Source organism: Ylistrum balloti, unplaced genomic scaffold (genome assembly GCF_031769215.1).
Source record: "Ylistrum balloti isolate Yb309-2 unplaced genomic scaffold, AGI_CSIRO_Ybal_v1 Utg371064, whole genome shotgun sequence".
NCBI lineage: Eukaryota > Metazoa > Mollusca > Bivalvia > Pectinida > Pectinidae > Ylistrum > Ylistrum balloti.
Window position 1 is genome coordinate 188,874 of NW_026782588.1, and position 62,391 is coordinate 251,264.

At 33.6% G+C, this 62,391-nt stretch overlaps 2 protein-coding genes across 2 annotated transcripts; one reads left to right on the plus strand and one right to left on the minus strand.

Moving 5' to 3' along the window:
• Positions 1-236: 236 nt before the first annotated feature.
• Positions 237-6,381, minus strand: LOC132560465 (casein kinase I). Its single transcript, XM_060225129.1, has one exon. The coding sequence runs from the start codon at positions 6,273-6,275 to the stop codon at positions 5,292-5,294; it is 984 nt and encodes a 327-aa protein (XP_060081112.1). The 5' UTR covers positions 6,276-6,381; the 3' UTR covers positions 237-5,291.
• Positions 6,382-6,527: 146 nt separating this feature from the next.
• On the plus strand, positions 6,528-28,858 carry LOC132560464 (lysophosphatidylcholine acyltransferase 2-like). The gene is made up of 13 exons (XM_060225128.1): positions 6,528-6,632; positions 8,012-8,154; positions 10,587-10,804; positions 18,904-19,077; positions 21,476-21,534; positions 22,945-22,979; positions 23,627-23,681; positions 24,479-24,561; positions 25,783-25,908; positions 26,260-26,410; positions 26,842-26,940; positions 27,687-27,822; positions 28,549-28,858. The coding sequence occupies exons 1-13, from the start codon at positions 6,528-6,530 to the stop codon at positions 28,662-28,664; spliced, it is 1,500 nt and encodes a 499-aa protein (XP_060081111.1). The 3' UTR covers positions 28,665-28,858.
• The last annotated feature ends 33,533 nt before the right edge of the window (positions 28,859-62,391 follow it).

Sequence of the window (62,391 nt, forward strand, 5' to 3'; positions counted from 1 at the left end):
ATCATTTCTCATTATTTTTTTTCCTTTATTTTTCCCACTTCTCTAGTTCAATGCAAAATAGCCCCATCCCCGTCCTGTCCCGGATAAATATCACAGGTTAAATAACTTAAGTGTGATTTTCACCTGGGGCTGAGGATGAATTTCCCAGGCTAGACTAACAACCAGTTATGTTCATTACAACAAGATGTAAGATCTCAATTTGATTTGTAATAATAACTCAACAAATGAGGCAACCATTCATTTCAGAACTTCAACATTTATTAAAATTCCATTACTATACAGAAGAAATGCCAGAAATAAGCTTTACAGGAAACAATGGTCAGTGAAAGAAATGAAATTAACTTTTTAACCTTACAAACACATTACAACCACGATTTAGGACAGTCATTAACAATAGGCTCCAAATGTCAAATACTATGAAACTAGTGTTTGAATGAAAATTTTCCAAAATTCGTTTTGAAGAATTTTTTTTAAATAATCAACTTCAATTTACTTATCCACCATTTGATTTTTCTTTCCTTTTGAAATTCAAACCAATTATGTTCCAAACACGCTTTTATTTTTCTAATTTACATCTGCCCTAATCATTAAGAAATTTCAGATGTTAAAGTAGTAACTGCTACAGACTAATTAAAACAAATCATACATTAAGTGTAGCTCTACAATACTAGGACTTTTTAAGCATATCTGAGCTAATAGAAACAGAACATAATGTAAAACATTGAAGCTGACCTACGATCAACACTCTCGCCTCATTCTACAATACATAATAGTACTGATAAGACTGAACTGACACACTCAATATTATTTTATATATAGAGCTACTTCATGGAAATTAATAAAAGTAATTAACACACTATTAGCCACTCCACTTCTATATTCCTATACATCATAATGATGTAATACACAAGATCTACCTCATGTTAATATATTATCAGCACAGGTGCTTGATTTGATTTTTAAATACATACAAAATGTATGAGCCCTTTTCATCCTCATGTCTACATTTATCAAAATGGACATTACTGTAGCCTATGCCAAATCCGGTTCTCAATGGGAGTATTGGCAATTCAGTTCAATTCAAGCACCAGTGTTCACCAGTTTCCTAACACACACACACACACACACACACACACACATCTCTTTGTACTGATTACACAGGTAAACAATGACAAACTCAGGTAGACAGTCAACAAAATCACAGAATGGAGAAAAATCAACAACAGGCAGTACACATTTACACCGACATCTACTGCACAAAGTAATAAAAAATAAAACTGTACAGTTTTATCCATACCCTGGAAAACCCCCTCCCTCCCCCCATCCTCTTGTCCCAAAAATATTCACATCCTTTCTTGTCTTAGCAGTAAAACTGAAATACTTCTCAGCTCATTGACTGCTTTCTATTCATCAATTAAACTCCTCTAATTTTTAGATGATAATATAGAGATAATCACACTTGGATTGTTACTCTGTTTCTGATGTCCAAGTTTATAACACATTGCTTGAACCTTGGGACAATCATGTACTTTTATTTCCTCCTTGTTTAACAATATTTAATATTTCAACTTGTTCTGATCTATGGGTGGTGCGATTACCACTCTAATCCTTTCTATACATTCCCTTTACGATAATGGGGACTCGACAAGCATCCATTTTGAATAGAAAGAATAACGGAGCGATTGTTACTCCCATTTTATGACACGGTTACACATAAGTATTTCCAAATTAGATCTGGGGTGATATAAGGGGGATCATGAAATAAAAAGATTTAGTGAAATTTACTCACTGTAATTAAAAAATTATTTATAATAAACTTCACCAAAAAACTACATATACAGTTTGGTACAGTAAATACCATCCTTTCAGTATTGGGATAAATTCATTTAATTCTTATATTTAAAGTTAACTCCCATACATAATTCATTTTTAAGCTTGATCTGCATTGACAAGCGTTTCCTTTTTTTGTTTCAACTTGTGACTGCTTTTTTCATTTTTTTCTGCATTGACAATAAGATGAGCAAGTACGATTGGAAAATCAAAATATCCATTAATTTTCAATACTTGTTGCGGCATCGTATTTACATTAAGCTCAAGGAAAAATACCAGAATTTAAATCTTTCACCTCAAAATCACATGAAATAATGGAGATAATGATATTGGCGTCACATAGTAACAACTGGGTTGAAACATTTCATGAACTTTATGAAAATTGAGGTTAAATGTGATGCTGATGCAATGAAATTATGATGGGCAGTTTCAGCTAGATAAAACTATTTACAAAAGTAGACGTGACAAAAAGAAAATGAAGCATGAAAGTACAGAATTCAAAGTTGATCAAACTAATCAAAACATTTTGGAAGATGATTTTTTTGGGGGGATTTTTTTCTCGAAAACATGGGAAAATGCATAAATGTGCAAATGACTCACATGTCAACCACACTGAACATGAACTAAGAGATAAATTCATGACATCATGAACCACATTTATTATATAGATTTTAATTTAACAGTATGGTCATTTCACTACTTTTTTTCACAATATATTTAGCTGAAACCTTGAATCTTTAGCAATCTTTTACCAATGTACAAGACATAAAATGTAGCCACAGGTACTTCCATAACATCAAGAAGATTGTAGATTTGATCTAAAACAAAGTTTTAAAATACAAAATCATCAAGAAAGAGATGACAGTTAACATGTGTTCCCCTCTTTAAGCCTAAAAAAGCTCTTTAGTTAATAATGTCTAAAGAGGAAGTGCAACATCCTTAGTTCTCCAGCACAACTTGGAATAATAAATAAGGAAACATTTTACAAATTATGATGAAATGATTGTTAATCCTGATTTGACAAAATTGCTTTTCCTTATGATCTTAAAATAGGTCCTTATTTTTTTTTATTTTTTATGAATTACATTGGAGATAATGTTTTGATTTGGAACATTTCACTTGAAATGACAAGGACAAGAATCAAATGTACAAGTTTTCAAAAATTCAAATGACTTAAGTTAAACATGTGCCACATCAAAAACATTATCAGATGAACAGGGACAGACCACTTGTGGCAAAAGAAAAAAAAATAATGTCGAGGAACACTTAAAGAGACCTTTCTTTTCCTTACACAAAACCTAAAGTGTAATTACATATTAATACACAGTGTAGCACAATGTACAGCATATGTTTTTTTTACATATTGTACATTACTTTGACAGCACTACTAAAATGTTTGTACAGTATATATATAATATTGGTTATATAATTACATGATCTGAATATTTTTCAATCACTCAGGTATTTTTTAATTGTTTGTGAAAACTGAATCTGAAATTGTCTACTACCAGGTACTGAAGACATAAAGTTCGTGAGTGAATGCATGCACACCTCAAGTAATTTATGGCAATATTATAGCAATAGACAACTCTGAAAAGTATTCCAACATTTGAATAACCACAATGCAATATGTGTATCATACTTTTCAATATTAAAATTTTCTTCTGTCTATTATATGTTATCAATCATTACACAATTTTATGATAAATTTTGCGCAGAATGCTTCATTGCAAATTGTTAGAAGAAATAAAGTGCCGAATTTTGCAATCTAATGTAATTTTGATACAGAATAAACTACTGCAACTTGCTGAGACAAATCATACTGTTTTAACTCCTTTCTTGTTACCTACACTTTAGTAGAATATAGGTTTCTTTGTCACACATTCATTAAGTACACAAACACACAAAATGATACACCAAAAGTCTAAATATTACAATGTAGTGTACAATTGTATTCATTTTTTAAATAAATATTTACACAATCAATATATATATATATATGAGTTTTTCTATCGTATGAGATATTTACAAGACTTACTAATGACATATAAACAGGGTGGGGGTGGTACTCATCAAGGATGTACCCCTAAAATCAAAGAGTGTGTGGCCATAGTTCACATTTTGGAATTCTATGTATGCTGACAAATACATTTAATAAACTTCTCTTAAGAGTTTGGCAAAACATGTACAGTATATAATATTTTTCAATACTGCAACATTCTTTTGTCAGCATAAAAAAAAACATCATACTTTTAAAAGTTTTGCTGTGAGTGCTACAAATTTAATACAAAATTTTGGAGGAAACATGAAAAATCATCTGTGCTATGGAATTAAACACGTCAAATACATATTTCATTTAAAACAAAAATTGTATGTTAAGTTCAGCATACCCAAGTGCTTTTACAACACATGACGTTACTGTTTAACATGCTGTTTGTTTTCATCTACAGCTTGAAATAATGTGCAAAATTTTGTAATTTTTACCACAGTTCAAATGATTTGAAATTACTTCAACTCACTGAGAAACTATAACATTCTATTGAAATCATATACTTTATTTATTCAATTCTCATTATCAGAATAGGTTTGCAATTGTCACACATTCATTAAGTACACAAACACACACAATGATACACCAAAAGTCTAAATATTACAAAGCAGTGTACAATTGTATTCATTTTTAAATAAATATTTACACAATTAATATATATGAGTTTTTTTCTATCATATGAGCTATTTACAAGTCTACTAATGACTTAAGGATACTTACCAAGGATACATGTATTCCAAAATCAAAGACTATGCAGGCCATATTTTGGGTTCTATATATACCAACAAATAAAGTGGATAAACCAGTCTCTTATGAGCTTTGGCAAAAATTGTGTGTATTCTGTGTACATAGTTTTGGATTAATGGTGATAACCAAAAATTCCAAATACACAGCCAAAGGAATAGCCAATAGTGGGTCAAAGCTTAGGGTGACAGATACTAAGAAACACACCTTTCTTGACCTCGCTTTCTTTTCATATTTCAATTGTCCATAAATACTTTCTACACATTTAAATACTTAACATTGTTATATTGAGCAATGTCATAAGTATACCAATATAGAATGTACCCATTTTATAATTCTCTCAATAAATCCTTCTTACTAGGCTGGTGTTAAATTATTCATGACACAAGTTTTCTTTGACCTTAAATTGGATCCCAACGAATTGTAACCAGATCAAAAATTGCCAAACTGTAAGATGTTTGGCCTTAACTACATTTTACATACATTTTCTCACAAGTACATTATGTACTGTTTTTCATCATGTACACATTATGACTCTTGTGTACCTAGATCCAACAATTATCCATTCATATTACGCTCTCATCTTCAAAACAAACCACTTTTTTAAGCTACGAACTGTCTTGGGTCAAACAAGCTTGATAACAAGGTTTCTTTTCATCTCTACATATTACTTGTGCCCTGCAGTGGCCCCAGTAGGGATACTTGCCCCAGTACTGGTCACAGTTGCTGCTTTTTGCTTCAGCATTGTCCAATCAAATGTGTAGTCATACTGATAGTTCAATGTACGGAACAGGATGCGGAATAGCTGTCGTAGATACATGTAGTCTGGGGCCTCCTCAAAACGCAGTCCTCTGCAGTAATTCAAATACATTGCAAACTCTGCAGGAAATCCTTTACAAAGGACTTCCACCGGGGTAGACATCTTTTTCTCGCTGATTTTTTCATATTTCTGCTTTTTCGTTGCAGCCTTTAAGCCTTGCCAAGGCAGTGAGCCTCGATTGAAGTACATTAGTACATAGCCAAGTGACTCCATGTCATCCCTCCGACTTTGTTCAATACCAAGATGTGCATTGATACTTGCGTATCGGGCAGTTCCAGTTAGGTTCTTGTCTTCTCTGTACGTGATGTGTTGTCTTGTTCGACTATCTCTGTATTTCTTGGCCAGACCATAGTCAATGAGAAACACCTTATTACAATGACGACCTATTCCCATTAAGAAATTGTCAGGTTTTATGTCTCTGTGGATAAAATTTTTGTTGTGAACATATTCGATACGCCCGATCATTTGGTCAGCAAGCATGAGCACAGTTTTCATTGTAAATCTCCTTGAACAGAAGTTGAACAAATCCTCCAGACTGGGCCCAAGCAAGTCCATAACAAGGACATTATATTCTTTTTCTTGGTTATAATAACGAATGTGCGGAATACCAACTCCTCCGGCTAATATTTTGTATAACTTGCTTTCGTACAAAAGCTGGGGATGTCTGGCCTTGAGTGATTCAAGTTTCACTGCTACTTCTTCTCCATTCGTTACGTTGATACCCAAATAAATGTCACCAAACGAGCCACTGCCTATTTTTCTAACAAGACGGTACTTTCCACCAACAATAAATTCCGTCTGTCCACCACTACCTTTACATCCGGTTTCCATCTTGCCTTTGTTACCCACTTATCATCTATATTTTGTAGCTTTTATGGCTAAAATTATCCCAATATATCACAAATTTATCTGTCCTGACTGGTTGCCATCTTGGGTGGTTGCATCGCAATAAGGATTACCCACAATTCATTTGTCTCTGTCTACGTTGGACTGAAGCGCATGCGTACAGGAAATCTATTAATACCGTTTCCGCCAGTGACAAACGGACAATGTAAAAACGTAAAATATCAACACGGAAAAAACATGAAAAGAAACATCGGAATTCCTCGTCAGACATCTCTGGCAACGCCAGTGGTTCCTAATCCATTTGTGCACCAGATCGACCTTACAAATGTGGACAAGATTAGGGTATGATCATCGATGCATCCAAATAGTACACCGACTTACTCATTAAACACTGATGAATCACAAGTGCTGAAATATCCATGGGCATGGCTAGCATCACTTAGGTTACTTAAAGTTTAAAGTTCCTGCTGCAAATTTATCAGTTACATGTTTTCAATCAAAAATGTCTTATGTCCAAGAAAAATTATGAATATTTGTAAACGTGTGGCTATTGATCAACCCCAATAGTAAGACACTATAAAATGATGTCATACATCGCGATCAACATCATCTTCCTGTATGCTTGATACAGCCACCGCATATTTCGCGATGAGCTTATGGGCGAATGCTCTTGTTAACATTTGATATATTTAGATACAAATGTACATGTTAGATATATAATATATTAAACTGGTATTTTTACCAAAAATATTGATAGAGTTGTAGAAGGACTAAATTTGTAATAGGAAGGGGTATCAATAACATTAACAAACACCATGTCATTGGTAGGATTTGAACTAGCATTAATTCAGACGCGACTAAAGGGGAATTCCTACTAGCCAAACCAAGAAAGGTGATCTGTACACTCTCGCTTATACATAATTACATACAGTAATGTTCTTGTGTAATTGTGGTTTACATCTGCTTCTTTGGTTGTAGTTAAAATTTTTGTTTGATAATAGTTAAATTTTCAGATGTTCGTCTTGAGCATTGACCATAATGTAAAACAATATATCTATATATTGTGTAGATCTACATTGATTTCATATAAAGGATGATCTGCAGACTTAAAATATGCATAGTTGTGTGAAATTGATAATTTAGAAATACGGAAATGCAAAAATACTTAAATATTATATATATATATCTTGGCACCCTCCGTACACCAGGGACTACGATTATCTTCAATCTCTGTACCCCCAGAAACATGTCATGGCAAAATTGAAGGTTCCAAGTGCGACATCTTGTGGACAAGATGAAAAGACTTCTTTGATTTTTTGATGTACATTAAAGGAATCTTTAGGTCAAATAACAGGATATTGTAATGGTTTTAAAGTTGGATGTCACTTATTTGTAATCTGCAAAATGAGTATATCAGCCTGTGAAAAGTAAGTTTCTTTTTTCAGGAACTAAACAAGACACTTAGCTTACACCTTCAATTTTGCCATGACATGTTAAGGTGATTGTAACCCTTGGAGTATCAAAGATGATATATTGTATAAGATTTTAGTTACTGTACCACAAACCTGAAAATTGTATATCTAAGTAATTTGATTGAGAGTGTTGTATATTGACCTGGTTTGAGTGAATTTGCAAGTGCATTGCAATAAAAAAAAATTGTAATTGAATGAAAAAAAGTAAGATCAGGAAGCAACAACAACTAAATATTTTATTCATTACAGATTGTGTTGATGTCCGTGTTTGTAGTCCCTGTCCGCCTGATTTTCTGTGCAATCTTCCTTCTGTCTGGCTTTTTCTTAGCCACTATAGCTCTGGCATTCAGATCACAGGAGGAGAAGCAGAAACCTCTTTGTGGATGGAGAAAGTAAGTTAAAAAGATCCAGCTTTATTATTATTATTATTTTTTTTTTTTGTAGTATTTTTGTTAATCTATACACCTTAAGATTTCTTACTATCAATTTATTATGAAGTGTTTAGAATAGAGTAAATTGATTATTTAAAAGTTCATAAGAACATGTCAAGACATTAAATAACAAATGTTTCCTGGTATTGAAGAAATAATGCTACACTTTGTCATCTTGCTTTAATGTTTTCCTTCCACACCTCAATTACTAGCATATTGCCAAACATTAATGATAAATTTTGACTGCACAAATAGTAGTATTAAAGCAATGCCACTGGTTTGATAAGAAACTCAAGTAGGTTTGACATTTATTTTAATGTAGCATGTATCATTGTAGAATTCAGGCTTTCAAGCTATCAAAATAATTAATTTTAAATGATGTTTTAGTGATGAAATGTTAAATCATTATTTTCAATGTAAATTGAATATACATTAAAAGCAGAAACTTGAATTGCATACTTATGTAATGGCCTGAAGGCCAAACTATTAAAGAATACCTGTTTCCAGTGATGACTTTTAGTTGAATTCACAAGCAGCTGCTAACAAAAAGATAAATTATGTTCCTTTGAAAAAGAATAACAGTATATAATATTTATAACAGTATTTTTACTTTTATAATGCTTGTTTAAAATGCTTACATTTGTACTAAACATTTGAAGTTCCTTAATATTTTTAGAAGGGAACAGGAAACATGTATTATTTTCTTTGGCCTCAATAAGATGCAATTACTTTATTCATATTGTAGTCAGGTTATGCTGTAAGATGCTTGGAAGACAACAGTTTGACCTTAACTAAAACATTGCAAACATGTGAACCAGACATCTAGTGTCTATATTTTCTGTTGAACAGTGCAATGTACAATCAACTGTGACAAGTTCTAGCAAAGAAATCTATTTTGTAATGATTCTTTTATTTTGAAGTTTTCGCAATAATTATTTTGTGTCTTCTGTATAGCAGTATAATATCCAGTGTGCTGTGATGCATTCTAACAATTTCTTTATGTTTAAGTTGAAATAATCCCATGGTTTTGAAATGTTTGAAACAATTTTCCACTTTTTCTGTTTAGCAATGAAGTTATTACATATATAAGTTTGCTGTGACCAGTTCTAACAATGTTTATTGATGTTCTTTTGAACATTTAAGCATCTGTACATTCTGTATGACTCTGTTTACTTAAATATACATGTGCCATGTGTGTGCAACAATAAATCTGGTAATTTATTTTAAGGGATATTCCACCCAAGTTGCCAAATTTCTGGCTGTTCTGTACCATTTAAGAACTCGTTCTAATGACTTTTGAAAAGCATTGTTAGCAGAAAGGTATCTCTCCTGTGGTCAGTTGGTCAGGTGAAATTGGTGGGAATAGTCCAAGCCAGTATAAATTCAAATATGGTGCATCAGGAAATCTGGAGATGAAAGATTACTGAATCATAAATTTTATGCATAGTATTGGGTAAATACACAAGTGTGTATGCTGTTCACTAAAATTTCAGCTGGGATTGCATTTTTTTTACTTCATTAGGCATATCTTTTGATGAATTTATAATTAACACAAATGTTTGATTATGTTCGGCTAAAGCAAACATGTTATGACACCGTCAGGGCCACTAGAACGTTTGTAAATATATTTACCTAGGTCTGAAGAGAATTTCCATGATTTGAATATCTTCTGTTTTATTAAAATGGTAAATTGAGATGTAAGATTTCCATGATAAGTAGATAATTTCGTACAATTTACTTCAAAGGCATCTTATGAAATCCTAATTTGTGTGAAATATCCCTTTAAGAGTTCACCCAGTGCTTAAGAGTCAAAGATAAAAAAATTTTAAAAGGTGTTAATTTTATTAACTGAAAGTAGCTTAAACTCTAATTCAAGACAAGAAACTGGTGTGAAAAAATGTCATGAAATAGGTAATAATGTATAAGAAAGGTGCTACTGTTATGATGTAAAGTACTGTTATGATGTTTTATGCATCAATTTGGTTCATTGCTACAAAATGCTTTTGAGTTAAACCATAGTGGATACTATTTTAAGCTCGCTTGTTATTTACAGGCTACCAAAATTAATTTGATTTTAAGATTTGACTACTAAATATAAACTTGTTAAGCTATTCATTTGCATGTAAAAGTGTCATATTGTTCTTTGTACATTTCATAGACTATAGACTATTTGAATTATAATGTATATATATTTTTTTTTTGGTGAACAAGTGTATTTAATGATGAGAATTTTAATTAGGATACTCAAATGAAAGAATCTATTAACAGCATTGAATATTTTGAAACCAAACTTTGACAACAAAGTATTTAAAACCAAAGAACTATGCTTCTATAATATGTCCCAAAGTTAACAAAGTTTTATGTGTATGTGGGATTATAACTTTTGATTGTAGCATGTTACGACCAGTGGTTGTTCTGCTGTGCAGAGGATTGTTCCTGGCTGGGGGATTCCATTGGGTTACAGTAAAAGGGAAGCGAGTGAGTGCCGCTGAAGCACCCATCCTTACCCTAGTACCACACTCAGCCTACTTTGACGCACTGCCAGTTGTAGCCTTGGATCTCACTACCATTGTTGCAAAGTCCCAAGCTGAAAAAGTGCCATTATTTGGAAGTATGTCCCGATACACATGGTGAATTTAAATGTTGTCAAAACCAAATGATAATGAAGATACATTGTAATTTAAACCAAACAAAATCCACAATGATGTGGTTGTATTACAGTTCTACCTCAAGTGCCCATATATTATTAATACTATCACATTGTACCATTAATGTACAACAAGCATTCAGATTAGGAATGCCAAATACTCAAATTGGACAATGTCGTTTTATTGTTTTTCCCCATCCAACCTCACATAAGGTGATTTAAAGGCCATCTTTAGAAATAAAACATGTACATGGTCTTCAAGCAAAGGCTTGCACCAATTTAATGTAAAGACACAAAATGGATAAAACAAACGTTGCTGGATACCTATATATCTAGATTTTTAATAAGTATATCTACTGTAAATATTAGGCTAAAATTGGATTAAATTTGTTTTTATATCAGTTAGGATTATAATATTCAGTTTGGCTGTGAAATCGGCTTTGTTGAATGAGTTTAACCCACTGGTATTGTGACAGACAGGACCATTGATAAAATGCTGTAATTTTCCTGCATCAAGGAAATATTGGGGTCTTCCCTTTTTTTGAAAAAAACATTTTAGGTTAAGGTCTTTATTATGATCACGAGAAAGAGATACAATTTTCCCGAAACTACAAGTCTGTGTGACTTAATATGTTGCTGCCATTTTAATGTTGAGTCAGTTTTGTGAATTAATAATTGGCATGATTTTTTTCTTATTCAAATCGGAAAAATGCTCACAAACTGATATATGTGTTTCTTATTAAATGAACCACCAATGCAAACCATAGTAAGATCATAAAAAATTAACTAGACCATATAATTCTTGGTATGAGTTGTGTAAAAATGATCATTAAGATTTAAAGGTGAAGGTTGTAATCTACTTTAATTATTTTGGACATGATTGATATGTGAAAGACCATTAACAGTTTGTAATTTATACAACTTTTTGTAATTTGTGCAGTATTAAGGTAGCAAATAACCTTCATTATTTGAAGAGAAATCATGTGTCCATTTTTCCGATGTTGAGACTAACTGGCTTTGTTGGGGACAATTGCGGGAATGACCTGATGTTTGCTGTCTTGTTTTGGCTTGTGCCTGGTTTTTGCTTACAGTGTTTGCTTGAAATATGTTTTAGACTAAATTTTAAATAGCAGAAGACTGAGAACTTTGTTTTTATTGGAAAAAGCCATTGATTGGCCTTGTTAAAAAAATGGTGTGCTGACATTTAGATAACAAGAAAATACCATGACCATGTTAAGAAATTGCTAAAAAGTAGTTTATTCTTTGTGAAGAGATGTCAACTGATTCACCCCCCACATAGCTATATAAAACAGAAACAAGTTATCCTGAGCTTGTTGCGATTGATTATTACAGCTCTGTTTAGTTTGTCCCACTCTGTTTAGTTTGTCCCACTCTGTTTAGTTTGTCCCTACTCTTCATTTGCTCCCCCGTACCATGTGGTATCCAGACAAGGGATACCATGAAACCTGTCAAATATTTATCAAAGGAACAACATTGATTCTATCTTTGATCTTTAACTTAACAAAATGTTGATTTCAACTCTACATAAAGCTTGTAATGAAAAAAAATTGTCATCAAAATACGACAAATTTTATTTTGATAATAGTGAAAAAAAATGCAATTTTTCCGCTGAATGCACCTGTAAACATTAGTTTCCCCAGTTCTGAGGTTTATTTATTTTGAATGATTTCCAAGCTCTGACTTTCTTAACTTCTACTATGCTTGCTGAGATTTTTAATGATGTTGCATTCAAACTCAACCTGAGGTACTGAGTATCTTTTTATAACTGATCAGCTATCCTCTGACACAGCAAGTGTTGTGATTTCAAAGTTTTCTTCAGTAAAACAGTTTGTTAGAAGGTTTAGTGAGATAAGAGAAATGTAAAGATTTGCAACAGATATGTTATAACCTTTTTAAAACAACAAAATTTAAAGTGGATAGAATATATTAAGGATTTCTCGGTTACATAAATGTTATACTGGTCACTATTTTGGTCAGCATCAAAGTATTTCCAATTGTTAAAATTAAACACCTTGATTGAAATGTTACAATTACTCAAAATCCTTTTGTAATCACTAAATAATAATTTCTGATTTAGTATGTCGTAAAAGTCAACTATTTAGTCTGACAGGTGATGTCCTGTACATTCTCAGGTATTCAGAACACCGTTCTAAAGACTATCAATACATATGAACTAATACCCATCGTATCTATTGACTAGTTTGTATTAACCCAGTTTGTTTCTTTATGTTTGAACCCATTTAGGCACCATGGCCAATCAATGACGGTTTCTCCTTGCTCCATAGACATTGCTTCCCTGCATGGTGGGTTTTGAAGCATGATGCCTGGTTTAACATTATGTATGTTATGTGAATGAAATTAGGTAATATCATAACGTCACAGCTGTGTTGAAACATAATGTTTGGTAATTATCATTTGTGAACACATTCATATACCAAGCATTCTTTGTATAACATTGTAAACACTTGTACAGTACATCGTTTTGTTTTCATTTTCAAGTGATTTTTCATTTATTTCTAGACAGAAGATCAAGGATTCCATGTTTACTGTTACCATGTTTTATTATGCTGGCCTGTAAATGTCATTTCATTTCCTTTTTTTTAAGGTTTATGCACAAAATATTAGAACTTTTTGTCTTTTTAGCAACCCAGGATAGTGACCATGTTTTATCTGTTGTCATGTAAACTTTCCAAGCTGGGTTCAGCTCAGACTTGACTGAAATTGTTCTAAGATGGACTTGACTAAGTTATTTTTAGGGGATGGTTCTTGTCTAATATTTTTACTTCTTGGAAAACACTTATTACACTTCTCTAGGTCTACTGAGTCCATTGGTAAAAAAAGTCTTTTATTTTTCATCTTGTTAAAACTTAGGCCAATTGGTAACAGGATAGCCCAATGATTGTTTTCCTGATCAACTCGCATTGCATTTCAAACTTCTTCTCCAGTTTTGCTACATGGTAGTTACAGGTAATTTTGAAAATGTCTGTTATGATCCTTAGATAACCTTGGGGAAGGATTGTTACTTGATCCAAGGACCAGTAAGGTTGTCATGATGACAATATTGCTAAATGAATTGATGGAAACTTACTAAAATCAAACTTAACATGCACTGCTGAAAAATCAGCTTTGTTGTTATTGTTACCACTACTTTATTAAAATGATGGTATTTTGGTCCAGTGAAGTCAGATGACCGTTACGGCTCGTAGACCTCTTGTTGTTTAATTTCATTTCTTTTAGAGGTACTAGAATTATCATTTTTATGCTACTACTATTTCATAAAATGTTTTGAGAGTTAAAGTCATTTAACTGTAAAAGATTGAACTAATTTTTACAAAAACTATTTGACCAGTGGCATTGGAAAGCCTTGACTAATTCAAGTGGGAATTTAAAAAAGAAATCTATAACAAAATTCTAATCGTATTCAAGGTTCTCAAGGCAGGACTTTAGAGTCTATTTCATGAGTCATGAGTGCACCTTTTGACAAATCCATTACCCCTAAAATGTTCCAAACTTCTTGTTTTCCGGCGGTGGCATTTGTGTTGTTCTGAAACATCTGGTTTTAATAAACAATTGCCTCATAAGAAGTTTTGTGAGAATTGTGCAAAAATTCACTGCTTGCATTTAATACATCATTAAGAAAGCTTTATTAATGTTAACGAAGCACATTATTACTTCGATAAAATTATTTAGAGATAGTCCCCCATGATACAAATTAAATCATTACCAAATAAGGTTAAAGAAATAAATAGAAATAGGTCAGTTCATTTTTAATGAGGGTTTGTTGGTGTTTACTATACAAAAACTATTTTGTTGATAACTTCTAGATTGTGTGATCTTCATGCTCATTGATTTTAAAAGAATTCACTGAATTGATTGTAGAATTTCATTATTATTATTATAGAAGAAACAAAAACAGTGGGTGCTTTTATTGATTTTTGATCAGAAAATTCTTAAAATATCAATGTAAAAGGAGAATGAAATCCCAGAAATCAGCATTATGGCAAGAACATGGTCACAATATCTAGTTGTAGTTCTGTGCTTTTATCTTTCACAAGGACAAGCTTTTTTTTTTTGTGACATGTGGTGACACTTAGCCATGGCAAATAAGTTAAAAATGCTGACTATTTTCCTTATTTATTACAGACGGGACAAGAGTGACACAGCATTTCATAATCAGATCTTTGCCACACAAAAAAAAGAGAAAACCTCCAGCTGTGGCAAAATAACAGCTGTGCATGACTGAGATATAACAGAGATCTTTGTTTGCTTACATTTAGATGGTTTGATGGGCCGTTAGCATTTCTAGGAAGAGCCGTTTGTATCAGCGTTGGATTTCATAGAATCAAGGTTAAAGGTCAATGTGCTGTGGCTAGTGAAGCTCCGATAGCCGTGTGTGCGCCTCATTCAACCTTTTTTGATGCAATGGTCTTGTTTTTCTTACCGTTCTTACCGACTTCCCTCGCTAGAGCGGAACGATTCCCTCCCTTATTGAAAAGTACGTATCTCAGCAAGTCTTTTGCTAGCTCTAACTACAGTAAAAATCTCAACTTGGAATACATTCTCAATAAGTATCTGCTTGTAATGAGATATCATACATTGATTTTGGGCCTGTTTTACCGCTAAAGAAAGACCACTTCCCTTAGCCAAAATGTGGGTTAATTTTCCAAAAATGAAATAAAGTCCAAGAATGTTTTCCCATTTTATGGAAAATTCTACTATAATTTCCTAATTTGTGCAGGCACAGACTGCTATAAGATCAAGGGAGGTAAAACACTGCCTTAAGGAAAAATTATCAGGTTATGTCCACATCTACATAAATGATGATGAGCAATGAAGTGCAGGTCAAAGGTCATGGGTCAGACAAGGTCAGATAATTATGGATATATGACATCAAAAAGTCTAGAAATATTGGGACTTGTTACTGGTGGCACAAGTCATTCTGAATAAACATTGGTAGAAAAGACCGTTCAGATTGGCTGTGTTAAAATTTAAATCACATACATGATGTGATTTTTATTACAAGTTTCACAGGGTTCACTTTTGTTAACTTTTGCTTAAAAAAATAAATGTAGGTTTACTTGATTTAACAACATTTTGTGATTTTGCTCCAATCAGTTATGGTACATGAAAACCATATTTTTAGATGAATACTTATTTATTTGCATTGATAGAAATGATATTTCCTATTTATAAAAATGGGAAAATATTCCTGTACTGTACTTGAAATTTGCTGAAAAATGAAGTAAGACGAACAATTCTAAAATCCTAATTTCTAAGGTAGATCCGATTTGAGATTTTTTATGGAGAAGAGTTAGATATTCTGTTCTCACTGTTAGATTTATCTTGTGTTTTAGTTGTTGATTGAAACACAGACTATTTTTATGCAGACTAAATCTTGTAGAATTACATGTCATTGATGATCTAGTTTGGAATACAACCAAAATTATAGAAAAAAAAAAAAAATTGTTTGCATTATCAAACAGACAAATTTAAACTTTGCCCCTATTTTACTGCACTTTCTACTAAAATTGTCATTCAGTTTGCTGTTTCATCTTCTGATCAAGCTGTTTTAATTAACACTGACTGGCTTTATGTTTACACACTTTGGATCATAACTCTATGAACAGCATTCTAATGAGAAAGTGATGCTGCTTAACAATTTAAATGTTTCACGTTTTCAAATTGAAGGCAACCGAAGAAATGTTGTCTTTGAATATTTGTACACACAAACACAATCTAGGCATTGTGTTTTCAGCTTTTCTTCACCAAGGTTTGCTCTTCCTAGCTGATCTTGACCTGTTTTGGTCGGAACATTTTAAGTCACTAAATCTTTATTTACACAATAGATTCCTCTATAGTCCTATTTTATGTCCTGCTAACAATTTGCTGTGATACTTACAATAAACATACATCGAGATTTTGAACACAGGTACGTTATCACCAACTGAAATAAGGAGGATATTCATTCGTTCTGATCCACATAGATACATGTATAAGAATATTTCAGGAAAAATTGAAGTTCATTTTTGGTTGTTTTTTGTGAATATTATTTGAAGTTCCATTTATTTTATTAATATATTAACATATCCTTATGTGTTGTACTCTCTTAGTAGTCATTAAATTTGCATCTTTTATGCATGTGCATGATACTGTGTTGTACATTTATGTATGGTATTGGGCTAGTGGTGCTGTGCTTGTTCCAGTATATATGGGGGTAATGTTGGTCTCTTCTCACATTATTGTACTCTATCCTTAATCAAGTGAAACTGGAGAATGTCAGCATAGACAAATCAAACTGCTGATCAGTCTTTCATCATGTGGTCGGGAGGATGTTTGATGCAAAAATTTGACTCTTACAGTACATTTCAAGGAATGTAGGCTTCTCAACCATTTTCTATTAATATCAAAGTTTAATGACATTGAATTTTTTTCTATAGTATAAAACATCATTTGATATTCAAATTTTGTTAATTATTGTGTGGTAAAATTGTCAATATAAGGAGGTATGGGAGTATTATAGGAGTATGTGAGTCAGCATTAAGTTTAACCCACACAGACCTTGCTACATATAGTATACATGTTGATCTGATCATCATAAGATGTAGTCCTAAGTGAAGCTTTGTCTTTTTGATGGCATTTGAACCTTGTGAACTGGGAAATGTATACTTATCACCTGATATCAGGGACCTTACCTCAGTATTCCAGACCTCCAACCAGGGCTTTAGAATAGGATCTTACAGTGATAGATACAAGTTAACAGGTGCTTGTCTTTGAAAATAGTTTATCACCCTGAATGTACCAGCGTACCAAGCTGTGTATATCAGTACATGTCCCTCCAATATGTTGTTAATTTAATGTCTGATATAGTTTCTTTAAATAAACAAATTAATACACTGGTTTATAAGGGGTTGGTCATGATTTTTCCTTGTCATAATTTGTAACTGTAGAGATAAGTAAAGAAATAGCAGGTGAAAAGGTTGGAGATTTTCAATTCAATTATGTTTGATATGAAGTTGTGAATTTAATGTTTGAATCTTTCTTTATAACTTTGATAGTAGGTGTTTATAGAAAATCAAAAGCTAATTACCAGATAGATAAACTTTATATGATTTGTTCACTTCCTTGTCAAGTGGTGGATCAGATGGAGGTTATGTGTCTCCTAGTGGTTAACACACTGTAACCAAATTAAACTGTGTACACAGTATAGTATATATTTTGAATTGTGCATAATAGTACTAATTTTTGTACATACCTGACTTTGAAATAACCATTGTAATTAATATATATATAGATATATATATATATACTATGCCTAATTAAAGAAGTTGCATGGCAAAATCCTAACTGTCTAGAGTACTTACAATAAGCAATATTTATCAAAAGAGCCAATGAAACTTCAGATGATAAATCTCCCCAACCCCCCCTCCGACCCCCCATTTAAAAATGATAACATGTCTTTCAAAGCAGTCGTCATTTAATATGTAGCTTTCATCTATAGAAAAAAATTGTCATCCATGGTTTTGAAATATTTTAAAATTAAAAACATACGGTTTATTGATTACTGTAGAAATAATCCCAGCAGGTATCAGATTCAGAAAATGTTCAAAAAGAAAATGGATTGCTTTGACAAAAGAAATTTAAAAAAACCTTAATTAAGACATCTGGTTTTAGTTTGACGCTTTGTCACAAATATTTGACTAAATTAATTTTGGTACTAATTGAATTGCAGTGTTTCTGATAAATTTCTCACACATCTCCCCCACTTACTGTCTGTAAACTTAAAAGTTAACTTCATACCTATATATATATCAGTTTTGTTCAGCTCCCTGAAGGTAAATTTGTAAAATACAGTTTAAATTGAATATTTCAAACTTTAGATTATCAATATTTTGTGTTTTATGTTAACAAATCTTTAGAAGCATTTGAACCTATAAACCAGAAAGTAATGCTAGATATTGAGTATTGAAATGTAAACCAGTGTATTTGAGATTAGTTAATCATCATTCTCTTTACATTTTAATTTAGACATGTGTTTGTTATAGCTCTCATGGAGTTTACACAGCCAGTTTATGTGAATCGTGAGGACCCTAACTCACGACAAAACACCATTAAAGAAATCAACCGGCGTGCCCAGTCAGGAGGCAAATGGCCGCAGATCATCATTTTCCCAGAAGGCACCTGTACAAACAGGAAGGCTGTCATCAATTTTAAATCTGGTATTTTAGTTTTAAAATTACTTTTGAATAATTTACTTATATTAAGATCATTGAATGTTTATAATTTTGCGGGGCTAATACTTGATAATAGTTTCAGTCTGAGCTAGATGATGATTAAATTTTGTGCATGTCTGTACTGTAGTATCCACCTGTAAGGCATGAAACATATTACATTCAATAATTTTGTGAGAATTTGATAAACTGAAAAATGTTTGTTGAATATTTGACTTATGTTCTTTTTAATTACTGCAAACATGGCCTACTATAAGGTATCTGTGTTCATTTGTTCAGGCATAATAAAATTATGAGATATAACAGGGGATGGTTGAGAAGTAGAGTAGCGAGGGCTGATGGGTAAGTTGTGAGCCTCATATTTAAGGGTTTGACTTTTGGCCTACACATTGCCTTATTTTTCAATAGAATCCCCTTCAGTATCTATACACTTTTGCCAGTGATGTTTAAGGGCCTCAATGCCACTTTTAAAGAAGTCCTTTTCTTGACTGTTCAGAAAGTCCTCCACTGCATATGTGATGTCATCATCTGACCAAAAGTGGGTACCTAAATGGCCTTTTTCAATTTTTGAATTCTGTAAGAATGGAATGTACTCTTTCCTGTGAAATCCCAACTGCCCTGGCATATATCTCTCTGTGATTCACCTGTCAGCCATAACAATGTCATGGACTTAAATGACCATTTCTAAGGGTTGCAACAGTGACAGGCCTTCCAGGACAGGCATCATCCCCAAGGCTCTGCCTGCCACACTTAAATTTTGCCACACACCTTTTCACTGTAGCATATGAAGGGACATCATTCCCTCGTGTTGCTACCATATCAGTATGGATATCCTTAGGTGCTAGACTATTCTTATGCAAATATTGAATCATTACTGTTTCAGCGATTTTGTCCATTCTGCAAAAGTCACTTGCCATATTTACTTTAGAGTGCTACTCCTATAACATAAACTGACCAATTGACACCAGTCATTTGGCACACAGCCTTGAATAGTCAGGGAATAGTAGAACTGATAAAGGACATCCTCGCTTAAGTTCTTCAATGCAAGGCTCACAACTTATCAATTAGTCCTCATAACAAAGTATATACAAGGAAGGCTGAGGTTACATTAACAAGGTACATGTAGGGTAGGCTGAGGTAGAGTTAACAATGTAAATGAAGGGAAGCTAAGGTAGAGAGAGTAGCCTCGGTAGAATTAACATAGTACATAGTACGGGAGAGGCTGGGGTAGAGAGAGTAGCCTAGGTAGAATTAACATAGTACATAGCATGGGAGAGGCTGGGGTAGAGAGAGTAGCCTCGGTAGAATTAACATAGTACATAGCACTGTAGAGGCTGGGGTAGAGAGAGTAGCCTCGGTAGAATTAACATAGTACATAGCATGGGAGAGGCTGAGGTAGAGAGAGTAGCCTCGGTAGAATTAACATAGTACATAGCATGGGAGAGGCTGAGGTAGAGAGAGTAGCCTCGGTAGAATTAACATAGTACATAGTACGGGAGAGGCTGGGGTAGAGAGATTAGCCTAGGTAGAATTAACAAAGTACATAGTACGGGAGAGGCTGAGGTAGAGAGAGTAGCCTCGGTAGAATTAACAAAGTACATAGTACGGGAGAGGCTGAGGTAGAGAGAGTAGCCTAGATAGAATTAACATAGTACATAGTACGGGAGAGGCTGAGGTAGAGAGAGTAGCCTAGGTAGAATTAACATAGTACGGGAGAGGCTGAGGTAGAGAGAGTAGCCTAGGTAGAATTAACATAGTACATAGCACAGGAGAGGCTGAGGTAGAGAGAGTAGCCTAGGTAGAATTAACATAGTACATAGTACAGGAGAGGCTGAGGTAGAGAAAGTAGCCTCGGTAGAATTAACATAGTACTTAGCATGGGAGAGGCTGAGGTAGAGAAAGTAGCCTAGGTAGAATTAACATAGTACGGGAGAGGCTGAGGTAGAGAGAGTAGCCTCGGTAGAATTAACATAGTACAAAAAATGTACATAGTACGGGAGAGGCTGAGGTAGAGAGAGTAGCCTCGGTAGAATTAACATAGTACTTAGCATGGGAGAGGCTGAGGTAGAGAGAGTAGCCTAGGTAGAATTAACATAGTACATAGTATGGGAGAGGCTGGGGTAGAGAGAGTGGCCTAGGTAGAATTAACTAATACATAGTACATGTGAGAAAGGATAAGGTGCAGTTAACAAGGTGGATTTGGGTAAAACTGAGGTATAGAATTATAGAAGTACTTGTGGGGAAGGTTGAGGTAGACAGATTACTGAAACACTTCTTTTATCTGGTATGTATGATATGGTATTAATTGAGTTGTGGAACAGAGTTCTTTTGGCTCTGGAGCATGGTATTGAACTCTTATTATGATTGAGTTTATGTTTTGTTACAGGTGCTTTCTACCCTTGTATGCCTGTCCAACCCGTCTGTATACGTTACCCAAACAAAATGGTGAGTACGACTGTAGACTGGAGCATACATTGTTAATCTATTTCTATGCTCCCATATATGTTCTATGGGTGCATATGATAAACAGTATATATACCAAGGTATATATAGTTGGCAGTTTAGCTATTCCCTGACCTAAAATGGGGTAGTGGGAGGGCTATTGCAGTGCCCATGGTGTCCGTTCTGTCCCAATTCAATTTAAGTACCTAGCAACTTCATTCTTTGGCGTGTTTTGGTCAAACTTTATACAAAGGTCAGTTATGTGTATACTTTGGACATCATTGTGTTTCAGTGGCCCAAGGTCAAGGTCATCCTTGGAGTATATAAGAAATCATCAGCTGATTCAATATATACACTTAGCAGTTTACACAACAATCAAGTCTGTGTATACTTTGGACATTGTTGTGTTTCAGAGGTCCAAGGTCAAGGCCTTTGCAGTGGATGCATTTGTGTCTTTTTAGTTCTTTAGCCCACCATCGGATAGTTGGCTATGGAAATCGCCCTTTGTCCATGGTCTGTCCATCTGTACACAAATTTTGTTATCACTTTTTTTTTTTTTGAGAAGTACTGGATGGATCTTTTGCCAATTTAATATGTAGGTTCCCTATGGTCCCTAATTTTCCCTTTTTGATTTTGGTACCGAGAAGAATAACAAAATGGCTGAAATGTAACCATCGTTAGAATTGGCAGTTAAAGATAGTTATCACTATTTCTCCAAAAGAATGATCAAATTTTGTATCATCAAGAGCAAAAACAGACGAGAGAAAACAAAAGATAGGAAAAGATTAAATTTTTAAAGAACAAATAAAGATCAGACATTTTTAGAGGAACAAAGAAGGTTTTCTATAGCTGTAGATCAACATCACATTAAAGACAAAAGTGAAATTCATAATCATGGCTATAACTTCATTGAAGGTACACATATGTAGGATGGCAAGGTGATGTACTATTGTCAGACTTATTTTCGTTTTAGCTGAATGTGTGTTGCATAAAAAGGCAGCTTTAAGGTTGCTGAGTTTTAGGTTTCTTCATGTCTTCCTGGAGGTCTTTTACGGGTTTGATATTGATGGTATAAGATGTGATTTGAACCTCGGTATCCTTTGTTGATAGTATAGCCTATCCCACAGTCATATCAGAGTTTGAAACAAACAAGTGAAAGTTACAGATCCATAGTAAAAACACTGTCAGTACAGAAATAAAGGTTTACATCTTTAACAAACCCAAAACATTGTTATAACATCAGTCCAATACACCCAATACTACATGGCAATATTAGTGTTATCTCTTCTTGTCTGAACCCACAGGACAAGACATCACAATTAACAACATTTCTGTAACCTTTGTTTGTTCGAGGAAAGATAATGCAATAGTTTGTTCTTTTCAAAAAGTATATTTCCTGTTTTTTAATTCCAGGACACTTACACATGGACATGGGAAGGCCCAGGGGCGTAAGTAGCTGACATCATGTTACATTGGAACCAAATATCAAAAACTGATTCAAAAATCTAGATTATTCATTTAGCTTAGTTGTAAACTGTTCACAATGTTAGAGAATCAATTTATATATGTTTGCAATGGAGACTTGATATGGTATTATATATGTAAAGGTTTGTATTGGACAAGCTCATTTAGGAGGATCACAAACCAGATAAATATTACATTCAATCAATGAACTATTTAGAAATACTTGTCATGTACTGAATTATTGTGGTATGTAGTTCAAGTAGCTATAATGACATTTTTTATTGACAGTTCAGTTTACCTCGGTTATACCAAAAGCGAATATATATGAGATAAATTTTTCTTTATCTATTTTATTTTCATCATATCTGTTTTCATGGTTATATTCTGTTTTTGGAAATGGAGAAAATTACAACACTCGGAAAATAAAGTTTTACAGTAACAAGTGCAACTAAAAGTATGCAAGTGAGGTATTAAACCAGATACAAATGTAGATGATAACAATTCTGAGATGTCACTGTGTAATAACTCATGAACGATTTTATGGCACTCAGAATGACCTTCTTTCTTTAAACATCATGGTAAATAGAATTCTGTATCATACATCTAATATCAATGTATTTGATTGTTACAGGTTTGCCTGTTTTTGGTTGACATTATGCAACTTCCACAATTCCATGGAAATAGAGGTATTGATTCCCTTATTGCTGGTTTATTGAGATGTTTAAAATATCATTAACGTCATGTCATATGAAATTTTGTTTCATAGAATGTTTTGTAAATAGTTAATTTTCAGTCAAATCACCCATTGTCTGTGATACGTTGTCCATCCTTTCTTGAAATTTCTTGTCTTAAAGAAGTACTTGATAGATCCTCGTCAAATACCTTGATTTAATGCATTAAAAATTAACCACAAGCAGCAATTGATTATTTTGACATATTAACTAAGGAATTATTTCTTTATATATAAAGCACTCAATTGGTCTCTCTCAAATTTCATTTGAAGATTCTACTTGGTCCTATATTGTGCCTCATCAGCATTGAAACTGATCAAAAGTGGCTGACCCATGACAATCTTTAGATTTGAAATTTTAGATTGTTTTTTTTCATTTCTCAGTACATGATGAATCATTCTCAGATTTTGTATGTAGGTTTCTGTGATTGAACACTTACATAGAAAGAATAATGATGTTATGTTGTTAAGCATCAAGATATCACTTGTATCTCTGTGTATCAATATCACAAACCTAACACTATGATATCTATGTAGTAATCATCCAATATGATACTTTGAATTGGTAATTTCTGCTGATAATTTGAAATTTATCTCAAATACTTGTATCGTAGATATGGTTCCTTACAAATTTTACCTGTAAGAGACATGATAAATGAGACTTTCAACTAGACTTCAGTCTAGTTAGTTTAAACATGTATTGTGGTGTAATACTGTAAATATAGATCTAATTAAATTGTTTAAATATTTCAGTTTTTACCTGTTGTTGTTCCTAACGAAGAAGAAAAGAATGATGTGAAGCTTTTTGCCAACAAAGTACGAAAGGTCATGGCAGAGTAAGTATGATTTATTACATCATTTGTGGAGTATGTATGATTTCACTTAGTATCGTTCTTGAAATGGTTTAATTATAACCCAACTGAAAAATCATTACTATGTTATCCTAATGATGTCCTGTTAATGGTTTTTAGTGTATTTGCTGCGTTGTGCAGCTGTTATTTGCTCACCTGCCCCAAGGACGAGTGGACTTATAGCATGGTTTAACATCCAGCATCTGTTTCTGTTTAATTACCAAAAGAAGCAGAACATTGATATTGGCCTTGTAGCATGCTGAGAAGAATGGCTACAAAGTTTGTTCAAACGAATGACCTTTGATCACTTCCAGTGTCAAATGTGTTTAAATCTAAAAACTGTCTCAATAATCATGGCAATGATTTTGATATTGAAGCTAGGAGGATGGGACTACAAGGATAGTCAAAATCTACTACCCTGACCTACTTAAATGTCACACAGGTCATATGTGTTGGGATTTTTAGACACAAGTTATGCCCAAATTACCATACATGTGATAAGGTTAGCACAATTGATGAATTATGGTTGGAGAGTAATGGCAGGAAAATGTAACTTTCATATCACAAACATCACTGTATTCAGCAAATCGGATTCAAAAAAGAAAAAAAATTCTTCCACTAATAGTTATTAGTGAATTATACTAAACACACAAGATACTCTTTATTGTTGGCTCTTGAAAATTTGTCACCTTTCAAAATTCAAAAATGATGCAGAACTCAAATGTGTTGCAGCTGAGATTCTGGTTAAGGAATTTAAATGGTTTTTCAAAGTTTATGTTAAAAGTTGAGGATTAATATCCAGCCAAATGTACAGTATATTAGAAGCCCTCACCATCAGAAACAGTGATGTTCTTAATCACATGACTGAGGTTTTATTTAGTGTGTTACTTTGAGTATTGTAGCCTTTTGTAACAGGATTAGATAATGATATGCCATCACAATAGAGACTACAGATATAGAGCAAAGAGGACTTCTTTTGTGACTTGGAAAAAGTTTTCTGTAATATTTGCCAAAATAATGGATCATGGGATAAAAAAGGGATTTGAAACTTGTGTCCATTTCCCATGCGATTTACAAAATTTTGTCACTAACTTGCCTAAAGTAGGCTTAAGTGAAAATTTGTTAAGACTTATTTCAATCACCTATAGAATAAAAAAAATAATAAAATAATAAACATGTAAGATTCTATATGTTTGTGTTACACAGGTCACTAGGTGTGCCAACCACGGATCACTCTTTTGATGACTGCCGACTAATGAAGCAAGCTGGAAAACTTAAGCTTCCATTGTCAACAGGACTTGTAGAGTTCTCAAAGCTACATAGTAAACTAGGGTTAGTTTAACTCCAATACTCACATCAAACAGAATCTCTTATCAAAAAAGAAAAGCCAATTTCCAACCAATTTATCATTCTTTTATTTGATATGCTTGTGTACAAGATATATACTCATGTGCTTTCCAGTATTAATCATGAGTTTTAAAAAAACTAATTTTTTCTCTTCGAGTATTTTCTCTGCTGCTTTAGGTTTTCTTCATGTCAAAATTTTTGTACGTGTAGAATGAAGTGTATGAAGCTTACTTCTGCCATGAAATTGTGTTCACTCTTACAGAGTGCCCTTATAAGGAAAAGTGTTTGTTCATTTTAGTTTGTTATTGATAATGTAAAAAAAAACTGCAATTTCAGGTTAAAACTTGAGGATTTACAGTCAATGCTAGAAAAATATTCATCAATAGCACAAAGTAAAACAGGGGTGATAACTCTAGATGAATTTGCTAGCTATCTACATCTGCCCAAGTCAGAAGCTTTGGAACAGGTGTTTGCCCTTTATGACAGGGTAAGTTACAAATTCTAGCCATAGCCTATTAGTGTGAAATTCAGTTGTAAAGATGTGCCTAATGATTCATGGGAATATAAATTACAGAGACAAAGCATGAAATGAATTGATTTGAATGGTTGGGATGATTGATGGGAAATGATTCTTTAAAAGGTTTAAATTGAAAATCTTGTGGGATGAAAATCATACATTCATTTATAATCAAAATCAATTCTCAATTATAAATTAAATAAAAGGTTTAGCTTAAAGCTCGGATGTGAATAGTCACTTAGGAATTTTAATCTTCCATGTTTATGTAAAATTAACTTTTGGGTTGCACACAGGGCATCACCACACATAAAAAGTTTTTAAAAAAAAAAAGCAAAGGAAGAAAAAAACAACAACAATAAAGAGAGTCATTTGTTATATTTCTGTGTTTTCTTTGATTACAGAACGGTTCAGGAATGATTGATTTCCGAGAGTATGTCATAGGACTGTCACTAGTGTCCTCTCCAGTAAACACTGAAGAAACTATCAAGTTGGCTTTTCAGGTACCATATTTGCATGACAGCAAGATGCTACTTTATTTCTCATTGGTTGATCATGTGGCTTAAAGATCTGTGCTGCTTGTGTGTGGAAGAATTAAAAAAAAATGAGAGCATGAACAAAAATTGATGCTTCATGCAACAGGCACACTATAAGCTCAAAGTAATGTTTTTACGTACATAGATATTGCAGATATCAAATGTTATAGTTCTGTTCATAATCTGCAGTAAATTAAAAAAGCACCATACAGATTTGCTCTGAAGCTGTCAATTTCCTACAGCTCCAGTTCATCTACATGTAAAAGAAATCAATGAATGTTGTCATATGATGCTGAGGAATATCTTAACCATCGTCATAAGATTTAGTTAAGATGTTCAATATGCCATTCAGACCTCTTTGATATTTGCCCACTGAGTAGATCTGTGGTTAAGCAATTGCCCACACTTCACAATTTACCAAGGATAAACATAAAATATGGATACTGTAAAGTCATAAATTTTTGCAGGGCTTGATTTTCAAAAAAATTACTATTTGTTGGAGACTTGATTTCGTGGATAAATTAGTCCAAGGAATCAATTAATTTGAACAGTTCCTAGACATGAGTTATTTGATTAATAGTTTCGATAAAATCTGCAAAAATAAATCTCCCACGAAAAGTAATAAATTTACAGTGATATGAAATGCCATAGATATGTACATAATGCCGCCAATAACAAAATTCTAAAAAAGTTAATTTTTTAATGTGTTTCAGCTGTTTGATGAAGAAAATAAAGGTTATATGAGCCGAGATGATCTCACCAGGATCCTTCAAAATGCGTTCGAGATGGGAAATGTGGATGAGTTGTTTGAGCAGGTGGACACCAAAAATGATGAGAAAATCACTTATGGTATGTTGTAACAAGCTTGTACATTCTGATTATCTGTCACAGACATGGTACATAAAGTATATCATTATTTTAGAACAATTGCAAAACACATCTTGTGTTGGCCTTGATGCGCTTCATGAGGGGCCTTCCTATGGGAGGGAATCAGAGTACCTAGTGAAAACCCATGGCTTTGGGCACGCCTTTTCTTGTCCAGTTAGCCTGGTTGTCTAGGTGAAAGGCAAGTGCAAAGGCAAGGCAACTTTATGGCAACCAGATTTATTCTTACATCAGGGTCAAAGTCCCATGACTTGCTTGATCTAGAATTAAAACGATTTTATTTGTTATATAAGTTAGATTTCAACAATCATCATGTTTTCAATGAGTCTTACAACATCATCACATTTGTTAAAGTCATGTCTAGTCTAACCATTACACACAGCCAGCTATGTTTGCCATGGTTCAATATTTGTAATGTAAACTTTGTATGAAGTCATGTTATAGTCCAGCAACATCTTTTCCTAAACTTCAACTATAACTTCTTAGTGGTTTTGATATAACATACAAAAAGTTGGCTTAACCCTGTTTTACAGTGTCTGTCATGGCAATTTGAAGACAATTTGGCAATGTTGGCAGTATGTATCTAGGAGATATTATTGTGTAAGGATAGACGTTCTGGAGCAATTCCATCCTTGAACCCTAAAACACACATTAATTCTTATTAACAGGAAAATGTTCTTGTCTCCACAGATGAGTTCAAGGATTATGCAGTATCACATCCTGAATATGCGAAATTATTTACAACATACAGAGAAGCTAAAGCCGTTCCTGAAAATGGAAATGCAACTCATTCAAAATCGGAGTAATCTATTTGCAATACTTCAAACCAATTCTTTTTCTCTGTAGATGGTCTTTTTGTAAAAAATATACACTTAATGCTGTCAGTCCTTTACAAATTTGTGACGTCCATTCCAGTTCAAGAAGTGACTTATTCTCACTGGCCTGTGTAAAACTCTTCAATGACAGTTTACTGTGCTGTTATCAGGAATCTACAAGGTCAGCAGTGATGGGTTGCTTGGTTTTTATAAAAGAAAATTTTGTAAACGTCAAATCTCCCTGAAACTGTTAAGGAAAGGTACCATATCAAATTTAGTATTTTTGTTTCATACAAGACAGTTTTTTTTATTCAAATTGTTATTAATATTAAGGCTGTATGCTACCTTAGACCTCATACAATTTGTGATAGAGTGATCTCCTTAACAGAAGTGTGTTCCTTTTTATATTCTTATTTAACTTTCAAACTTATCATTGATTTATTTAAGCAGGTACAAATTGCCATCTGTTGAAAAATTGTTATAGATCTTTTACACATGTTTCTTAAAGGGAACTTTTTTAACCAGAGATACAATAGCAACAAAAGCATGTTAAGCCTTAAAGACGTCAATGTTTTTGTGACATTGTATATTTTAACCGTTATCTGTTTGTTTGTTTTTTTTTCCAAGTTCACAACCAAAAAAGTGTATATGTATGCTATCATGGTTTTTGTTTTTGCTAAATGAAGTTTTTTCAAAGAGATGTTTCACTGAAATGTAGGGGAATTGTCTGTTGGATGTTAAGTAAACATTGTGATATTTTTCTAAAGTAGTGACCATAAAATGCTAGTCTGTCTCATTACAACTTAGATATCGGTATTAAAACAGTTTATTTCTTTACATTCTTATACAGCATAAAAATATTTCACCGATGTGTATTTTGTAATGTGATAGAAAGACTGTACTTTCTATCCAATTTTCCTGCAGCGAACATCGGAGATTATTGATAAAAAGTTGTATGCGTATGTGACACTTTTTTTTTTTAAGTTGTGTAGTAATGTTTATCAGTAATAGTTTGAATGAAAACGTGGGAGTTTGTATCTTAACCAGGTTTCTGGAAGACAAAATTCATCTTATACTTGTAATGAATAAGATTTTGCATTAAATTTTGCTATGATTTTACTACTCTGATGGCATCAAGAATTTTTCTGCATTTTTATCGACATTTTTCAGAACTTCGGAACAATCTCATCTTTGAAAAAAATCTAACATTTTTTTGTCTCAAGAAATGCATTTGAAAAGAAAACATACAATATAAATTCAATAGCAAATGAAAACTGAAAGGAAAAAAGAAGTTAATGATGTATATATCAAAAATATCAGAAAAGCCTCCAGTAGAAGGAAGAGTGTGTCTGTTGTAGTGTAGGTGTCAAGAGGATACTTCAGGTGTCTAGACAGATGTGGTTGAGTGATTCAGTTCCTGGAAATGAAGGCTATGAGTTATGAATTTTTAGTCTATGGTTGTTTTTGCATGGTTAAGCAATCTGTGTGTGTGATCTGGATATATTGAGGTGTGTGTATGTGTTGGAGGTGTGATTGAAGGAATTAGACACTGGATTGTGTATTGCTTGGTTTTAGATATGAGTATTTATGTTGCCTTAATATTGCACGTATGGGTATAAAGAGTTTATCGTTGTTTGATATCATAAAAGCTTGACTGTTACCTGGCATATACTGAAGATGTTGAAAAACTTGTATACATTATACAAAGTTTGTACATTTTCATAAAGATTTCCCCATGAATTACTGTGTGTGATGTTCACAAGACTTTTATGTTGACTTTTAAGGCACTGTGTCATAAAATACGGAGAGTTTTAGTTGCTCACTAAAACCAGATAGTGTCCAATTCACTGAATTCAAAATGGAGGCTCAAATGAGCAATTTGAGCTCATGAAGTTTTGAAGTTCAACATTGTTGCCCATTGTGCTTCATTGGGAGTTTACATTGTCAGCCTTGTACTCAATATTTCAAAAGCTGGTCTGGGTCTTTCTTTTATTTTTTTTAAGAAAATATCAGTGGCATGATTTCCAACTGGAGGCTCAAACATCAACTTTGAGCTCATGAATTTTGAAAGTCAGCCACTGTAAAGTTTCGGAGAAATGACCTGAAGTCAGCTAGTTTTTCGTAAAATATTTACAAACTGTCTCACAAATTGCTTACTGTATCCTCGGATTTGTAGGGTCCAAATATTGTTATACTTAAATGTTATTGCTCCATAGACAATTCAAACATTACAAACTCTGTTACAACAGAAATTGTTTAAATGATAAATAAAATCATGAATTTCATGTGATCTGAAGTTGGATAACCTCTTATTCCATACTTACAAGCAACATTTGAAATTGAGGAAGAATGTAGTTGGAAAGACTAAGTTTAAAGAATAAAACTGTTACATTGTATTAATTATGTTATACCTTAATATTGGGTCGTTTTAGTTCCATTTACGTAAAGTATGTTAAGAGGTGAGGTTGACAACTTTTCTACAGAGTAATGGAACTTCTGACAGAAAAAAAGTGTGTTTGGCTCCTTCAAGATACTAAAAATTAGAAGTCATGTAACATAAACACAAAAATAGAGGTGGTGTAAACACAAATAGAGGTGGTGTAAACACAAAAATAGAGGTGTAAACACAAAAATAGAGGCCGTGTAAACACAAAAATAGAGGTCGTGTAAACACAAAAATAGAAGTTATGTAATAGAGGGCATGTAACATAAGCACAAAAATAAAGGTGGTGACAACATAAAAATAGAGGTGATGTGAACACAGAATTCAGGTCGTGTTACCACAGAACTAAAGGTGATGTAAACTCAAAATTGATGTGATGTACACACAAAATAGCGTCATGTAACCACAGAACTAAAGGTGATCTAAACACAAAGATAGAGGATGTGTAATCACAGAAATAAAGGTGATGTAAACACAAAATTGAGGTTGTGTAAGCACAAAATAGCGTCATGTAATCACAGAAATAAAGGTGATGTAAACACAAAATTGAGGTCGTGTAAACACAAAATAGAGGTCATGTAAACACAGAACTAATGGTGATGTAAACACAAAATAGAGGTCATGTAATCACAGAACTAATGGTGATGTAAACACAAAGATAGAGGTCGTGTAATCACAGAACTAATGGTGATGTAAACACAAAGATAGAGGTCGTGTAATCACAGAACTAATGGTGATGTAAACACAAAGTAGAGGTCATGTAAACACAGAACTAATGGTGATGTAAACACAAAGATAGAGGTCGTGTAATCACAGAACTAATGGTGATGTAAACACAAAGATAGAGGTCGTGTAAACACAGAACTAATGGTGATGTAAACACAAAATTGAAGTAGTGTAATCACAAAAATAGAGGTTGTGTAGTAAAGGGCATGTAACATAGGTCCATTTCATGACTGTTTTGAAAAAGACATCCTTTTTGTATCAAGCTTTTGGTGAAACTGAACATTTGGACAACAAAAGGTGGCTAACTTTTAAATGGTAGGTGTTTAAACTTTAATCATTTTTACTAGTTTCATCCCCTATATGGAATCAGTAAAATGAAAATCATTCATAGATGTAGTGTATTTATATATATTTAGTGTGGTGACTTTTATAAAATGTGATTGTATTTCATTGTTGTGTTAAACAATGGGCTTTTGGTGCTTGGTTAGAAATACATAGAGTGATAAGATAGAATTAGAAGATATTATTAAACACTTATTAAGTCATCACATTAGGAAAATATTCTTTTTAAATTCCCCAGTGATAATTCTGATTCATCAATATATATACATGTTTTGATTAAGGGATATCTTTTGATGATGTAAAGTTCTTTTTTTTAATGCACATCTAAACATTATTGGTATTTTATGTAGCAGATAATTTTAAACCTGTAATTTCTTGTGTCAGAGATAAACACGAGCTTTCCTTAAGTTTATAAAAAGTAGGAGGAGTTTTAAGATGTTTTAGAATGAACTAGTGTTATTTAACCATAAGTACATGTACTTGATGTAAACACATATAAAAACCCATCAGTCAAACATGATAATGTTTCCTTGTGACAAAGTGACAGTTATTTAATGGCAATGCACTTTTTTCTGTAAATGGTTCAAAATTCTGAATGATGCTCAATAGCTTTACCTTTCTTCTTATTTTTTTTTTGATTTGTAAGGTCACATATTGTAAACCTGAAAAAAAAATAAAACTTTTGTCGTTCTGTTGTTTGTAAGATAAATAATTTTTCTTATTTTTTTTCTAAGATATATTAATTACAACTCAGTATTATTTGCCATAATATTAACTATTCCTCAATGTATTACCAGACAATTATCTATTGTGATATATATATTTTATATCTGTGATCTTTGTCTACATGCATCACTGGCGGTTTTATATAATCAACATTTATAATGTATAATGTAATTCTGTACTCACATCTAATAACTCTAACTATTTTATATATTGAATAATATACAAATGTGTAGATTCCTTTAAATGGACATTAACATCAAAAGAAAATTTGTTATAGACACTAATTTTCAATATCAACATAAATATTGTTATTAGACCTTTTTTCTAATATGCGGCTTGCAATTATATTTATTTTCTTTATTCATTGCTGCCTATTCATATGAATTTTTTTTTTATTTTGTTTGGAATAACTTGTAAACAAAAAGTGCCAACATGTGTACTATTTTGATTTTCCTGTTACATAACTATTTGATATTTATTTGCAAGATGTTAAACAAATAAGAAAAGACATAAGCCTGCAATATATTTACAATGTACTCATATGAAACATATGATGAACATTTTATATTTAGGTTCCTTTCAGAAAGATTTTATGATGCGTATGATCGTCACTTGTCAACAGTACCTTGTTTATATCCATTTCCACTGTATTTTACAACTTCAGACAGAGTCATCCTTCCTCTGTGCTTTGTAAGAACTACAAATCTTGGTCAATGTTTGTTATTAAAAATTTTTTTTATTTTTTTTTTTTTTTTTTACACCAAAGTTAGACTAAACCAATATTTATAAAACAGACCCTCTAACTCATCACGGATTTATTTGTTTTGTAACTTGACTGTCCATTTTAAGTTATACATGTTAGATGTTTGAAAGTTTTTAACAGTCAAAGATGATATTAAGAGCTCTCTGCGGCAGATCACATGATGTAAAACACAAAAAGTTTCAGAAGCAGTATGGTGTTGTAGGAATAAAGGATATTAGGCGGAATGTGATTTCATACAGTGTGACACTAAGTGGCATCGACTCTTTGCAATACAACAGGGAATGATTATTTTTCTTTGATAGAACCAGAATACATTACAGTTACTTTGTGACATTTTGTTACCTGCCAGTTTTACTTAACAAGCATGTGCCATTATATTTAAGGTATTTGATTAAAATAACCTTCTAAAGTGTGTTATTTTATTAGAAATACTGTGGACAGAAAGTAACATTTAGTTTCAAATTCTGTTCTCTGATGAAAGACTGTATATTTTATACTTATTGCACTGTTATTAGTTCCGGCCAAGGTCGATATTTCTTTTTGTACTCCATGAATTCTTATATCGAACCAATAATAGTGCAGTAATTGTTTTATTACATTTCATTTGATTATTTTTAAACATCAATCCATATTTAACAATCACAACAGAAATCCAGCAGATCCCGTTGAACGCTTTACAATTACAAATGATGGACGCTGAAGGAATACTTCTTTTTTGATTAGTTAAAAAAGATGCAAGACATAAATAGAAATTCCCTTTTATTAAAATTAGAACAAAGCAATGCAATATGATAAATTATCCGGTTTACAATGCATTATCAATAAAAATCATAGAACACATGTCCGTGTCTCGACAAATGAAAATGCAGAATAAAAACAAAAAGATAATGAAATCGGATATAAATTATATTTTAGTAGATTGTAAGATAGAAATGTATCATCTTATTGAATAGTGATATACACAAGGACAGAAATCATATTTGGTAACAAAACCATGACATTTAAGAAATTTTTTAAATAGAAGAAAAAATGTTACAACTGAAAGATGTTTTCTGAGTTTTTTAAATTGGAAGTAAAGTTTTAAACATTAATTCTATTGTGTTTAGTTTTCTGATACATGTAGAAAAGGGAGTTTTAGACACAGATTAGTGGTAGTATTTTGGGGGTGGTCTTATTAGGGTATGGTTTTGAAATGATTATTCTTATGGTTGGTGTTGTTTATTGAGGTATGTGAAGGTTGAGGTAGAATTTCTTTCCCCCTCTCATTTTGATAAAACTATAGAAGTAACAAATTAGAATTTTAATACATTATGATGTAACACTGAACTTACAAAACCAAGTTCTACAAAATATTGGAAACATTTCCTGTTTTTCATTTAGTGTTCTCATGTGTATGCTTAGCACTATATGACAATGTTTTTTAAGAGAAAATGTTGTTACATGTTTATTGAAACTAACTACCACTTTTAACCATCTTAGACTATCACAGTCCAGAAAACTGCTCGGCAGGTGATATATGTATGTTTACTGAACTGTATGGAAAACTGATTGTGTTTCACATGCAAGTAAACAAAACAAAACACTATTGTACTGCCATATTTGTTGCAATTCATCATTTAGTATTTATCATTATAAAGGTTTGAAATCAAGACTTTTTGTACTTGTCAAAAAACTTTCTCCTTCAATTTTGGTATATTTGTTAGTTTTTTCAAGATGAAGCTAACAGTTTTATACTGTATATTGTACTACTGTTCTTCTAGCGTATCGCTGGTATTAGCCTAGTGTTAAATTTTATCACTGTAGAATTTCTGATAATAACAGTACACAGAATATAATTATAGTCAAACTGCAGGGAAGATTTGTGGTGTTCAAGGTTTAGATTTCTGTGTAAGACACTTTAAATGACTTGATGCAATTGATTATTTTCTATAACTATTTCCTCAAGTCAGGATATGTAAACATGTATACATTATTACAGAATAACATTTGTTATGTGATGAAGATATGTCTATGTTGTTTATTTTGTCCACTGCAATTAAGAAAATTGTCCATAATGCTGGCAGACTGATGAAAAGTCGACACCTCATAATCAACTTTGTATGACGTCGGCCAGCCCAGATCTGATGGGACATTGCACAGAAAATTTTTCCTTCTGCGCTTACAACACAGTTTTTTGTAATTATTTTGCTACTACATTAAGATATTTTGGAATGCTACCACATCAGGACATGTTTTACTGTGAAGTTGTTAATTTTCGTGGGGTTTTTATTTTTTTGTTTTCTTTGTACTTTTTATCTGGGAATTTAAAAATACCTATGTATTGATAAATTTGACCTATAGATTCTTAGTTGTCTCATCCTTGGGGTAGGGGTTGAGACGGGGATTCCTCTGTCAGGACAATGACTTAACGACATAGGAAGAATTCACAGTGTTTACTAACTTAATTATCTCTATCCTTGGATGGAGACGCACTTATCTCCCTTCCAAGGGGGCCAAAGATTCTGTTAATCCACGAAATCAAGTGCCCACAATACAAGTGTTTTTTTTTTTTTAATCCACGAAATTTAAACCTCACGAAAATGTATGATTTCACAGTATATAACAAACTCTTTCATGTAAACTAACTAATCTCTGACACCATCGTTACCAACATTTCAGAACACAATTAATGAAGAAAATTGATCTTATTTAAACAAATCGGTAAGCAGGACCAGACAACGCCAATGAAGATCTTCTGTAACTTTATTAGTTGACTAGTTTCGGCACACTAGGTATGCCGTCCTCAGAACCGTTGCAGAAGATCTTCATTGGCGTTGTCTGGTCCTGCTTACCGATTTTTTAACCTATCCTTTGGTACCGGACTCGGTATTCCCTCAGGGAATCTGTTGTGGAGTGATACCGGACTTACCAGCCTTACCTCTTGGATGTTGGATCTCTTTTTCTTCGTATTGCCTTATTTAAACAAATTTCAGTTATAGAAATTTTTGACTGTGAAATGTATTTCAGAATGGAGATTTTTTTAATGATATTTTCTGTGTGAAAAACGAGCTAGAATTATTACCATCAATTTTATACCCTTTGAAAGAAGGAGGTTGGTCAAGTCAGAGATTAGATACTGGTAGGGCAAGGGTAGTTAATGAGTGCCTTAAAACTTGTGTCAATTTTCTATCTACTTGTATGATTTCCACCAAGATCTCACCATTTTCTTGTTATTTTATGATAAATTTTAACAGATTTTTACAACCCAAATTACTTCAGTTGAAATCACAAAAGAATATAGTTACTGATAAATGGTTTTTACCAGAGAAATTATTTTGTCGATGAAGACTTCGCTATTTGTGGATTTGTATATTTGTCTGTGCTGATATCCTGTATATTTAAAATGTAACCAATTCAAACCTGTTGTGTTTCTGTTATAATGTGTTGTTAAGAATCCTGAGATGTACAATTGTGGTTTGTTTATTACTTACAGGCAAACTATGAAAGGAGTTCAAATTTGGCAAAGACAAAAACATGTCGTGCAAAAAAAAAAATTAAACTACATATTCTGGGAAATATATTAAATTAACTGATAAATATAGCCAGTTTTTCACAATATCATTTACCAGTTACCTTTGGAAAAAAAGTTATGAAATGTGTCAAAATCTTGAAAAATAAAAAAATATTATGGGATGAATACAAAACGTAAGAAAACAAATCATTATATATTTATCCTCTTGATTTGTTAGTCTTCACAATTGTATCTTAAATCTTTTATTTCTCTTGGAATGACTCTAAGTTATCAAAAATAGGAAAGAGCAAAGAACCTGTTATGGAGTTGAAAATGTTTTATTTATTAAGTAGGTGTTTTATCATACTAATGCTTTCATAAGAGGGGAGTTCTCTTCAGAAAAATTATTCAAGTTGTTTCATAATATCATCAGTGCAATATCATTTTTGTGTAGATTGTTTGTTAATATTTTTATTGCATGTCAGCTTATTTAAACCTAACTTTTGTTATATCATACATTGACATAGTCTGATAGTATTGTTCCCTTCATCCCTTTGTTTACTAGTGAACTCATCCTTCTCTAATATGGATTAGTTTATTGTAATGTCTGTAGGGGTAAGTTATCAGAATGTTAATCAGTGTGATGTGTATTTTAAGGTTAATTTCTGTTTTAACAATGATAACGATTAGTATTTTATCATCTTAAACAAATTTATGCAGTTTTACAGATTTTACAAACTGGGTTTACTCTCACAGAAATAAGAATAAGGTTTCGTGTAAAATTATCAAAAGCGACTCCTTCCTGCCTTGCAAAGTATATTATTCCCATTGATTTAATGTATCTGATCTGTGTAGTGATAATTCATTGTTTTTAATTAACAAATGTGCAATTAAAACACATCATTCAATAACCTGTATTAACCCTTCAGCAAAAAAAAAATCATAGGTCCATACATATAACAAGGTTGTAATGGCCCAAATTATTATTTAAAATCTTATATAAAGTTCTGGAAAAAAATGACAAGAGAAGCAGCAGAAGCAAAGAATGTTTTACCGAGATTGGAGATCACTATACATAAGATAGGGATAGGACAAGCTGCAGGGAGCCTAAGCTTAGCTTAAGGCAGGCTCTTAGTGTTGACAATGGAGTAGATGCAAAACATGGCAGGTCTGTCCAGATTCAAATTTGATTCTGTTTTCTCATGTCCATAGGAGTATATTTTTTATCAGAAATGCAAAAATTCCATGCTATATATTTCACATACTTTTGAACTAGAACCATACATAAATACAATGAGTATATTTATAGTCTATATTTACCGGTCTTATTTTTAGTCTTTATAAAAGAAACCATTGACTGTATTCTCCTCTATAATTTGTCTGTGGTGCTTCCCCTGTGAAAAGACACACTTATATCAAGGATGAAAGATAAGTTCTTTCTAAACTGTCATGTATGTATGAGAGGTAGATTGTATTTTACAGTATGTTATCAAAGTTAAAACAAAGCATAATTTGTACATCTGTGTATCAGCCTTGGTATAGGAGTCATTAAAAGGCTAAACTTATCGTTGGTGTGTTTGTTTTCTGTCCCTCTATGGATCATGATAATATTCTATTTAAGACCTAAAATATATTCTTCTCAGTTCTGCTACATACTTTGGGATAATGTTAGTAGTTTCAGCTTTCAGTTGAAATAAACATAATTTCACACAGAAAACTGCAGTGTTGATGATATGTCTGCCAGTTTGGCAATTTGAACCAATATATAAAAAAGTACGTTATACATAAACGAAATATAGAGTTTCTTCTTCAATATATATCCTATCTTCTCTTTGTGGCAAATCCATGTAAATTCAAGCAAAGTTTTGTTCTGTTTTGGTGTACGCCTGATTGGTTTGCAAAACAAAGTGTACAACCAGACCTGGAATGCACTGTTTCAGATAATATAGGTCTCCGATATCATGTTTTACTTTTCAAAAAACAACCAAATAGACAAAATCTAAATACATCGCAGCAATATGGTTCCAAAACGGTCAAAATTAAGCTGGGAATATTTAAGTAACTTTAGTAATTAATTAAATCAATACACAAGATTTCTACCAGAAAGAATAATTCTAGCTCCTAGGTCGAGTCTTACCAGTTACAATGCGGTCAAAGTAAGGCTGCCAACGTCAACTGACCAAAGCACTGGACTTCCCGTGAGAGTAAGGAGATATTTCAAAACTATAAATATGTAGTTCTACCTTATATAACCAAAATGTCTTCGAATCTGGATATTTTCCTTAATCTTGGTCAAGTCGATGTGTTGTTCTAATACGGAAAAAGTTGTTGATAATAATAACAATAGAGGGGTATCTTTATTAGGGTAAAGTATCTACTGCAGTTTTATATCACAAGCTGCTTAAATGGGATAGTATACATGATATCATGTCTGATGCGCAATTTGAATTCAAGTCTAGGTTTTCAATAGTAGACGTCATTTTTTCTTTCTTTTTTTCATTACATACCTTAATTAACAAAAAACTAAAATAATAATAATAAAAAGCTGTATAGGCTTCACAAAAACATTCGATTTGATTGAAAGAACTTGTTTGTGTGGTCTAAACTGATAGAAACATGGAATAAAAAAGGAAAATGTTTAAAAATTTTCAGTCGTTATATAAAGATGTAAATACATGTGCAAAATATAATGGTTACTACCCAAACTGTGCACCATCGATTTGTTCCAGAGAGACACCAGAAGAATGCAAGTTGAAATTTAATGTCTACAAAACTAAGATTATTATAATTTTTCGAAAGGAAAGGAACATAAGCGATGTCGGAAAATGGACATACAACAGCCGAGAAATCGAGGTTGGAGTCTAATTGTTACGTTAAAACGAGAAAGAAAAGAATATATTCAGAATATTGTAATAATTAATGTAATAGGGAGGTCAAGATCGACATCATTGCATTTTATAGGTTTTATCTGTTCAACTTTATGTTATTGATATTTATGTATCCTTATCCATTATCACGGAGATTAAATCATATAATATAGAAATGCTGCAATTCCATTTTTAAGAAGAGTTACCTCCCTTCAACAATTTATTAATTTTGATATTTCTAATGAAAAAATGTACTTATTTAACCAATATTTACAATATCTATATTATCCTAAATTTTAAAATTCAAATAATTTATAAGTATTTTGAATATGAATGTTGTTTTGCAAACTCTTATAAAATAAAAAAGTTTTTATTCAGTCAAAGTTTTTTATAAACGTTAATTTTTAATATAAGACTGTGTTGCGAAACTGAGGCGTTAACCAAATTTGGAACTTTTGAAAATGCCAACAGGACGTTACACGTCAACGTTGGTTTAAATCAATACTTAATAATGTGAGATGTGCATCACTTTCTCAAATCATTTAATTCCGTATGCAAACCGCAAACAGAATTACATTTTAAACACCTATATATTACAACAACGATTTGTACAAGATAGCGGAGAACATTTCCCATCGTATACATAAAAATATTTATACATTAATACACATACAAAAACCATGAATAAGAGATAATAATTTTTACCTTACGACTAAGTAGAAAATAGGCCTTTTTGTCTTGTGCAGTATAATATTATTATGTGCAACAACAAATTTACCATTATAATTAAATACCAAACCTAAATAGCAAAACTGATCTACCACATCTATGTCTTTTCCATCAAATTTCCACTGTAACAATCTCTTGTTTGTACCCTTCTAAATACCAATAGTTCTGCTTTATCAGCATTCACAGTCAAATACCAACGATCCGAATGCTTCTTTAAAAAGTGAAGAATATTTTGAAGCTCAACGCTTTCTTCAGAGAATAACACTGTGTCATTTGCATACATAATTAAAAATTGATTACGTAGTTTTAATTTTACAATTATATTAAATTAATTCTGATTCCGGGTCATTAATAAGCATAGAAAACATAATCAGTTATGAAGATTACCCCTGTAACAAGTCGTCCTGCAAGTCGATCATTGGAGTCAATTTAACATGCAGCTTTACGCAGGACACTTTCATACATAGATTTAACAACATTCAATAAACGCCTCTGACATCAGATTTCCACAATTTAAACCATGATCTATTATGTTAACTGTTATCGAAAGTTTTTCTGTAGTCAACAAATACACAGTAAAGCCTTTTGTTGCTTTGCAAAGATTTTGCAATTAATTACAAAACCCGATCTCTAGTACCGCTACCGGGTTTAAAACCGAACGTAGCATCTGATATTACATTATCGCTCTCACTCAACTTAAGCGAACGTTTATTTAAAAGTGACGTAAATAATTTGACAATATGACTGATCAGTGTAGTTCCCCTATAAATATCGACATTATTTTTATCATCTTTCTTAAACAAAGATATAATAACCTTTTCCGACCACGTTTTAGGGGAACAGCCTACATATATGGTATTAAATATTTAAAGTAAAATTGGTATAAAAAAACCCCTTATAATTCAATAAAATATTCATTTAATAATTCGTCATGTTCTGATGCATTACCTCTAGATATCACCTTAACTGAAACTAACAGTTCGTCAAGACTAAAATCAGTATTCAATTCAGCATAAATGCATTCATTATCCATAACATTAGAAATTAATTTGAAGTATTTATAAAATTGATTCAAACTTCCAGCGTCTAAACTCTTGCGCCTTGAAAAAGACGTTGATTAAAAGATTTTGAATCGTTATATTTTTTAAAAGATAATTTCGCTTCGCCCTTGCTTCATACATTTTGTATTTTTTCTTAAAGCGAACCAAAACTTCTCTATTTTTAAATCTGTTACATCTGTTAAACGAAAACAAAGCTTCCCAAAATGCCTTATGTAGCTAGCAATTAATACTTTTTTTTTCATTTATAAACTCAGTAGAATTCATTCTGGCAGCATCTGTCCAAGTGACAGATTTAATGGTACACAAATTATCTTTTGCATTACAACTTTTACAACTACTGGTAACTGCCTTCAAACTTAAAAACAATGAACCGTGACCAGAAAATTCATTGAAATTTCCAACTCTACAATTCTCATATGATTTCTATGCGTAAGAACGTAGTCTATTGTACTTGTATCTAACGCATTAAAACTGTGAATTTGCCGTCTATATCTCCTGGAGTCCGACTGTTCAAAATTCGAAAACCTGTAACTTTACACATCTGTTACAGACGACGCCCAAATTGATAAACAACAGAATCTTTAGAATTGCGATTAATATCACAACTTCCGTCCTCATATTGAATAAAATCATCTGTAATCAAGTGTAAAGGATCATGGAGACCATCAAACACCATAAAGTCAGTATCTCTACCTGTTCTGCTATTAAAATCACCAGCTATAAGAAAAATCTTGACCCATAGTGTTAAATTTAGCGATGTCGGATTCTAATATATAAAAAAAAAATCAATGATTATTGTAAAACGTCGCCTCTTCTGACGGTATGTACACAAAACAAAGGAAACGATCAGTTTCATTTTCAAATAGGCTCATCGTTGTATTTTGCCTATTACAGACTGTACGCTGTCGGCACATGCATGCGTGACTGGTTGGTTTAGCGGGTCCATGTTAGCGAATATGATACTGCAGGTCCAACAGTGAGCATAAGGTAAGATATATGGAATGTTATGAACTGGTATAGTAGTGTTGATTGTAAAGTGGACATATTTCTTTTTTCTGGACCCATCCAGGCCTGTGTCCTTGTGTGATGGTCTAGGGTTCACTAAGAATTGTATTACCTGTACATAAACACATAATAAGAAGTTCCTTTACTACAAATACAAGCATATAGAGTATACTCTATTGAAGTTTTTTTTCTGGCATACCCTCCCCTAACCCACCCTCTTGCATAACCAATGTACAAGTTTGTATATAGAAAGACGTAATGCTTTTTATGTATTATAGAGTATTCAGTAAGGACTTTGATCTACATCTAAGTCTGTGGTTCGAGGAAACATTGAAATACGGACATTCATACTTATTTATAAATCCTCCTTGTTACTTATTTTAATGTTTGAATGTAATATCGTTTAAACCACTATTGTGATACCGCATATGTCTCTCAATATTCTCGTAATTATTCTATAAAAACAAACATGAAATATATGTAGTTCACGAACCGTAACTCCATTTTTGAATCGTTTACTTAAGGATTTATTGTCCATAATTATTACCATGGGTAAAAAACAACCTATGACAAACAATGATTACTCTTTTTCTTGTTTAAAAACATTTTTCTCAAAGATGTTGACTATTTTCGGTGCTTCGACGTCTAGTCGTGGAAAAATATACAAGAGTTATTTCCCTTGCTTAAGTATTATTGAAATATGTTAATCAATTGTTTCAAGTCCATTCGTCTAATTTATCGTTTATTTGAAATATAGTAAAAACGCATTATTTTATCATTAAGTTGATTAAAATAGTTAAAAACAACAATTGATTTTGTTAGTGTAGCTATTAATTGTATCTTTTATGAAAAACTGTTTTAACTGTTTGGTTTATAAAATATATGCAAACCCCGAACAAAACACCGTTACCAAGTTTGAAACTTTTTTGGTGGCGGTTAGCTATCTTTGGTAGCAGACCGTATATCATAAAATGAAAAGACAGATGTAGATATTACAGAATCTTGGCATCAAATTTCAGTCTACACTTCACACTATTTCACAGGCATATGGCACGAATTCCCGGTCTAAGGTCTATATTGTATTATAATGACAAGAATTGCAACTCTTTAGGGAAACACTAAACATATTTTTGTCAATTACGTTTATATATAAATATATATTCTAGGGACCGCAAATCTCATCAACATATATATTACCTAAAAGGAAATATTTTATCTTTACGATGAATGTATGATGAGTGAGATTATCCGAATATCGACAAAGTTATAACTTGACGAATGCGGAAATATAGGTAGAAACTGCCAAGTAGACATTACCCGTTGTAACACGCTCTCATCTCTTGGGTACCTCAATAACTATATCTACGCTTGTTATGGTATACACTACCCATGACTTTGTCCACTTGGCGTTTTCTTTGATGTTATGCCTCGCACGTTGTAGAATTTCCACATTTCAGCATCACGGCGTTCACTTTCTAAATAAAGAAAATAACCGCCATGTTTTCTTTCATGTCGTATCACTGGTGTACGCCAACCAGGTCACGAGCCTGATCCCAAAAACAAGTCTAGGGTTATATGAGAACTAATTAAGTAATTATGGACGTGTTGACAAGTAATCAGGGTTATGTCGACGTAACTTTAGAGTCCAGTAGTTTCTCAGTATTCGGTCATCTACCGGCTAGTGCACCGCTCCCCCATTATCTGTCCATTGATATACACGAACAATATACCCATTTCAGTATACACATTTACATGTTTGCACATTTATTATCGATCATTATCGTTAAGTCGCCGCGAAATGACGATTATTAGCGAAGAGGAAGACGATAATTATCGTTTTGTCGCCGTGACAGGTGAAAAGACGAGGATCAGCAAGATTGAAAAGACGATTATCGTTCTTTCGTGCCGACAAAACGAAACATGGTTGTATACCAAATGTATACGACGACCCCGACAGAGCCAATGTTTAACACATGTTCTCCTCACAATCTTCTATTTATGACACTAATATTGATGCCCCCATCCCTAAATCTTATCATTTTTGCTCACTTGTATTTTCCGTCATCTTGGAAAAGTGCTTATGTCACAACTGTGTGAATTTTTAAGTCCTATATCTTTACTATCAATTGTCGGGAAAAAACCTTGTCAGCCTGGATTCAGATCCGTGTACAACTATCTGACCATCAAATCTTTACTAACACCCTGTCAGCCTGGGTTCAGATCCGTGTACAACTATCTGATTACCAAATCTTTACTAACACCCTGTCAGTCTGGCTTCAGATCCGTGTACAACTATCTGATCACCAAATCTTTACTAACACCCTGTCAGCCTGGATTCAGATCCGTGTACAACTATCTGATCACCAAATCTTTACTAACACCCTGTCAGTCTGGCTTCAGATCCCTGTACAACTATCTGACCATCAAATCTTTACTAACACCCTGTCAGTCTGGCTTCAGATCCCTGTACAACTATCTGACCATCAAATCTTTACTAACACCCTGTCAGCCTGGCTTCAGATCACTGTACAACTATCTGATCACCAAATCTTTACTAACACCCTGTCAGTCTGGCTTCAGATCCCTGTACAACTATCTGACCATCAAATCTTCACTAACACCCTGTCAGTCTGGCTTCAGATCTGGGCATTCCACTATAAATCATCTCAAATTTATTTCCAATGATATTTTCTCTGCACTGGATAAAGGTAAAGAAATCCGAGTGGTATCCAGTATACTATATATATATATATCAAATAAGTACACATTTTTGTGCATTACTTCGGTAAGATACGAAGTCGGTGTGTAATTATTATACTGGTGTATGTGTGTAATGGAACATGTCAGTTTTATCTATTGATACAGATATAGATTTTACTATGATTAAGGTAAGCGTGTAAACGATATATAGCTTTCATATTGTACAAAGTAACTTTTCTGATCATTAATGAATTTTATTATTGCAGGATCATATACATATATATGTATCGGATTGACATGGTGACGAAATAAAATAATCGAACCCGACCCGGTCGTCTTTGACTTCTCATTCCCGAGACCCTTAGGTAACCTATATATCTATGGAGAAATGAACAGAGTCCAAAGAGGACATTTGGGGAACGCCAAATGTCTCATTAATTTGATTGGTAGTCTCTAGTACAGATTTTTTGGGTACGTAGAGAAAGACATACTGCAATCCATGCGAATGAGTAGGTTTATTACGGGGTAAGAATTTTAATCTCTATTTTTGGTGTTTGTGTGTTGTATATAAGTGTATATTTTATAACTTTCTAACTTCGTTGACAAAGAGGACAGACAAGGGTGGTTCGCGACTGAAACGGGGTAAGATCATTTGTTCCCTATTCTCTGTAAAGAGATCTGTAAATCCAATTCTGATGCTACCTCCTACAATGTTGTTGAGAAATGCAAAACGGCTCTCTTGAGTCGTTTCTCCAGAAACTAACAAACTTTAAATGTCAAAATCGTGTTTTACGCAGAGGCAAAATTTATATATTTGTTTTATAAAAAATGATTTGATACCGTTAGAGTTTTTTTAAATTTAATTTAAGCATATGTTTGCAATAAATGTGTATTATTGTATTAAGTTCTATTGCATTATTTTAAATAAATGTTCCTAATTATTTATAAATGGTTTTTGTGTGTCATTACTATTCATATTGATAAATTATTTCAAACATTAATTTTAATTTAAAGGGAGAAAACTCTTTTAGCGAATCGCCTTCATAAGATTCCGCAATATTACTAAACACATTCCTATCCATTTAAGATGGAGATTGGACATATACAGGCCCAAATTAGAGTAAAGGAATACATATTTTGTTACATTTGTTAATTTTCATTAGATTTTGTTTGCATATAAAAACACATATCACCAGAGACACACACACACATATATATATATATAAATATGATATATACGTCGCCTACATCACCAAAATCCCACAAGATCTCGTGGCGAGCGGTGCGGACTTCCGGCAAGCTGCCAACCGACCTGTAGGCAATCTGGTGTCCTGTAATACCAATTAATTAATTCAAAAACTTTTATAAACACTTTAAGAGAATGTAGATCTATACGTTTTCTTGAAATGATTTTAATTGCATGATAATCTGGAGTTGGGAGTTTGCGTTTGCAAGACCAAGAACACGAAAATCTCGTTGCTCTTGTATATTTCTGTACAAAATTCGACCAGAACAAATCTGCGTGAAGACCCATTCTTTGAAATAGCCACTAATTCAACAGAACTTTTTTTGTTTAATTAATACCGTGTCAAAGGTCTCTGTGACACTGAACCCTCTATGTGAGGGACGAACTCTCCAATTTCTGAATGAAAATGAACCATTTTAGCAGATGTTTCATCGAAATACCTGAAAAAAATGCCAAACCCTTATCTCACCAACTTTTAATTCACTCAACGTTTCGTATACTCTTCAACAATAGTTTTGGAGATTTGGAAATCTTTTCTACGAAATATGATAAAGAGTGTCGCGAAGTAATAAAAGTTATCTCCCTTTATAAATGTATAATTCAAAACTAATTTATTTGATTTTTTTTCAAGTTGTCTTATAATTGTCATAACAAATATAAATAGATTATCTTTTATACATAATAATTTCCAATTTTAGTTGAATTATTATTGTGTAACCTAAAGAGTGAAGCATTAAATATATCAATTTTAATGAACATTGTTAGAACATTCTAGATAAAACTTTAATGTAGCTTTTAATTTTTGCTCTTCTGCGATATGAAGTTTAGAGTTTCTGGGCGTGGTTACCTTGCGGTGCCTCAAGAGAGAATCCGTTTCGGTGGCCATGAAAATAACCAATGAGAGATACACGATTAAGAGCTGTATATGTACGTCTTATGTTACTGAAGGTCTTACGTTCGAGTTGATTGTCTATGTCACTATCGAAAGGTTCACGTTTCAATTGTTTGTCACAGTTATGAGTCAAAGATAGACGGTTTAAAATTCTTTTGATAGTGATGTGCCCCCATGGTTAAATTGGCTTTTGCCTGAAGTGAGTGGGTTTTTTTCGTGTGATTACACATGGACGGTCCTGTATTTAAAAAAAGGAGGGATAGGGGGTTGGGGGTGGGAGTTGAGAAATCCTCTAGTAGAATTCTTTGTAAGGTTTTAGAAACATAAGAGTAAACCTACAATTACTAAGAATAGACTTACTACTATTTAAGAATGTAAAATTAATCAACGCAATTATAGTTATCATGTAAAACATAAACGGAAGTTATTTATGAAAGAACTCGATAGTCTTTATTACCAGGTGTCTAAGAGTGAAGAGATAAAGAATTGTGTCTTGTGAGAGAATTCGGCTGCACATGCGCCTATGAAGGGAGGACAATGAGAAGATGTATAACAAATACATAGTCCTTAAAGTTATTGTTTGTATCAAAACGTTGAATGCTTGTTGAAGTATCTTTACTCTAAAAGGAAATAGTAAACTCGACAAGATAAAACACTGGGACTTGGTACAAGTCCATAAATGATTTTACTTCGTTCAACTTGAGAAATAAGCTGTGTCATATTTTCATCTAATTATATATCTAAATGATGGTCATTCTAATACATGTACCTGATATTTTTGAACTGAGATTGGAATTGAACATAAAATGCATGTATTATGTCAAGACACTGTTCGTCAGTACTTGAACACATAACTCACAGTAAGGGACGGGGATTCCCCGCTTTATAACCATGTGTATCAAATACAGAGAAGTTGAAATATGGTTAAAAAAAATCTGTTTCAATTATAGTTAAAGACATACGTGTTCATAATGCTAATTATGCCTGAAAAGTAGCGAGTATAAGTCTTTACGATCGGATGCCTAACTGAAGCGGAGCCAATTTTTGTCTTTCTTAATTTAAACATAATAACATGTCAAAGGGATTGGTCTGTAAGTTTTACTAACTTATGATCGACTTCTCCCATCAATATTTATACCATATAGTGCAACAAAATTAGTTACATGGAGGCGTCTGTAATATTAAACTAAATAGCCACTTAGGTTATTACATTGATAGAGAGAGAGAGAGAGAGAGAGAGAGAGAGAGAGAGAGAGAGAGAGAGAGAGAGAGAGAGAGAGAGAGAGAGAGAGAGAGAGAGAGAGAGAGAGAGAGAGAGAGAGAGAGAGCTGGGGGGGGGGCTGGGGAGGGGAAGGGGGAGGGGGCTCCTCATTACTATTATATAGTATAGGTGTCAGTCGAAAAAACATAACACAAATAAGATTGCCGTCAGAGATATACCAATAATGACAAGGCAAAAAAAATTTGGTACCATATGTGATAATTATGAAACTAAAACGAATTTCAGTTTATTTTGAAGTGTCAATTTTATTCAGATCTGCGTATTAAATACTTGAAATTGTACTATTTGCGTAAGCCTAGCGTTTTTAAAATTATCGAGTAATTTGATGTCAATAATGTCAAAGAATTGGATAATTTTGAGAAATTCTAACATCAGGGAAGCATTTCAAGTAAAAGTGCAGAAGCACTGTTAAATATCTGTCTTATATACTGTATCAGTGTCAACAATATTGTTGTTCTCTCAATCTCCTATACAGCATATATAAGACTCATGGACTTAGTACATGGTTTAGTTGATTCTAAGTGCTAGTTATTGCAACGGTACTTGCAACGGATGTGAGTGAGTGAATGTGTTTGATTGGTTAAGTGTGCTAAGGTATCGGATTGTGTGCGTGCGCACGCGCGCGCGTGTGTGTGTGTGTGTGTGTGCGTATGTGTGTGTGTTTGAGAGTAACGAAAGAACGAATAGATACCACTCGAACATTATAATATTCCATGTAAATAGCTGAATCTTACAAGCCGGAAGGCTTCCGGAGTAAAAAAAAAACCCAAAAAACTAGTAGATATTGACATAAGCAAAATACAACGACATATTGTATAGATTGCTGGAGAGTAAGGGAGATAACCACCTTTTGTCGTCTGTCAAAGGAGTTCGGCAAGAGTGATCTCTCTTTATATTATAAGCATTGGTAAGATTACAACAATATTACAGAATATATTCTTCAGATCAATTACTCAATGAATATATCATTAATCACAAAAAAATGGAAAATGTGGATAAAAAAAGTATTGAATAGATTTTAGAAATATTTCACGCTGATGAAATTCTGTATAAAACATATTGGATCGTTTCTTGTTTAATTACTCGTATTTCTAAACATCATATTCAGTCAATTTAGAGAGTAATTATGTTGAATCATCGCACATTTACCCAAATACAGCTGTTTTCCGTCACTGCCGGATACAGCAAAAATACATGAGGCAGTTGTATTCCAACAACGACAGTGCTAGTTGCAGGATAAATGATTACAAATAGGAATTATGTGATGTAAAATATCAAGCTGAGAAATATACAAACCCTAAGGACCTCTTGTTTTTCTATCATTGTCTTGCTTTCGTTTATTCATTCAAACACTTTAAACATTCAGAGTGTGTATATAAAATAGATTAATATCCAAATAAGATTGCATAATACTTATCCTATCGAGTTCAGAACGAATGACAGCGACCATGAATGTCATTTTACTTGCTTGCCAAAGCCAGAGAGGTAATCGTCTTTTGACGGCTGTCGACGGAGTTTATATATTTGTGTCTCTTGACCTCTAAATATCAACTTGGTTCATGTATATCGACAAGATCAGTACATATACAGTATTCTTTATAAACCGGATTTAATTCATTTCGAAATAATCTATAGAGTTTATGTATGTCTCATGACGGTGGTCACGTGAACAACTTTCATTGATCCATATAGACCGAGAGTAAGTTTGTATGTTAGGATTCATTCCAATGCTGTTTCAAACAATGCCTGTAAATGTTTGTTGGTAACGCTTATTTTGCAGTGACATTCAGAGTAAGAGTTATCAGGCGTAAAGCGTATGTTAATTTAAGCAATGAACTACTTTCTGTTAGCATTTATTGGCATATTAATGCCAACATGGGATAAGGGCAAATTCAATGAAGCTCGGTAGCACTTCATGTTGAATTTGCCTTTTTCTTGTTGGCATGCATATACTTATGAATGTCAGTCGAAAGTAGTTTAATGCTTATGTTTGTTGTTTTTCAATTTTTATCTCATTATAGGGGGAGACAACCTCAATTTGCTTGCATTACTTGCTATTTTACACTGCTGGCAGTTCATGAGTAAGGTTATCTAACTGAGGTAAAATCAAAGGGGGAGGGGGAGTTTATCGTTAAAGGTTATGATAGCCGTACCTGGCGATGGATAGTTATGTTTCAGACATGCCGTTCGACGTGTTCACTGTATTGGTCGATGGTCAGGTATATCAAGGTAACGGTCATCACATGCACGGAAGCAATCTACAAGGTTAATTTAGGATTTTTCGACGCCATGATCGACCATAGAGCCATGCTTTCTATCATCAAAGCTTTGGGAGTTAGCATATATCTAATGGCGATATTTTTTTCTCTATTATCAGACTGTCTCTCTCATTTGCATCACCGTGATTTTCAATTCCTAAGGGTTTCAAGAAATAATCATTATGCCATCACTGCCATAAAACCTTAATCACAGAAATCACATCGACAATGGACTGTGCTAAGAATCCTGAGTATCGGTAAATTTACACAGAGCTTAGAACACCAATAACATACATGCCTTTCGTGTCTATATCCTAATTGCTCTGCAATCACTATATTTAAGTAGTGGTGTAACTTAAAAATCTATGTTCACGAGTATTGCCACTCTCCAAAACTATCACTCTGTGGCCCATTCTACATAGCGATTTAAATTCTGTATCGATAGTAACGAGAAAACCGAGTTGTTGTGGCAATGTAATCAAAACAGGTTTTTTTTCTAACTTATGTCAATCACTCTTGTTTGATGTCGATAGCGCAGTCGTCTCGAATGTTTTATTTCTGCTCGTTAAAAATCTTCAAAGACTCGTTCCATACAAGCTCATTTGAAGTGAAATCTCATTTAAGATCCTACATGTATCTATTACTTAAATGACAGATCACAAACTCGGCGGCCTTTGTAACATTCAAATCGCTCCACCGAGACAATTGAGCACGGTGTTGCGATACGAATGTAAGTAGTTATGATTGCAGGTACGAAATGTCGACAAGAGACCAGATAAAGACATCCCGCAGCAGCTAAATAAATAAGATCTAAATTGAAACTGGACGATCTTGTAAAATGCTTCGTTGTTGTTAATTGTAAGTTGCGTTGTTCACGACTCATCTGTAAACAGACGGTATTCTGAGCTCTATGTGTTCTCATTTACTCATGTGCCACAACATCTTGCACACACTTGTCAGAGGTGGTGGAAACTTTATTGTTTTAAATATAAATTTTATTTATTGATTACAGAAATGATTCCATATACTGACATTATTGTTCATGAGATTCACTATAAAATGTGTATTCGTTGTTAGTTCTGCTCCTTCCTCTTATAACGCCAACCTGGCGAAAAGTGACGAAAAGACGACATGTGATTGTAACAGAGGAAACGGTCAGCCGTTAAAACTAAATGAAAATTGGTAAATGATCTAGATAAAAAGTAACTTATATTATAAGATTATTTACACAAGAACACGCTTTCTCAGAAACACAGACAAGGAAGCTATACCATCTGTGTCTGTTACGGGAACCGTGCATCAAGAAATGGTACAGAAAGATGACCTCAGTCTCAAGGAGGACGCTCTGTGACTGAAGAATGTTCAGGAATATGGAATGAATGTTAAGAAAATTGCCTCTTCTCCAATGAGGAAGCCGTATTTCGGACGACTGTTAAAGAGTATGTGTGGACTCGTCCTGAAGAGGAGGCTCAAGGGCGACTCTTCAAGAATATGGCGTGCTCCACGAGGAGAAAGGTTTGTGTTGGGGGAATGTGCAAACAGACCGGCCTCCTTCTCCATGAGGAAGCCGTTTACAGAAGATGGCCTCCTCCCAAATGAGACGACTTTTCAAGAGGATCGTCACCTTTCCGGTGTTTCGGACATTTGTTCAAGAGGATGGTCCCTTTTCAAGGAGGAAGCCGTGCAACAGCCAAATGTGCAAGAGGATGGTCTCCTACCCAAAGAGGAAATCATGCAACAGTAAAATATTCAAGAGGATGGCCTCCTACCCAAAGAGGAAGCTGTGTATTGGACAACTGTGCCTCCTTCTACGTTCTGTATCCTTCTATGGATAATACTGGTATACCGACTATCTGGTTCCTTTACCACGATTCTCGGTCTGTGCGGCACTGCTGACTGTGTTGATGGAGGACACCAATTTGTTTGTGGTAAAGGTTGTGGAGGTATATGGGAAAGATGTGACATCCTCGGCAAACAATGGCTGCTTGGGTATCTAGGACGTCCGGCGTAGTGTACAGTGACCGGCGAATGTCCTGTCAACGAATGTGTTTTGTATTTGTCATATTTTGAAGTAGCAGCTCGTCTTTTTGTATGTCCATTTTGGTTTTTATCAAGGGAAGAAGGCGTGTACCTGAGAAGTGGTGAAGGATATTGGACGATTCTTGGAGCAGACCGGAAGCCGTGTACATTTTTGCCCTGCAAAAAAGGTTTTAATTGACTCGGGTCAATTAGCATTTTGACTCCGGAACTCAAAACTGATGGATTTTTTGCCAACATTTTAAACTGATCAGCCAGGAGACAATCTGTTAGAACAGAACTAGGCACTGATACGTTTCTTCCAGGGGATAATCCAGGGGCCCAGAAATTAACATCGTTGTTTAATACTGCTTCTTGTTCGAAAAACTTTGACAATTTCGCAAAGATTTCTTTGGTGTTTTTCTCATCTAAATCCTCATTTGGTAAGTCTTCATCACGGCCATTGTCCAAATCTTGTTCGAGATTAAATACTTCAAATTGTGGCAGCGTTTTCTGTTTTATCTGCAAGGAGAACCAACATTTGTTAATGGCTGTTTCGTTGCTGCTTGATTGACAGTTTACAATTTCTTTGACATATACGATTGTTATGATGACGTAAAAATATTAAGATAACCAGTAACCAATATTATCGATCTGATCCCATAAAATTTTCTCTGTAACGATACCTAAAAATATCAATAAATGAAATGTAATCTGGAATTGTTATTGGTCTAATCAATGTATCAAATATTGAAATACTTCAATTTTCATGCTATTCTTTACTTTTGAACAATAATGATAAACAACAAAACAAAACACATACATAGGACGTTTGACATTGTATGAATTTCGTAGTGTCCTCAATGTACATATTATTGCAATTATAAAAATATCCCTTTATCTCAATTTTTCATCATATTTGCTTTATGGTGTCCGCGTTGCTGACGTTGAGATATTCATCAAGGTTTACTCTACACCATTGCGTTTGTTTGTTGTATAATATATAAGGACAACAATGCTAGATCCTGACTACAAAGTAATATTGATCCTATCCTTTGAGAGTTTAACACTGATTGAAGTTATAAAAAAATCCGCAATAATGCTAAATATAATGAATTTTCAATCCTGATGGTTTTTAACAATACGTGTTAGCAGAGATTGGGAAGCCATTCCGTTGAATGCTCTCTTTTATCTTTATATATAAATATATCAAACATAAAGGTTTTGTGTACAAATTATGTGGTCGCGTATATCTATGGCAATTGTTACTATCTTTTTTTTGTGTTTTTAATTTGACGACAGGATATTTGTTACAGTTTTAATTTCGTCAGGATACTACTCAGAACACATTGAATGGATGACACATGATATAACATATTGGCTGAAGAAGAAAATATCTAATCCGGAGGTCGATACTATGTTTAATATTGAAAAAATGTTACTTCATCGCGTTTTTTAAACACAATTAAATGTTTGTTTCCCTAATGTAAGTTGTAGCAGCAATGGAGACGATTGTATTTCAATATTAATATCCAAAATTACGATGATATCAGGCATTTTTAATAGGATAATTGTCATGATCTAATCACCGATAACATTCTGTGTCGCGTTTGCTACATGTGAATTGTATAGACATGACGCCCATCTTACGTAACGAATAGAAACTTCTTTATAACCTGACGTCATAATCATATGACGTCAGAGTTTACTACTGCTCTCCGTGTTGGCACTGCGACAGCTCGGTTGGTAGGCTTCCTTAGGTGGAGATATAAACATGTGGATCAACTCTTCTAATCCCTGGCTGTTAATGTTTCTAAGGATGTCGAGAAAAATACCAAACCTATCTGTCGTGGTTGTCTTTAAGCAAGACATTGCACAAAAGTTGTCCTGGATGGCACCAGACGGACCTCCGGTATGTTGGTCAGTGAAGAAACCACCAGCAACGACAAGCTTGGAATCTATTCAGAGCTGTAAACTGAGACTAAAGCTCACGAACAGCATGTGAGAAGATCATAGTCAAAGGATAGACACAGACAATCTGTTGACATGTATATACATAACTTAAAATGAAAGCGGAACATTATATCGATACTGTTCACTCCCCTTCACTAAACAAGATCTTTTCTTATTTAGTGACAATACGACGCATTAAACAGCTTCTATAACCGGAAGTTCCTCTAACCAGTTCCGGTTTCCTAAATAGAACAACTGCTTGTTACGTCATAAAACAGTTTAAGACCTCATATACCTAACTTTCACTCAAAGATCAAAAAGAAAAAAAAGTCATTTTATATACATTCATGACATCACGAAAAGTGCGCATCACGTGCAACATAGCACTTTACCTGAAAACATGCCTTTTACATCTGTACAGATTGGTCAAGTGCTTTTTTTCGTCGCAGCATTGGGGAATTCGTATAACATAGGTTTGAATTTTTAGGATAAACAATACAGAGTTACGGTTTCAGCCAATTGTCATAGCCCCTGAAATTAGATGTTACTACCAATCCTAGATTTCTGATTCTGGGTCAAATTTCAGTTTTCCCCTTTCAAAACAGTTTTATGCATCCATACGGTGGTTATGATACAACCATATATCACTATGGCCACCTTTGCTTCATAATATCAAACGAAAATGTTTTATTGTAAAATGTTTTAAATTTGACCTGATTGCCATAACATGAGGAAAGGTGACCTTTTATCTGATTTCAGCCAAGAATGCTTTACTTTTGTCATAAGTAAATATTTATCATCGACATTCAGATATAATATATCATTTGCTATATACGCCCATTTTTTTCATAGTGATAGTGACCTATACCATGTATATCTGTACACAGAACATAATTGCGAGCTAGGCTACCACTTCATGTGATGAAGCAACGGAAAAAAGTCTCGGTGTCATCATGCAAACAGGACATGAAGAAACCAATTTTTATTTATAGTAACAGTAAACCTTATCGTTGACTTCAAGACCGAAAATTCACACTTACATAGTTACATTCTTCGAAGAAAGTTTGGGAAAAGTTTGCTTGAGATATTGCACAGATATAGAAAAATGTAAAGACGGACACACAGACGGACAACCGGATGCTATAGGATACCTGTGACCTAAATGCAGAGCCCCAATAAAAATAAATGATAACGTTTGTTACAGCGTGGATTGTTGGAAGGAATTCGGTACAACAAACGGTGTCGGTAATAAAGAAAACAAAAGGAACTCATACATGAATAAAAACACGTTAAACACAAAATGACGTACACAAGCAGATCCGAAGGTCAGCTGTACACGCAAAAAAAGCGAAGCGAGGACTTACAGACACAATAGGCACAAGACAGTAACAGGAAGTGAAGGTATACAAACACAAAAGGTACACAGACAGTAACAGGAAGTGAAGGTATACAAACACAAAAGGTACAAGACATTAACAGGAAGTGAAGGTATACAAACACAAAAGGTACAAAGACAGTAACAGGAAGTGAAGGTATACAAACACAAAAGGTACAAAGACAGTAACAGGAAGTGGAGGTATACAAACACAAAAGGTACAAGACATTAACAGGAAGTGAAGGTATACAAACACAAAAGGTACAAGACATTAACAGGAAGTGAAGGTATACAAACACAAAAGGTACAAAGACAGTAACAGGAAGTGGAGGTATACAAACACAAAAGGTACAAGACATTAACAGGAAGTGAAGGTATACAAACACAAAAGGTACAAGACATTAACAGGAAGTGAAGGTATACAAACACAAAAGGTACAAGACATTAACAGGAAGTGAAGGTATACAAACACAAAAGGTACAAGACATTAACAGGAAGTGAAGGTATACAAACACAAAAGGTACAAAGACATTAACAGGAAGTGAAGGTATATTGAAACAAAATGATCAGTCTGTAAAGACCGATTTTGTTTGTCTACAGCACATTATGAATTATTATCATCAGAAAACGTGATCCAGTCAATGAAATGAGAGATCTTACCGTAGGGAAAAAATACTAACGAAAGGGATTCAAAAAGTTGCTACAAAGGTAGGAATCCAGATGAATTCCTATATCTATGGTGTTTGATATCTCGATTATGCATTGGCTCGCCATTGATCACCTTATTAGACTAATGACATAATACTTACACCAAAAAGAAGCTCGTTTGCAAACCGTGAGTCCGCTTCCGGAAGTTCTGATGTTGTCGATAGTTTGGCACTCGAACACGACTCAACACATGATGTTTCAGATTCTGCAATGTGTTCACATTCCTGTAACTGTTCCAAAACGTTTTCGTAACTTTTGGATTTTAGTGGTGTTCCCGACACCGCTACTTTTCTCTCGTTTTCCAAAAGCTTCAGATCTAGCAAAACCTGTTGGAGATCGTCTGATCGGACAGTGTTAGAGAAAGGTATAGCATCACCAATAATTAACCGCTTTGTCAGGATGTCAAACCCCTCTTTCACTATTTCGTCTTGTTTTTCACGTTTTTGATGGTAAATATCAACAATCTTATCCTGAAGGTCTAAGATCTTTTGAAACAAGACCTTTCGATATAATGCCTGCATTTCTAAATCTGAAACCTGTTGCTGATTTTCTTTCAGGTCTTTCATCGTTTCCTTGAAGTCCGCAATTAATTTGGCGTATTCTGCCGGAGAAACTTCGTAAACAAAGAATCGAAGCCATCTTCGGAGCTCCTCGTGTTGTTCCATAGGCGATAATGATAAGAATCTCAACATTTTCTTTGACATTTTACCTTCTTCTTTTAAACTAAAGTTATTCTTCTCTGGAAAAAGATGAATTTTGTATAATTACCAAAATGGTTAACAAAATGATAACAAAACATTTAGTATAGAAGCACTTACACAATCCCTCACCCAAACGTTATAGGGAGTTATAAACATACTTCTCTGGTAGATCTCTTTTTTATTATATTTAACAGGCTGTGGTATTCAGTAATACAAAATATTCGACAATCCAATAGTCAGACACCCGTTTCTATGACATTGACACATTGGTCTACGGAGAGCCATGCATGCACATACTTTTATCTAAGGGGTCACCCACAAGATATCAATATCTATTTCTCACGCAAAATATTGTAATACACAAATGAATTTCACCCTTTTCGTCACCTTGCGAGCGATTCAACTTTACCAGTATCACCTCTTTGACCCGAGAAGAATGGTATGAAGCAACATAAAATTGCTTTAATATGACGGGTAACCTTGATCCATGATTAATTTTGTGATATACAAAACATGTGCCTTGTGTATCAGTATATTAAATCGCCGACCGTTAATAATGTCCTGCCAGATATCGCGAGTAGAAACCTTTGAATTTCGCTGATACTGTGTCTTAAAAACATGCGATAACGTAGGATAAATCGCCCCCTTTTCATTCTACGAACATGACGTCATTTGCTACCAACATCTCTGCTGCATGTACATCAAAACGTCTTTGTACCAAGAAAAACATTTATTTAATTATTAAATCTGCGTTTTGAAAGTTGCACTAATTTCAGTATGTACATAAACGGATATTGTATTAGTAAACATCATTTTACTGGCTATCCTGGTATTTACTACGGAGCCAGTAAAATGAGATCCGCTTAAAGATATGTACCAGTATTCTTTGGAATGGAAACGGCGTTCTCAAAGAGGTGGATAGAACAGTGACATCATAACAATAATTTCAATTATGTAACCCATCGTTCAAAGTTTTAAAGTCACATTTCTTCAAGAAGCCGAGTAAAAATCGACACTTTCCTTGATCAATATTCACTATATATTTATATATAAAAGAAGAAGAAGAAAACACTAAAAACAATACACTTTGAAGGTATGATGAGTCAATGTTTGGACATCTTGTAACTAGGAAACCATCTGAATAGGACTAATACCGATTACCGAGTACGAAACTAACCGCAGAGTTAAAGAAAGGGGCACTATATAATAGGATGTATAAGGACCAATACCGAGTACGAAACTAACCGCAGAGTTAAAGAAAGGGACACTATATAATAGGATGTATAAGGACCAATACCGAGTACGAAACTAACCACAGAGTCAAAGAAAGGGACACTATATAATAGGATGTATAAGGACTAATACCGAGTACGAAACTAACCACAGAGTCAAAGAAAGGGACACTATATAATAGGATGTATAAGGACCAATACCGAGTACGAAACTAACCGCAGAGTTAAAGAAAGGGACACTATATAATAGGATGTATAAGGACTAATACCGAGTACGAAACTAACTGCAGAGTTAAAGAAAGGGACACTATATAATAGGATGTATAAGGAACCTGCAGAGTTAAAGAAAGGGACACTATATAATAGGATGTATAAGGACCAATACCGAGTACGAAACTAACCACAGAGTTAAAGAAAGGGACGCTATATAATAGGATGTATAAGGACCAATACCGAGTACGAAACTAACCGCAGAGTTAAAGAAAGGGACGCTATATAATAGGATGTATAAGGACTAATACCGAGTACGAAACTAACCACAGAGTCAAAGAAAGGGACGCTATATAATAGGATGTATAAGGACTAATACCGAGTACGAAACTAACCACAGAGTTAAAGAAAGGGACACTATATAATAGGATGTATAAGGACTAATACCGAGTACGAAACTAACCACAGAGTCAAAGAAAGGGACACTATATAATAGGATGTATAAGGACTAATACGAGTACGAAACTAACCACAGAGTAAAGAAAGGGACGAAACTAACCGCAGAGTTAAAGAAAGGGACACTATATAATAGGATGTATAAGGACTAATACCGAGTACGAAACTAACTGCAGAGTTAAAGAAAGGGACACTATATAATAGGATGTATAAGGACTAATACCGAGTACGAAACTAACTGCAGAGTTAAAGAAAGGGACACTATATAATAGGATGTATAAGGACTAATACCGAGTACGAAACTAACCACAGAGTTAAAGAAAGGGACGCTATATAATAGGATGTATAAGGACTAATACCGAGTACGAAACTAACCACAGAGTTAAAGAAAGGGACGCTATATAATAGGATGTATAAGGACTAATACCGAGTACGAAACTAACCACAGAGTTAAAGAAAGGGACACTATATAATAGGATGTATAAGGACCAATACCGAGTACGAAACTAACCACAGAGTTAAAGAAAGGGACACTATATAATAGGATGTATAAGGACTAATACCGAGTACGAAACTAACCACAGAGTTAAAGAAAGGGACACTATATAATAGGATGTATAAGGACTAATACCGAGTACGAAACTAACCACAGAGTTAAAGAAAGGGACACTATATAATAGGATGTATAAGGACTAATACCGAGTACGAAACTAACCACAGAGTCAAAGAAAGGGACACTATATAATAGGATGTATAAGGACTAATACCGAGTACGAAACTAACCACAGAGTTAAAGAAAGGGACACTATATAATAGGGGGAACATCGTTTATGGAATGTAAAATTAAGATCATACCATCCCAGGACAAGAACAATTACCGGAAAGAAGACGTTTTCAGGTCTCGCACCTTGATCTTTAAATTATGTGTGAAATCAGTTTTAAGTATCAGGAAATTGAGGGTAAGTAACAAAAAATGTAAATAGTACTGCGTCTGTAGGAAATGCAGCTGGTAGAAGATAAATGTGTTAAGGACGGACACAACACAAACCTATATCTCCATTCCAACCCACCGTCACGCGACTACGTATTCACATTGTAGTTCATGGCAATGTCTTATTACATGTGTTCAGTTTTGGTCAAAGCAAGGTCAACAAAAGTAAAAAGCAATTGATTTTTTTCTCTCCTGTCAATGAAAACAGACTAAAAAAGCTGTAGTTTTGACGTGAAGTTATAATAGTCTTCAGGTCTTATTCTTTAAATTACGAGTAATATCATCATTACAAAATTGAAATTATGAAAAAAAAAAAATTCGGTTGATATCATTTTTCTGTTTCATTTGGATCAGATGAAACGACTCCAGCAAATCAGGTTCCGAAAATAGTCAGCAACAAGGAGTTTAAATGAGGAAATGGTTATTTCTCTTCTCTGTAATATTGATTTCTTCTACAGTTACATGCTAAAAGAAAGGCTGAAATCTTTTCGAGGAATGTTTCCATTTTTAAATAAAACTTACTTTCAGGCTGGTGCTGCCTCGGTTTGAGGCTGGAGTGTTTATTTTCGTCCCTCATAGCCCCGTTTGCTCTTTGATAGTATTTTAATTTTTCTTTTTCTCCAAGATTTTTCCAAGCATCGCTAAGCATAGCATCGATCTCCGATGGGGTGCTTTCGGCATGTTTCAACAGGAAGTGACGTCGATTTTCACTAAAATAGACAGACCTATTCTACAAGGATGTCTGGCAATGGACACTATTCTACAGCTATCTAATAAAGGCATGTCGTTACAAGAATAAAGTAGATATTGAGACAATCTACATACACATCATAGGAAAATAAGAAACTCATTTGTCTCACCTGAGCCAAAGTATGGATGCATGCTTCCCAACCATGACGTTCTTCAGAAGATCATCCGTATCGTCAAGCCTCCGTTTTCCCGCTCTTTCCGTGGGAATTCTTTCGCTCTTTGTACTGGCATGACTGTAACGTATTTTTCAGGTTATTGGAATGTCTGTCTGGCCCGCAATAGTCTGTCTGTCTGTCTTAAAGCTTATTTCTATATTTTGTCTTCTGACAAGTAAAAAGATAAAGTGACTGGTGAAGTCTTTAGAAGGCCTATACTTTTCAGAGCACTTACAATCAGTCAATGGTTCTTCCATGGAAGCTTAACACGTAAATAAATAAATAAATCAAATGAGAAGTAGTGATCAGTCATCGTCGCTTGGAATATCTTGTAAACAAACAAGAAATCAGTAACTTAGAAAACAACACCGGCCCCACATATATTTAAAAAAACGGCCATTTAATTGTAAATGCACAGCTCAGCGACATTGTCATGCATGCTATTTAGTGTATATTTTCCAATTTCATTTATGATGTATGCACCACTTTATCATGCATCAATATATTGAATTTAAAGCTGCTTTGAAATTAAGCTTTTCACAGTACGTCAAACAATATCTCCAATACTTCGAGGGCTCACACACACAATACCACTGGTTACAACTGTATTCCGTATTTAAATTAAGCTACACCCGATTCTA

Excerpts from the sequence above, each read along its gene's own strand:
- LOC132560465 (XM_060225129.1), bottom strand. The coding sequence starts at position 6,275 with ATGGAAACCGGATGTAAAGGTAGTGGTGGACAGACGGAATTTATTGTT.
- LOC132560464 (XM_060225128.1), top strand. The coding sequence starts at position 6,528 with ATGAAAAGAAACATCGGAATTCCTCGTCAGACATCTCTGGCAACGCCA. Across the intron at positions 19,078-21,475 it reads TGTCATCAATTTTAAATCTG|GTGCTTTCTACCCTTGTATG; the intron begins GTATTTTAGTTT and ends GTTTTGTTACAG. Across the intron at positions 26,411-26,841 it reads TGTTTGCCCTTTATGACAGG|AACGGTTCAGGAATGATTGA; the intron begins GTAAGTTACAAA and ends CTTTGATTACAG.